Source organism: Salvelinus sp. IW2-2015, linkage group LG19 (genome assembly GCF_002910315.2).
Source record: "Salvelinus sp. IW2-2015 linkage group LG19, ASM291031v2, whole genome shotgun sequence".
NCBI classification, from domain to species: domain Eukaryota; kingdom Metazoa; phylum Chordata; class Actinopteri; order Salmoniformes; family Salmonidae; genus Salvelinus; species Salvelinus sp. IW2-2015.
Window position 1 is genome coordinate 23,403,176 of NC_036859.1, and position 51,027 is coordinate 23,454,202.

A 51,027-nucleotide genomic window follows, 5' to 3' on the forward strand; every position below is an offset into this window, starting at 1 on the left:
GAGGGTTTGTTGAATGACTAAGACGGTTAAGAATCGTTATCCGGCTTCCCTTATGTCGTCAGCTTCTCGAGATTTTTGCAGGGAGCCAGGTTCTTTACTAAGTTGGACCTTCGTTAACGCTTACCATCTCGTACGCATCAGAGAGGGGGAACGAGTGGAAAACGGCGTTAACACTCCTTAGGCATTTTGAATACCGGTGTTCTGCGGTTTGCGGATCGTGCTAAGCTCCTGCTGTCTTTCAGGCATTAGTTAATGATGCTATGAGAGACATTCGCATCATTTTGTTTTCGTTTCCTTGACGATATCCCCTGATTTTTTCACCGCATCGAGGATTTCGTTCAGCACTCGACGTGCTACTCCACGCCTTTTAGAGAATTGTTCTAACGTGAAGGCTGAGAAGTGCGCCTTTCATGTCTCCCTGATCCACATTTCTGTGCGTTCTGTTATTTCGCTCAAGGCATTCAGATGGATCCCGCTAAGGTCCAGGCGTTCAGCGATTGGGCCCGTTCCTAAGTCCGTGTCGGCGTTGCAGGCGCTTTCTTCGTTCCGCATAATTCTATCCGGCGTTTGCATTCGTAATTTCGAGTCAAGTGGCTGCCCCTCTCAACAGCTCTGACTTCTGTCAAGACTTGCTTTAAGTGGTCCGGTTCCCGCCCGGGAGGCTTTGATCTCCTCAAGAAGCGTTTTAACATCCGCCGCCTATCCTTGTTACTCTGACGTCACTAAACCAATTCAATTGTCGAGGTTGACGCTTCACGCAGTGGGGCTGGCGTAGTCGCCGGCCGGTAAGTCAGAAGCGCTATTCTGAGGTATCTCACCGCTTATAAGGCCATTCCGGCACGTCGGTGACAAACGGCTTACTAGCATCAGGAATCCCATAAGTGGGTCAACTGATGCGGACTGTACATCGATAGCATGAGCAAGTTGCACGAGGTCGACCACGTACTCGACCTCAGCTCCCCGACTGAAAGCTATCCATTAGATGCGTAACTGATGGGTAAGGATCTCCATCCGCATTGCTAGGTGGCAACGGGTTGAGCGGGACATCGTTCACCCTGTTCTCTTGCTTGTGTTTCGGAGACCAAAAGCTCTCTGGACGGATCCGTCTGGACCACTAAACGAGTCTTAAGAAGTCAGAGCTCGTTGAAGGGCGAGTTCAGCCACTGCGTGATCGAGTTCGTTACATGTATACCATCGCGAGGAGAAGTAGCAACACCAAGCCTTGAATGCGCTTTATCCCAAGTCCGCTCATTAAGTTTCCGTCGGGCTCTCTGACGCGACCCCGAGGATTCTCCCTGAAGGCGCTGTTGTCGGTTGACTGTCTGGGAATTGAGAGACAGGTAAAGCAAGCACTCACTCACACTCGTCGCCGCGCGCTTGTCTAGTAACTTCTGTCGTTCCTGTCTCAACTCGTCTGGCTGTTCTTCAGTGGGCTCACTCTGCCAAGTTAGCTGCCACCCCGGCGTTCGGGTACGCTTGCTTCTATTCGGCGCGTTTTGTGGCCTACTCAGAGCGGACACGCGCCGTTTCGTGGCTGCTTGTTCGGACTGCGCGCAGACTAAGTCAGGTAACTCTCCTGCTGCGGTCGTCTCAGACCGCTTCCCATTCCTTCTCGACCATGGTCTCACATCGCCTTAGACTTTATTACGGTCTGCGTCTTCGTCTGCGGGAAGACTGTGATTCTTACGGTTATCGATAGGTTCTCTAGGCGGCACATTTCATTCCTCTCGCTAAGCTTCCTTCCGCTAAGGAGACGGAAAATCATCATTGAGAATGTGTTCAGAATTCATGCCTCCCGTTAGACGCCGTTTCAGACAGAGGTCCGCAATCACGTCACAGTTTGGAGGAGTTCTGCTCGTTGATTGGTGCTTCCGTCAGTCTCTCTTTCCGGTTTCATCCCCAGTCTAACGGCTCAGCAGAAAGGCCAATCAGTCGATTGTCGCATATTACGCAGCCTTTCGTTTCGAAACCCTGCGTCTTGGCAGAACAGCTCCCTGCTGAGTACGCTCACAACTCGCTTCCTTCGTCTGCTACCGGGCTATCTCCGTTTCAGAGTAGTCTTGGGTACCAGCCTCCTCTGTTCTCGTCCCAGCTCGCCGAGTCCAGCGTTCCCTCCGCTCAGGCTTTTGTCCAACGTTGTGAGCGCACCTGGAGGAGGGTCAGGTCTGCACTTTGCCTTACAGGGCGCAGACTTGAGAGCCGCCAATAAACGTAGGATTAAGAGTCCTAGGTATTGTCGCGTCAGAGAGTGTGGCTTTCCACTCGTAACACTTCCCTCTACGACAGCTTCTCGCAAGTTGACTCGCGGTTCATTGGTCCGTTCCGTGTCTCTCAGGTCGTCAATCCTGTCGGCTGTGCGACTGCTTCTTCCGCGACATCTTCGTCGCGTCCACCCTGTCTTCCATGTCTCTTGTGTCAAGCCTTTTCTTCGCGCCCCCGTTCGTCTTCCCTCCCCCCCCCCGTCATTGTCGAGGCGCGCTCCTATTTACAAGGTACGGAAGATCATGGACATGCGTTTCTTGGGGACGTGGTCACCAGTACTTAGTGGATTGGGAGGTTACGGTCCTGGGAGGAAGGAGTTGGGTTCCATCTCGGGACGTGCTGGACCGTTCGTTGATTGATGATTTCCTTCGTTGCCGCCAGGCTTCTCTGCGAGTGCGCCAGGAGGCGCTCGGTGAGTTGGGGGGTACTGTCATGTTTTGTCTTGATCATCATGTCTTGTCCTGTGCTTCCCTCTGCTGGTCTTCATTAGGTTCTTTCCTCTTTCTATCCCCTCTCTCTCCTCTCTCCTCTCTCCCTCTTCCGCTCTCTCTCTCTATCTTTCCGTTCCTGCTCCAGCTGTTTCTCATTCTCCTAACGACCTCATTTACTCTTTCACACCTGTCCCCTATTTTGCCCTCTGATTAGAGTCCCTATTTCTCCCTCTGTTTTCCGCTTCTGTCCTTGTCGGATTCTTGTTTGATGTTTGCTGTCCTGTGTCCTTGTTCCGCCCTGTCGTGTTTTGCCTTCTTCAGATGCTGCGTGTGAGCAGGTGTCTATGTCAGCTACGGCCTGTGCCTTCCTGAAGCGACCTGCAGTCTGTGGTCGCGTCTCCAGTCGTTCTCTCTCTACTGACGAGAGGATTTCAGTTTCCTGTTTTGATTTACCTTTGATATATCCAGGAGAATCATTGTTTGTTTGATACTGGAATAAAGACTCTGTTTCTATTACGTGCTTTGTTGGGTCCTCATTCATCAGCATAACAGAAAAATATGTGGGCAGAACTGAGAAAGCGTGTGAGTGCAAGGAGGCCTACAAACCTGACTCCGTTACACCATCTCTGTCAGGAGGAATGGGCCTAAATTCACCCAACTTATTGTGGGAAGCTTGTGGAAGGCTACCCAAAATGTTTAACCCAAGTAAACAATTTATAGGCAATGCCACCAAATACTAATTGAGTGTATGTAAACTTCTGACCCACTGGGAATGTGACAAAAGAAATAAAAGCTGAAAAGAATCATTCTCTCTACTATTATTCTGACATTTCACATTCTTAAAATAAAGTGGTGATCCTAACTGACCTAAGACAATGAATTCTTACTAGGATTAAATGTCAGGAATTGTGAAAAACTGAGTTTATATGTATTTGGCTAAGGTGTATGTAAACTTCCGAATTCAACTGTACATATGGATGAGCGATGGCCGTGCCGGTGTAGGCAAGATGCAGTAGATGGTATAGAACAGTATATACATATGAGATGAGTAATGTAGGATATGTAAACATTATTGAAGTGGTGTTATTTAAGGTGACTGGTGATACCTTTATTAAGTTCATAGTATCTTTATTAAGTTCAAATGGCCAGAGATTTGAGTCTGTATGTTGACAGCAGCCTCTCCATGTTAGTGATGGCTGTTTAAAAACTTCTTAAGGCTAGGCATCCCGGTAGTGGGACAACTTCCGGTGAAACTGGAGGGCGCGCAACTCAAATTAATAATCATAAAAATTATGGATATTAAACATTTATGTACATACAAGTGTCTTATATCGGTTAAAAGCTTAAATTATTGTTAATCTAACTGCACTGTCCAATTTACAGTAGGCTTTACAGCGAAAGCATGCCATGCGATTGTCAAAATATTTTTCCACCGGCACAGTTTTCATAAATTCACAAATAGCGATTAAATATTCACTTACTTTTTGAAAATCTTCCTCTGATTTGTCATCCAAAGGGTCCCAGCTACAACATGTAGTGTCGTTCTGTTAGATAAAATCCTTCTTTATATCCCAAAAAAGTCTGTAGTTGGCGCCGTCGATTTGAGTAATCCACTTGTTCAATATGCAGAGAAAGGAATCCAAAAAGCTACCGGTAAACTCTGTTAAAACAAGTCAAAATATGTTTCTATTCAATCGTCAGATACCCTAAAATGTATTTAACTATAATATTTCATACGGAAAGAAGTATGTTCAATAGGAAAACGATATTAGCTGGTGCGTGTCCTCTTCGTCGCGCGCGCATACACGAATATCCAAGTCTGTGTCCCTGTACTAAAACTCATTATTCTTCCTCGTTTTGGAAGAAACAAGCCTGAAACCTTGAACAAAGACTATTTACACCGAGTGGAAGCKATTGGAATTGGATACTGGGAGCTAGATTACATTTTTTACCTATACGTTCCATTGGAAGAGCATGGGCTCTCTCAAAAAAAAAATCTGGTTGGTTTTTCTTTGGATTTTCTCCTACCATATCTATTGTTTTATAGTCTCCTACATTATTTTAATATTTCTACAAACTTCAGAGTGTTTTCTTTCAAATGGTATAAATTATATGCATATCAGGGCCTGAGCAACAGGCAGTTTACTTTGGGTATGTCAGTCAGGCGGATATTGAGAAAAATAGACCCTAGCCTGAAAAAGTTCTGATGGCCATGAGATAGAAGCTGTTTTTCAGTCTCTCGGTATCAGCTTTGACGCACCTGTACTGACCTCGCCTTCTGGATGATAGCGGGGTGAACAGGCAGTGGCTCGGGTGGTTATTGTCATGAATGATCTTTTCGGCCTTCCTATGACATCGGGTGCTGTAGGTGTCCTGGAGGGCAGGTAGTTTGCCCCCGGTGATGCATTGTGCAGACCGCACTACCCTCTGGAGAGCCTTGCGGTTGAGGGCAGTGCAGTTGCCGTACCAGGCGGTAATACAGCCCGACAGGATGCCCTCGATTGTGCATCTGTAAAAGTTTGAGTGTTTTAGGTGACAAGCCAAATTTCTTCAACTATTATTAGTTAGCTAATAATACATCATTTTTTTTACATTATCAAAATGTATTTACTTACTTGAAAAGGTTCTCCCAGCCATGTGAACAATTGGAAACAGGGCAGCAAAGTTTGTCACCAGAGCGTTTAGAGCATATTACTATTTACCTATTTAATAACCAGACCTTCATACAAACTTGCTATGCTGAATACTTGACTCACAATCGAACGTGCTGCTATATGCTGCCATATGCTGCCAGCACGCCCACAAGCAAGTCACAATAGGCGGCCTAAGCGGGACGCAGCAATTTACCGCTTGCTAGTGAACATGCCCTGTACGGACATTTGACCAAGGAGAGTGATGGAGTGCTGCATCAGATGACCTGGCCTCCACAATCACCCGACCTCAACCCAATTGAGATGGTTTGGGATGAGTTGGACCGCAGAGTGAAGGAAAAGCAGCCAACAAGTGCTTAGCATATGTGGGAACTCCTTCAAGACTGTTGGACAAMCATTCCTCATGAAGCTGGTTGAGAGAATGCCAATTGAGCAAAGCTGTCATCAAGGCAAAGGGTGGCTACTTTGAAGAATCTTAATTTGTTTAACACTTTTTTGGTTACTACATGATTCCATGTGTGTTATTTCATAGTTTTGATGTCTTCACTATTATTCCACAATGTAGAAAACAGTAAACATAAAGAAAAACCCAACACAATCATTAAGTTTGCTGACGACACAACAGTGGTAGGCCTGATTACCGACAACGATGAGAAAGCCAATAGGGAGGAGGTCAGAGACCTGGCAGTGTGGTGCCAAGACAACAACCTCTCCCTCAATGTGAGTAAGACAAAGGAGCTGATTGTGGACTACAGGAAAAGGCGGGCCGAACAGGCCCCCATTAACATCAACGGGGCTGTAGAGGAGCGGGTTGAGAGTTTCAAGTTCCTTGGTGTCCACACCAACAAACTATCATGGTCCAAACACACCAAGACAGTTGTGAAGAGGGCAAGACAACACCTTTTCCCCCTCTGGAGACTGAAAATATTTGGCATGGGTCCCCAGATCCTCAAAAAGTTCTACAGCTGCCCCATCGAGAGCATCCTGATCAGTTGCATCACCGCCTGGTATGGCAACTGCTCGGAATCTGACCTTAAGACACAACAGAGGGTAGTGTGTACGGCCCAGTACATCACTGGGGCCAAGCTTCCTGACTTGCCTTGTTAAATWAAAAAATACAAATGTAACCCTGCACATTGACTCGGTACCCCCTTTATAAAGCCTCGTTATTGTTATTTTGTTACTTTTTATATATTTTTTTACTTTAGTTTATTTGGTAAATATTTTCTTAACCAACAATGCAGTTCAAGAAAGAGTTAAGGGCTTGTAAATAAACATTTCATGTAAGGTCTACGTTATATTCAGCGCATGTGACAAAGTTTGATTTGATTTTAATGAGTAAGTCTGTACAATCTTTTGACTGGTACTGTATATCCGTTGATTCTCAAAGAATATAACTTAGAATTGACTCATGAGCTTAGTTTAAGTGTCACACTCCATGAGACCCCAAAATATTTTGTAAACATTGTAAATGTAAGCAAACACTGTATAGCTTCATAACATGGTTGAAATAATAATTTTGCTATCATGGATGGTCAGTCCTCGCATCCATAGCTCTCTATTAATCTTACATTTCTCCAGGCCCATCCCTCAGCTTTTTACCAAAACAGAGGCAGGGCGAACGTTTTGTTATTGTTTCATCTGTGGATTTGCCCTTTAAACAGCTGCATATTATCAAGATATCAACGTCTCACCAACAAAAAGGTAAACAATAGGACTATAACAAACGTAGCATATGGCATTCATTTTTCACATGTAATTAGCACTTTTCAGTAGTGCTCAAAGCATGCCATTCCATGAGCGCAGCATTTATTTTTCAACTCAATGAGCCCAATCAGTCCTCCATGACAACAAAATCATAATCAAGAGAGTAGGGCTGGCTAATAAGTCCTTAATTTTGGGGTTATGCTCAGATAAAACAATTGGCTAATCTATACTTCCATATTTCTAAATCCTATTCTTCAAGATCAAGGGGTATAACATTTATTGGAATGACTGGAATTCTGATAGACTTTGGTTTTTAATGTAAAGATAATTTAATTGTATTATTATATGTAGTAGAAAGCGATGGGTTAGAAGAAGCCTACATAACCAACCCATAAAGCAACATTTAACATCCATATATGGCCAGCTATGTTAACTTTAACATTGATTTATCCTGCAATAGATGTCATTCAATTGGTAACATACATTTTGTCTTATTCTAATGCCTCAAGGGGAAAGTAATCTAAAAGTACCTGAATAATCAGATTAATTTGGGTAATCCAAAAGCTAACGTTACTGATTACAATTTCACAGGTAACTAACAGATTACATTTAGAAAGTAACTTACCTAAACATGGCTGTAGCTAAGAACGTAATACTAAGTGTATGTTGTGTAGTAAGCTGTTAGTAGCCCATGTGCCTTACCCTAATCATTTGATCCCTTTTCCAACTCTTAATTTCGCCTACACTTCTGACTTGGTGGTGCACATGTAGCCTATAACCTGTTTTAGAGAAATGTAATCATCAAATATTGTAAAAGCTTTCATTGTCTGATTATATTCCCCCTTTATTTATCCTACGGTTCTGACTTGGTGTACAGGGAGAATACTGAAAGAACAGGCCATGTTCTGAATTCTGTCGCTGTACATTTTAAAAGTGCTGAACAAATAGTTATATTGACTACGTCCATCCTAGCTCGCTCATTAATATCAATCTAAATTACTGATTACCTCTTATACGCTCATCTCCCCCTTATTCCATAGTTTGTACATCTCAATTGTCAGTAGAAACCACATATGTTTCCGAAAGTCAGCCATAAAAGCGATGTTTTTTTAAAGGCAGTAAATGAGGCGGAATGAACTGTTTCGCTGCCAGACAAGGCTCCGCTGATAGCCAGGTGTAGCGGTGGTAAGGTGTTGGGACTGCTGTTAGGACTCTGCTGTTTGGACAGCTTTATGTAGGCCCTAACAGTTTGTGGGCACTGTTTATCACCGTTATAGTGCAATTAATGTATTGTTTAGTGTTGTGTAGTGGCTTTGCTGGCATGCATCAACAAAAAAAATTGGGGGGTTTCCCCACCAATATTTACATGATAAACTCGCCACTGACTGTGTTATACAGGAGTAGATTCATTGTCATTCATTGTGTAGGCCTACAGTATGTTTTTGTAAGGGGACTGTATATCCTGTTGTCTCAGTGCGCCTCAGAGCACAGTAGTACACAGCGGAGTCAGACACCTGCAGCTTCTGGATCGTCAAGGGGGCTAATTGTGTCTTGGCATCTAGATTGGCATAAAATCTCTATTTGACGTCAGTGGCATTGTCCCCAGTTCCAAATTTGAACCGCATAAGCACAAACTTGGGGTAGTCATTTGCTCCTTGTTTTTACCAGAACAGAAATGGACTTGCATCGTCGGTTTCGTAATGACAGTCAGGTGTTATTTGTCCTCCTTCAGTAGCAGTCTTATCTTCTTTTGGCTCTGGCACATTGTCTACTCTGCATTCTACAGAGATGTTTCAAGAAATTAAGTGTTTGATGTTTTATATCCATTATCATTGGGAGCATATCGTGTGCAACTTTCTCTCTTTTTCATAACGATAGAAAGGGATCAAATGGCAGTAAGCAAATTAATAAAATAGTTATCATACAACAACAAAATGCAGCAAGAATCAAAAGATTCTTCAGCCAAGATTCCAAGTTTACTGTAAGATGGGTAGGTAAGTAGAGAGCAAACAATTCTGTCATGGGCTTGTGAAACCACTTCTTTGTGTGCTTCAACTCTGCCTTAAGAAGCATTGAGGAGCTTACACTAGGCTCTCTAAGCCTTATATCACACTATCAAATAGTTTTTGTAAGGGGATTGTATATCCTGTTGTCACAGTTGGCCTCAGAGCACAGTAGTACACAGCAGAGTCAGACAGCTGCAGCCTCTAGATAGTCAAGGGGACTTTGATTCCCATTCATCGAGATGGGCATCAAATCTCTCCTCAAACTCAGTGGCACTTATACTTCAAAAAGGAAACACAGCCCAACATACACTTTGGGGAGTCATTTACTTCATGCTTGTACCAGACCAGGCTGAGATTTGTAATATCGTAAGTCTCAAATTGACAGCCCAGTGTGACCTGTCCTCCCTGAGAATTAGGAATGTCCGCATGGCAATCTTACACTGAGGATCAAACCTGGTGGCTTGAGCCTTCTCCTGTGCATTCTGAAAAATAATGTAATACACAATTGTATTAGGGGAGAGAATAATAAAGCAAGATGGAGGGTATAAAAAACGTATGAAATTAAAACTGGTACTATTATACTGAAATGTTTGTAGAAAAAGGATGGGAGCAAAGGCAGTAAACGAATAAGGAAAATAGTATTATCATACCATAACAAAATACAGCAAGAATCAGTCAATTCCTCAGCCTGGGTTCCATGCCTGCTACTATGAGTTGGGTGGGAGAAGAGTGAAACCATGGATGTACAGAAGGCTACGTGCCATGATGCAACTAAGAAATCCTTGTCTCTTTTTGGGCCTTGTCAAACATTGAGAAGCTTGTGACTGTCTGAACAACACTACCCTTTTGTATTTTGTACATTGACTGAATCTCCTGTTGTCACAGTGAGCCTTGGTGCATAGTAGATAGCAGTCAGACAGCTGCAGCCTCTGGATCGTCAAGGGGATGGAGCTGAATGTGCCTGGAATCAAACCTCTTGAACTCATTGCTATTGCTCTTCTGAATAACAATCCCTTCTATCGCTCCGAGACAGCTTCTTTCCCCTGGCCATAAGACTGTTGAATAGCTCACTGTGCTCCTAAAGACTCTCCACACTGCCTACCTGCACTGAATCATCCACAGCTTTCTACCCACTTAGACACACACACCAACAGACACTTATCACGCGCATACACACTTACAGTACTTACATGCCCTCGCACACACACTACTGATGCCACATACATACACACACCTACTCACAACATAAGCTGCTGCTATACTGATGATTACCATTACCATTACGCTGCTGCTCAATTTATTATCCTGTTCAACCCTGACACCCTATGGTGGCATTTTCTAAACTACGCATAATATTGTATGCTACCCTCAAAGTACATTTTGGTTTCAAAACTAAGACCTACAAACACATGCTTAGTACTGTTAAAAATGTAAAACTGCGGGATTCTGATAAAGGTGTCAGAAACAATGTGACTATTACAGAGCCCAAGATACAGCAGGCCCCCAAAAACTGAAGTGTACACATTTAATTTTTTATTTCACCTTTATTTAACCAGGTAGGCCAGTTGAGAACAAGTTCTCATTTACAACTGCAACCTGGCCAAGATAAAGCAAAGCAGTGCGACAAAAACAACAACAGAGTTACACAAACAAATGTACAGTCAATAACACAATAGAAAAGAAAAATAGAAAAATCTACATACAGTGTGTGCAAATGTAGAAGAGTAGGGAGGTAGGCAATGAATAGGCCATTGAGGAGAAAATAATTACAAATTATCATTAATACTGGAGTGATAGATGTGCAGTTGATGATGTGCAAGTAGAGATACTGGGGTGCAATAGAGCAAGAGGGTAAGTAATAATATGGGTATGAGGTAGTTGGGTGTGCTATTTACACATTGGCTGTGTACAGGTACAGTGATCGGTAAGCTGCTCTGACAGCTGATGCTTAAAATTAGAGAGGGAGATATAAGTCTCCGGCTTCAGAGATTTTTGCAATTCGTTCCAGTCATTGGCAGCAGAGAACTGGAAGGAACGGCGGCCAAAGGAAGTGTTGGCTTTGGGGATGACCAGTGAGAGATACCTGCTGGAGCTCGTGCTATGGGTGTGTGTTGCTATGGTGACCAGTGAGCTGAGATAAGGCAGGGCTTTACTGAGCAAAGACTTATAGATGACCTGGAGCTAGTGGGTTTGGCGACGGATATGTAGCCAGCCAACGAGAGCATACAGGTCGCAGTGGTAGGTAGTATATGGGGCTTTGGTGACAAAACGGATGGCACAGTGATAGACTACATCCAGTTTGCTGAGTAGAGTGTTGGGGGCTGTTTTGTAAATGACATCGCCGAAGACAAGGATCGGTAGGATAGTCAGTTTTAGGAGGGTATGTTTGGCAGCATGAGTGAAGGAGGCTTTGTTGCAAAATAGGAAGCTGATTCTAGATTTCATTTTGGATTAGAGATGTTTAATGTGAGTCTGGAAGGAGAGTTTACAGTCTAACCAGACACCTAGGTATTTGTAGTTGTCCACATATTCTAGGTCAGAACCATCCAGAGTAGTGATGCTAGTCGGGCGGGAGGGTGCGGGCAGCAATCGGTTGAAGAGCATGCACATAGTTTTACTAGCATTTAAGAGCAGTTGGAGGCCACGGAAGGAGTGTTGCATGGCGTTGAAGCTCGTTTGGAGGTTTGTTAGCACAGTGTCCAAAGAAGGGCCAGATGTATACAGAATGGTGTCGTCTGCGTAGAGGTGGATCAGAGAATCACCAGCAGCAAGAGCGATATCATTGATATATACAGAGAAAAGAGTCGGCCCGAGAATTGAACCCTGTGGCACCCCCATAGACTGCCAGAGGTCCAGAGGTCTGAGGTCTGGACAACAGGCCCTCCGATTTGACACACTGAACTCTGTCTGAGAAGTAGTTGGTGAACCATGCAAGGCAGTCATTTGAGAAGCCAAGGCTATTGAGTCTGCCGATAAGCATGCGGTGATTGACAGAGTTGAAAGCCTTGGCTAGGTCGATGAAGATGGCTGCACAGTACTGTATTTTATCGATGCCGGTTATGATATAATTTAGGACCTTGAGTATGGCTGATTAATTTATTAATTGTCAAATGTTTTGAGATTTGAAKGTTTTTAAATGAAAAAAATAAATAGTCTGATCTTACCTAATATTGTTGCTCTAAACATGCTCAAATTCCCATAGGAACACATCCATTTTAAAAGCGCAGGGCTTGTGAAACGTCATTTTTTGTGTTACAGGAATAATTTTGTTTTACAGGACTGATATACATATCAGGAGAAAGCTGAAGTCTCTACCTATCAACCGATATACAGTGCATTCAGAATGTATTCAGACCCCTTGACTTTTTCCACTTTGTTAGGTTACAGCCTTATTCTAAAATGGATTAAATCGGTTRCCCCCCCAATCTACACACAATTCTCCATAATGACAGAGAAAAAACAGGTTTAGAAATGTTTTGCTAATTTATAAAAAACAGAAATACTCGGTACTTTGTTGAAGCACCTTTGGCAGTGATTACAGCCTCAAGTTTTCTTGAATATGACGCTACAAGTTTGGCACACCTGTATTTGGGGAGTTTCTCCCATTCTTCTCTGCAGATCCTCTTAAACTCTGTCAGGTTGGATGGGAAGTGTTGCTATACAGCTATTTTCAGGTCTCTCCAGAGATGTTCGACCGGGTTCAAGTCCGGCCCACTCAAGGACATTCAGAGACTTGTCCCGAAGCAACTCCTGCGGTGTCTTGGCTGTGTGCTTAGGGCCATTGTCCTGTTGGAAGGTGAACCTTCGCCCCAGTCTGAGGTCCTGAGCGCTCTGGAAAGTTTTCATCAAGGTCCCTCGTACTTTGCTCCGTTCATCTTTCCCTCAAACCTGACTAGTCTCCCAGTCCCTGCTGCTGAAAAACATCCCCACAGCATGATGCTGCCACCACCATGCTTCACCGTAGGGATGGTGCCAGGTTTCCTCCAGACGTGGCACTTGGCACTCAGGCCAAAGAGTTTGATCTTGGTTTTCATCAGACCAGAGAATCTTGTTTCTCATGGTCAGAGTCCTTTAGGTGTCTTTTGGCAAACTTCAAGCGGGCTGTCATGTGCCTTTTACTAAGGAGTGGCTTCCGTCTGGCCACTCTACCATAAAGGCCTGATTGGTGGAGTGCTGCTGAGATGGTTGTCCTTCTGGAAGGTTCTCCCATCTCCACAGAGGAACTCTGGAGCACTATCAGAGTGACCATCGGGTTCTTGTTCACCTCCCTGACCAAGGCCTTTTCCTCCCCAATTGCTCAGTTTGGACGGGCAGCCAGCTGTAGGAGTCTTGGTGGTTCCAAACTTCTTCCGTTTAAGAATGATGGAGGCCACTGTGTTGTTGGGGTCCTTCAATGCTGCAGACATTTTTTCGTACCTTTCCAGATCTGTGCCTCGACACAATCCTGTCTCGGAGCTCAACCGACAATTCCTTCAACATCACGGCTTTGGTTTTTGCTCTGACATGCACTGTCAACTGTGGGACCTTATATAGACAGGTATGTGCCTTTCCAAATCATGTCCAATCAAGTTATAGAAACACTGAAGGATGATCAATGGAAACAGGATGCACCTGAGCTCAATATGATTCTTATAGCAAAGGGTCTGAATACTTATGTAAATAAGGTATGTTTTTTATTTTTAATAAATTTGCAAAAATGTTAACCGGTTTTCTCTTTGTCATTACTTGGGTGCCAGGCCCACCCACTGGGGCGCCAAGCTCAGCCATTAGTTTTTCCCACAAAATGGCTTTATTACAGACAGATATACAATTTTAGAGAAATAAGGCTTTTGTGCGTATAGAAAGTTATGGGATTTTATTTCAGCTCATGAAACATGGGACCAACACTTTACTTGGTGTGTTTATATTTTTGCTCAGGTGTACATTGCTATACAATGCCACCAGGGTGTACCCTTTCCATGCATACGAAATGTTTGCACTTGTTGGTGACTTGACCTACATTGCATACTCTATGGATATGACCATAGCGCATGATTTATGGCCTGTATTGGGGGGGGGGGGTTCTTATGACATTGCCAGCAGTAAGATTTGAGTTCAATTTCCAAAAAGAAGAGGGCTGTAGCATTCAAATGATGTCACTTTCCCCACAAACTCGCCGGACCCAGTACAATGTACAAAACAACCACCCAGAGTTTAACAGTTATTACTATTTATCCTGCTACTAGACCCTTTATACCCCTGTTTACATGTATATATATACAACACACACACACACACACACACACACACACACACACACACACACACACACACACACACACACACACACACACACACACACACACACACACACACACACACACACACACACACACACACACACACACACACACACACACACACACACACACACACACACACACACACACACACACACACACACACACACACACACACACACACACACACACACACACACACACACACACACACACACACACACACACACACACACACACACACACACACACACACACACAACAAGTTTGGGGTCACTTAGAAATGTCTATGTTTTTGAAATGAAAGAACATTTTTTGTCCATTTAAAATAAAATTGATAAATACAGTGTAGACATTGTTAATGTTGTAAATGACTATTGTAACTGGAAACGGCTGATTTTTACATAGGCGTACAGAGGCCCATTATCAGCAACCATCACTCCTGTGTTCCAATAGCACGTTGTGTAAGCTAATCAAGTGTACCATTTAAAAGGCTAATTGATCATTATAAAACCCTTTTGCAATTATGTTAGCACAGCTGAAAACTGTTGTTTTGATTAAAGAAGCAATAAACCTGGCCTTCTTAGACTAGTTGAGTATCTGGAACATCAGCATTTGTGGGTTCGATTACAGGCTCAAAATGACTAGAAACAAAGAACTTTCTTCTGAAACTCGTCAGTCTATTCTTGTTCTGAGAAATGAAGGCTATTCCATGTGAGAAATTGCCAAGAAAGGGAAGATCTTGTACAACGCTGTGTACTACTCCTTTCACAGAACAGCGCAAACTGGCTCTAACCAGAATAGAAAGAGGAGTCGGAGCCCCGGTGCACAACTAAGCAAGAGGACAAGAGTACATTAGAGCCGAAGAACACCATCCCAACCGTGAAGCATGGGGGTGGCAGCATCATGTTGTGGGGTGCTTTGCTGCAGGAGGACTGGTGCACTTCACAAAATAGATGGCATCATGAGGTAGGAAACGTATGTGGATATATTGAAGCAACATCTCAAGACATCTGTCACGGTCGTTGTTGGAAGGAGACCAAGGTGCAGTGTGGTGAGCGTACATTTTATTTTATTTGAGTAAATGTCGCCAACAAAACAAGAAAACAATGAAACGACCGTGAAGCTAAACAGGGCTATAGTGCCACTAACAAAGTTAACTACCCACAATCCCAAAAGGAAAAAAGGCTGCCTAAGAATGATTCCCAATCAGAGACAACGATAACAGCTGTCCCTGATTGAGAACCATACCCGGCCAAACATAGAAATATAAATCATAGAAATAAAGAACAAAGAATGCCCACCCAAATCACACCCTGACCAAACCAAAAAGAGACATAAAAAAGGCTCTCTAAGGTCAGGGCGTGACAACATCAGTCAGGAAGTTAAAGCTTGGTCGCAAATGGGTCTTCCAAATGGACAATGACCCCAAGCATACTTCCAAAGTTGTGGCAAAATGGCTTAAGGACAACAAAGTCAAGGTATTGGAGTGGCCATCACAAAAGCCCTGACCTCAATCTTATAGAAAATTTGTGGGCATAAGCATGTGCGAGCAAGGAGGCCTACAAACCTGACTCAGTTACACCAGCTCTGTCAGGAGGAATGGGCCAAAATTCACCCAACTTATTGTGGGAAACTTGTGGAAGGCTACCCAAAACGTTTGACCCACGATAAACAATTTAAAGGCAATGCCACCAAAWACTAATTGAGTGTATGTAAACTTCTGACCCACTGGGAATGTGATGAAAGAAATGCAAGCTGAAATAAATCATTCTCTCAACTATTATTCTGACATTTCACATTAAAATAAAGTGGTGATCCTAACTGATCTAAGACAATGATTTCTTTCTAGGATTAAATGTCAAGAATTGTGAAAAACTGAGTTTAAATGTATTTGGCTAGGGTGTATGTAAACTTCCGACTTCAACTGTACATACATAAACAAAAGTTGACACACCTACTCATACAAGGTTTGTTATTTATTTTGCTTAGTGGGACTATCATTTGCTTTCAACAGGACAATGACCCAACATACCTCCAGGCAGTGTAAGGGCTATTTTATCAAGAAGGAGAGTGATAACCCAATTGAGATGGTTTGGGATAAGTTGGACTGCAGAGTGAAGGAAAAGCAGCCAACAAGTGCTCAGCATATGTGGGAACTCCTTCAAGACTGTTGGAAAAGCATTCCAGGTGAAGCTGGTTGAGAGAATGCCAAGAGTGTGCAAAGCTGTCAACAAGGCAAAGGGTGGCTACTTTGAAGAATCTCAAATATAAATATGTTGATTTGTTTAACACTTTTTTGGTTACTACATGATTCCATATGAGTTATTTAACAGTTATGTCTTCACTATTATTATACAATGTAAAAATAAAGAAAAACCCTTGAATTAGCCAGCAGCACATCACCCTGCATCCCACTGCTGGCTTTCTTCTAAAAACTAGGCAGGGTTGGTCCTGGTTGGTCCCTGGATGGGAGACCAGATGCTGCTGGAAGTGGTGTGGGAGGGCCAGTAGGAGGCCCCCTTTCCTCTGGTCTAAAAAAATATCCCAATTTCCCAGGGCAGTGATTGGGGATGTTGCCCTGTGTACGGTGCCGTCTTTCGGATGGGACGTTAAACGGGTTTCCTGATTCTGTGGTCACTGAAGATCCCATGGCACTTATTGTAAGAGTAGGGGTGTTAAACCCGGTGTCCTGGCTAAATTCCCAATCTGTCCTTCATACCATCACGGTCACCTAATCATCCCCAGTTTACAATTGGCTCATTCATCCCCCTCCTCTCCCCTGTAACTATTCCCCAGGTCTTTGCTGTAAATGAGAATGTGTTCTCAGTCAACTTACCTGGTAAAATAAGGGTAAAATAAAATAAATGAATGAATAGGTGTCCAAACTTTTGACTGGTACTGTATATACACACAAAAGTGTGTGGACACCCCTTCAAATTAGTGGATTCGGCTATTTCAGCCACACCAGTTGCTGGCAGGTCTATAAAATCTAACACACAGCCATGCAATCTCCATAGACATAATATTGGCAGTAGAATGGCATTACTGAGGAGCTCAGTGACTTTCAACATGGCACTGTCATAAGATCCCACCTTTCCAACAAGTCAGTTTGTCAAATTTCTGCCCTGCTCCGGTGAACTCTTAAGTGCTGTTATTGTGAAATGGAAACATCTAGGAGCAACAATGGCTGAGCCACGAAGTGTTAGGCCACACAAGCTCACAGAACGGGACTGCCGAGTGATGAAGCATGTAGCGCATAAAAATTGTCTGTCCTCGGTTGCAACACTCACTACCGAGTTCCAAACTGGCTCTGTAAGCAACATCAGCACAATACCTGTTCATCGGGAGCTTCATGAAATGGGGTTTCCATGTCTGAGCAGCCACACACAAGCTTAAGGTCATCATAAACAATGCCAAGCGTCGGCTGGAGAGGTGTAAAACTTGTCGCTATTGAACTTTGGAAGCAGTGGAAACGCATTCTCTGGAGTGATTAATCATGCTTCACCATCTGGCAGTCCAATGGASGAATCTGGGTTTGGTGGATGCCAATAGAACGCTACCTTCCCGAATGCATAGCACCAACAGTAAAGTTTCGTGGTGGAGGAATAATGGTCTAGGGCTGTTTTTCATGGGTCGGGCTAGGCCTCTTAGTTTCAGGGAAATCATAACGCTACAGCATACAATGACATTCTAGATGTTTCTGTGCTTCCAACTTTGTGACAGAAGTTTGGGGAAGGTCGTTTCCAGGTTCAGAATGACAAAGCCCCCGTGCACAAAGCGAGGTCCATACAGAAATGGTTTGTCGAGATCGGTGTGGAAGAACTTAACTGACCTGCACAGAGCCCTGACCTCAACCCCATTGAACACCTTTGGGATGAATTTGAATGCTGACTGTGAGCTAGGCCTTATCGCCCTYCACCAGTGCCCGACCTCACTAATGCTCGTGGCTGAATGGAAGCGTCCCTGCAGCAATGTTCCAACATCTAGTGGAAAGCCTTCCCAGAAGAGTGGAGGCTGTTATAGCATCAAAAGGGGGACCAACTCCATATTAATGCCCATGATTTTGGAATGATGTTTGACAAGCAGGTGTCTACATACTGTTGGTCATGTCGTGTACCTACCTTGATCACTTCAGTAGCCCTGCACATTGTAATATAATGGTACTGGAACTGACCTGTACATAACTTGCACTCTTGTGGGGTTTTTTCTTCTCATTTCTTGTTTTTCTGTAATCTGTATTACATTTATTCTGCATTGTTGGGAAAGAGCTTGCAAGTAAGCATTTCACTGTACTGTTTTACACCTGCTGTATCCTGTGAATGTGACAAAACGTGGACATACTGAGGAGAGTCCCTTGTGAATTGGATGTACCAGAAGAGATCAGGAGATGCTGGTAGTGTAGTTACAGTTGAGAGTTACGTTATCCTTCAAGGGCAGTAACATGTCCACTGCTGGTCAGCAGTCTCTTCACCTCTCCAATCTGAAAAAGTAATAATAGTTTTTATTATTAATGAAATTGTATAACTAATAGGTAACATCCAGACAAAAAGAATAAGGAAACACTAGGTCCTATACCGTACCAAAATAGCATGCAGCAAGGAGCATCAAGTCAATGTGCCATTATGGTTAATGTATAGAAGAATAGACTTATAGACTTTATGTTCCATCCACTGTAGCTAAGAAGTCTCATAACTGGGGCTCTACACTAAGGGAGGAGCTTATGGTATAATCAATTGTTTAGTTGAACTGGTAGAGGGACTCCTTGTGAAATATGGCCCTTGTCTGGTTGATTTTGTTTGATATTTGGAACTATAAAATAATTGATATTTTACTAAATGTTGTCTTTTCCAAATAATTTCAAAATTATACTTTGGCAGAAATATATTGCATGTTCAAGCCAAATAAACTCAGATGTGTGGATATTATTTTACCTGAAAGAAAGGCACAGACCAGTAGCCTATGGACTAGTCCAACATACACCTGGGCTATGCTGCCCAAAGCCACATCTTTACTATGCATTTAAAACAGTAGTCAAGTCAACTGATTTGTTTTATGATTTAAACCAATGATTGACACAGGATGCAACCATGATCATCAACCCTGTCATGGCAGCGCACATTAACGTAAACGATGGGCAATGGCATCACAATGTAGCTAGCTTATTACGCATGGGTTGTAGTCTCTCGATTTGGTCCATAAAATAAATGTCTCACTACTGCCTGGAGTTAATCAAGTAGAAAACTGCCTGGCTCATGCTTTTCCTAATGTGGTGTTTCACTATCTCGTGAAGGTGAACCTCTAAGGGCGCACGGTACTGTGTCATATTAAACAGTCACAGGACAAGTGTAACATCAAGATTTACTAAAGCGGCAGGCAGAAACCAGGGCAAGAACGACTGACTCAACAGGACTGCGCACACAGAACGCTGTAGTGGCGAGACCTTCACAAAGATCCAGCGCTTGGACGCAAAAGGATGGATTCTTTCAGATCGGGCTCTAGCATAGGACTGTCTCCCTCTCCAAGAGACCGACAATCACCCATCCGTTTTGATCAAGAGCACTCACAATCGGGAACAATGGCCGGATGTCGGGCGGGAACACTTGGCTTCCCATCCGAATCGTTGTGCGTAAAGTACGGGGAATTTTTAAAGAACACCGCTGCAGCAGCGGAGAGCAGTGGTGGGGAGCAGAGTCAGGATGATGACAGTGATGGCATTGGTCGGAGTGACATGGTGCTTTTTCCAGAGGAAAGGCTCATGGCATCAATGGCCAAATGTGACGCAGCAGGTAAGAAACACAAAGAGCAGAAGGTGCTGAGGCTCAACATTAACGCCCGAGAGAGGAGGAGGATGCACGACCTGAACGACGCGCTCGATGAACTGCGGTCGGTGATCCCCTACGCGCACAGCCCATCCGTACGGAAGTTATCAAAAATAGCCACTTTGCTCCTCGCCAAAAACTACATACTCATGCAGGCACAAGCACTTGAAGAGATGAGAAGACTTGTCAGTTATCTTAACCATGGACCTGGCGTTACTGCTGCGAATACTGCTGGTGCACCCGGATTAGGGCTATATGACCAGCAGACAGGATACCCGTTCTCTGCTGGGATTCCGGACCCTTTCAATAGCAATGCAAATCTCTTCAATAAATAAAAATGTCAACCATAAACCTTGAACAGTTGTGTCCGACACTAACAGGGGACTTCCAAGTTTCGTGAGCACAACTGAATTGACYGGATCAGCGTGACTGACAGAAGTAGTCACATATTACGAGACATGGAGTCCTATACTATATGACTCTGTTCTGCATGGTGATTGCGTTTCGAACTAATCTAACTAAATGACAGCTAACATGGTCAAAAATGGTTAGCCTTTTAACAAATTATGTTTAGTCTTATTTAACCATTATGTCATACGGTACATTTTCTTCAGTTTGATTAGATGATGTTCGATGGATAAATTGTATTGGTGACATAAGGTATGTTATGGTATGTTTTCCAGTAGCCTATACCTCAATGCATGGGCTATGTACAACCAAACCCAAATTAGTTACAAAGAGAGCAATTGTGAATATTGGGTGAATTAATAGGTAGCCTATAGGCCTAAYTTTGATAATGATATCAATCAATGATATTGTTTTTACTGTCAAGGACCACATTGGAAGTGTTTTAATTAATATGTTTAAGTGCTATTGTACATTTTGTTTTCGGCCTATATATCTTTTACCCAAATAAATTCAATACAAATATTTTCATACATGTAATTTGGTCWTTAATTGTGTAATTTACATTTCCCTAAATACTATTTAATAATGCAGGCATTTGACAAACATAAATGGAGTCGTTTTATTACCAGGGACAGCATTAATGACAAACAACGATCAGAATGCTGTACTCGCACAAGAGAGTTGGTCAAACAAAACAATTCCTCTGAGCATATAGTTAATAACCTTGCAGATTCACTGGATCCATTAAGAGAATAGGTCACTATTGGTAAAAATGTAAGGAATAAAATTACTGCCACTTGCAGAAGTGATTTGTCCAGTTTTAATTTATTTCATGAATTGTAAATAGCAAACAACAAACACCCTGTAGGACTCTTGAAATAGGAAAGACATTTGAATGTATAACTTTAAATGGTTGGTTATTTGGTTAATGTTATAGAAAAATGAAACGAATAAATCAGTCATGTTTTAGGGACACCACCATTTACTACATAAAGCTTTCATCACATTGTCATTTTACCCTGTAATATAGTTCAACTATTTGATTCAACTACTGTTGTACAGTATAGATCAGGGATGGGCAACTTTGACAGTGAATTTCTTTCAAATAATTTGAGTTAATTTCCTGCAATTCTACACATTTTGTCATGGGGTGGGAAGACATGTTTGCAGTATTTAATATGATATCTGAGTGAGTGTGAATAACAACATCAATGGGGGCCCCGGTTGGTAATTCAACCACGATTACTACAGGTCAAGATAGCTGACTAAACTAACTTATCAATCAAAAAAAAGGATTGCTGACATGAGCTAATTGAGTGACTGACATAAGAGATGAACTGCTGATGCACAACCACATTTTGAAATTGCACCTTGTGTATTCTAATATTCTAACAACAGTAAGTTGAGACCCCGACAGTTCCTATTTCAAAAAATATATATAAATGAAATATTATTTCATTTTGGGACATTAATCCAGGGCCCCTCTATACCCTGTTATATATGGTTTTATAATGCAAGGCATAATAAACAAACATATTTTTAGTATTCAAATAAAATACTATCTGTTATAAACAGCAAAAACTGTTAACAATTAATGGATCATTCTGTCCTACGGAATAAAACACCAAAAGGTCCCTAGCTAGCAGATTCACCAATCCTGCCCACTGTTAGAGCCTGTCCTAATATAATACGTTGACAAATTAGCAATGCATTGCTGTTCAGTCAATAGCTACTTGTGTGAATACTCATCCATGGGTGTGTCCCAAATGGCACCCTATTGCCAATATAGTGCAGTACTTTTGACAAAAGCCCTATGGTCCCTGGTCTAAAGTTGTGCACTATGTAGGGAATAAATAGGGTATCATTTGGGGTGCATCCTATGAGAAAGTCAAATCCATTAGTCACACAGGGCTCAGCCCTCTAGTGTTTGTTCATATACAGATGTCCTCCTCCTCTCAGGATCGACGTAGCCTGTAGCGGATCTGGACGTCACTGGCAGGGAGCAGGATGCCCAGGCCAGCACGGCTGGGGTCCAGGGTACACGGCTCCTGCCCCTCCAACACCTCCACGTCAAAGTAGAGCAGCAGCAGAGAAAGGAACTGCTTTATCTCATTCACCGCAAAGTGCCTTCCTGGGCACTTAGTGGAGCCTGAGCCGAAAGACATCCGGTAGTACTTCAGCTTCTGGCCGTCCTTATAGAAATCTGTCTTTTCCTTTCCGTTTTCGATGTATCGGTCAAACTTGTAGATCTGTCAGAGGGGTAATATAAATAAGTGTGTAAGCCTTTATTTTTCGTCATCTTATATAATAAAGGTTAATATTCCATCTTATTGCATATTCCAGGAATGTTTCCATTTTGCTTAGTCACAGATCATGGCAAGGTTATCACCAGTCACACCCGGATTACATTAGCATGAATGGTGTGACCTTCTGAAGGCCAGTGGGTGGATTCAATCCTTCACAGTCCATGCATTCTGCTCATTAATCTAACCTGTGGACACGCACACCAGGTGGTGTGGGAAGGCAATTCAGCAGAACAACAAAACCCCCAGACCAGACACAGTGAAGGCGAGAGAGCCTACAGCCATTCTAGGACGCCCACATAATCTGAACGACTGGTCTTCTTTACCTCTGGATTCTTGTAGATCCCGGGGTCCATGTGCATGCTCTGGGGAGACAGGGAGATGATATCTCCTTTCCTCACTCCAATGGAGCGCTCTCCCTCCAGCCGCAAGCTGAAGTCCTCCTGGGCCACGCGGATGTTCATGGAGGCTGAAGACAGCCGCAGACTTTCATTTATGGAGCTCTCTGAGAACACAACAGAACAGTTCAGTTAGTCACCAGGCATTTTGTTTTATATTTACCAACATTGCCATGGGTTTTGTTTTGGCCTATCTGAGGTACTATTTTTTTTACCTTGAGTGGCCCAATACTGACTCATTACTGTACATACACATCAAATCAAATMTTATTTGTCACATACACATGGTTAGCAGATGTTAATGCGAGTGTAGCGAAATGCTTGTGCTTCTAGTTCCGACAATGCAGTAATAACCAACAAGTAATCTAACCTCACAATTCCATTCCTAACATACTCACACAGGAGGGAAAGCATTGAGACTTGAAAGGCTATTAGTTAGAAATATGAACTGCTCAAGCAAAATGGCTAAAACACAAGCTGAATAATCATAAGTCATACATAGCTTTATTTTCACATGCATACATAAAGGTATCTTGACTAGCAGTGTTTTTCATTAAAACCATGACAATCGTAAGAGATAACACCATAGAAGAGAGAATTATACAAACGTAGCTAAGTACCCCCTATAACTTATAAGAACAAGCAGAMGTGGAACAGATATTCCACTGTCTTCCCCTGAGGGAGATGACATCGGTAGTAGTGTGAGAGAGAGAGAGGGAGCCACAGAGAATCTACACCAGTGGCATTTGTCCCCGAGCATGCAGTTGTCAGAAGAGATGAGGCTACAGTCCGCATGGTGGGTGCAGCAGTGGGATTTAATGTGACAGGTACAGAGTCTGGAGGGATTCTTTTAGGGGGTGGGGACAGGAGGATTTGCCCTAAATTGTACACACAGAGCACCTGCCACTACAGAGTAGGAGTGTAATAATAAGCCCTCTATGCTGTTTGTATAGTCAGACATACAAAGGATTGGAAGGCCCTCTCGAAGCCACACTACCATTGACTCAACTGAACCCTGTGTGCTTGGGGCTGAGACCACTTAACACAATCAGGAGAGAAAATTATATGAAAAATGCAAAGGGAAATTTGGACACTGCAGACAAACCTAATCTCTTATGACAGTAGAGTATCTGATTTGGTTGTGGGTGCTGAGATTAAGACCAACCTAACAATAATACATCATAACAATAACCTACCCAAATACAGTAGGCTGTCCAGCTGTTCTCTGGTGAAGGCGATGTCTCTGTTGTGGTCTGTTTCTATTCCTGAGACCTGCAGGACACCATGGATCTCCTCACGCACAACTGCAAGGGCCTCTGGGTGCGTCACCAGGTAATACATGGCCCAGAAGGTGGCTGGGACTGTGTTTCCCACCGACGCCCATAGAATGGCAAAATGATGAGCTGGGGCAGGTAAAGGTAAGGAAGAGATATTTCAATTAAATTAAAGTTTACAGATGTTAACAAAGGTGCAGTGAAACGCTTGAGTTTCTAGCTCTCACAGTGCAGTAATACATACATAATCCCAAAAAATGCTTGAAGAAAGAAATTAAGAAATATTAGCACAAGCAATGTCACAATAAAGTCTGAAACAATAAAAAAATATATACACTACCGTTCAAAAGTTTGGGGTCACTTAGAAATGTCCTTGTTTTTGAAAGAAAAGCAAAAAACAGATCATGGCAAGCTGTGCTAACATAATTGCAAAAGGGTTTTCTAATGATCAATTAGCCTTTTAAAATGATAATCTTGGATTAGTTTACACAACGTGCCATTGGAACACAGGAGTGATGTTTGCTGATAATGGGCCTCTGTACGCATATGTAGATAATCCATAAAAAAATCAGCCGTTTCCAGCTACAATAGTCATTTACAACAGTAACAATGTCTACACTGTATATCTGATCAATTTGATGTTATTTTAATTGACAAACAAATGTGCTTTTCTTTCAAAAACAAGGACATTTCCAAGTGACCCCAAACTTTTGAATGATAGTATATAAACTCAGCAAAAAAAGAAACATCCCTTTTTCTGGACCCTGTCTTTCAAAGATAATTCCAAATAACTTCACAGATCTTCATTGTAAAGGGTTTAAACACGGTTTCCAATTAATGAACATGCACCTGTGGAACGGTTGTTAAGACACTAACAGCTTACAGACGATAGGCAATGAAGGTCACAGTTATGAAAACTTAGGACACTAAAGAGGCCTTTCTACTGACTCTGAAAAACACCAAAAGAAAGATGCCAACTGCTCATCTGCGTGAACGTGCCTTAGGCATGCTGCAAGGAGGCATGAGGATTGCAGATGTGGCCAGGGCAATAAATTGCAATGTCCGTACTYTGAGARGCCTAAGACAGCGCTACAGGGAGACAGGGCGGACAGCTGATCGTCCTCGCAGTGGCAGACCACGTGTAACAACACCTGCACAGAATCGGTACATCTGAACATCAGACCTGCAGGACAGGTACAGGACGGCAACAACAACTGCCCGTGTTACACCAGGAATGCACAATCCCTCCATCAGTGCTCAGACTGTCCGCAATAGGCTGAGAGAGGCTGGACTGAGGGCTTGTAGACCTGTTGTAAGGCAGGTCTCACCAGACATCACCGGCAACAACATCGCCTATGGGCACAAACCCACCGTCGCTGGACCAGACAGGACTGGCAAAAAGTGCTCTTCACTGACGAGTCAGTTTTGTCTTACCAGGGGTGATGGTCAGATTCGCGTTTATCGTCGAAGGAATGAGCGTTACACCGAGGCCTGTACTATGGAGCAGGATCGATTTGGAGGTGGAGGGTCCGTCATGGTCTGGGGCGGTGTCACAGCATCATCGGACTGAGCTTGCTGTCATTGCAGGCAATCTCAACGCTGTGCGTTACAGGGAAGACAACCTCCTCCCTAATGTGGTACCCTTTCTGCAGGCTCATCCTGACATAACCCTCCAGCATGACAATGCCACCAGCCAGACAATGCCACCAGCCATACTGCTCGTTCTGTGCGTGATTTCCTGCAAAACAGGAATGTCAGTGTTCTGCCATGGCCAGCGAAGAGCACGAATCTCAATCCCATTGAGCACGTCTGGGACCTGTTGGATCGGAGGGTGAGGGCTAGGTCAATTCTCCCCAGAAATGTCCGGGGACTTGCAGGTGCCTTGGTGGAAGAGTGGGGTAACATCTCACAGCAAGAACTGGCTAATCTGGTACAGTCCATGAGGAGGAGATGCACTGCAGTACTTAATGCAGCTGGTGGCCACACCAGATACTGACTGATACTTTTGATTTTGACCTCCCCTTTGTTCAGGGACACGTTAGTCACATGTCTGTGGAACTTGTACAGTTTATGTCTCAGTTGTTGAATCTTGTTATGTTCATAAAAATATTTACACGTTAAGTTTGCTGAAAATAAACGCAGCTGACAGTGAGAGGACGTTTCTTTTTTTGCTGAGTAATATATATATARACARYRYRYRYCYCYCACACACACACACACACACACCACACACACACACACAGTACCAGTCCAAAGTTGACACGTACTCATTCCAGGGGTTTTCTTTAATTTAACTATTTTCTACATTGTAGAATAATAGTGAAGACATCAAAACTATGAAATAACACAAATGGAATCATGTTGATGGGTTTGGATTTCTGATCTTTAACTAATAATATAACGATAATCATTAGTTATAATAAAGACATGAGGGGTGCCATAATGAAGCTTGGGAGGGGCTGAGTGCAGGGGAAACAGTCACATGTGGCAGTACTGATAAGGYGAGGAACCGTTTATGGCCCAAATCACTTACAGTTGAAGTCGGAAGTTTACATAAACTTAGGTTGGAGTCATTAAAACTCGTTTTTCAACCACTCCACAAATTTCTTGTTAACTATAGTTTTGGCAAGTCGGTTAGGACATCTACTTTGTGCGTGACAAGTAATTTCTCCAACAATTGTTTACAGACAGATTATTTCACTGTATCACAATTCCAGTGGGTCAGAAGTTTACATACACTATGTTGACTGTGCCTTTAAACAGCTTGGAAAATTCCAGAAAATTATGTTATGGCTTTAGAAGCTTCTGATAGGCTAATTGACATCATTTGAGTCAATCGGAGGTGTACCTGAGGATGTATTTCAAGGCCTACCTTCAAACTCAGTGCCTCTTTGCTTGAGATCATGGGAAAACCAAAAGAAATCTGCCAAGACCTCCGAAACAAAATTGTAGACCTCCACAAGTCTGGTTTATCCTTGGGAGCAATCTCCAAACGCCTGAAGGTACCACGTTCATCTGTACAAACAATAGTACGCACTGCTCAAAAACCGCCCCAAAAAAAGCAAGACCACGGTTTGCAACTACACATGGGGACAAAGATCGTACTTTTTGGAGAAATGTCCTCTGGTCTGGTGAAACAAAATTAGAACTGTTTGGCCATAATGACCATCATCATGTTTGGAGGAAAAAGAGGGAGGCTTGCAAGCCGAAGAACACCATCCCAACCGTGAAGCACTGGAGTGGCACCATCATGTTGTGGGGGTGCTTTGCTGCAGGAGGGGCTGGTGCACTTCACAAAATAGATGGCATCATGAGGTTGGAAAATTATGTGGATATGTTGAAGCTACATCTCAAGACATCAATCAGGAAGTTAAAGCTTGGTTGCAAATGGGTCTTCCAAATGGACAATGACCCCAAGCATACTTCCAAAGTTGTGGCAAAATGGCTTAAGGACAACAAAGTCAAGGTATTGGAGTGGCCATCACAAAGCCCTGACCTCAATTATAAGGAAATATGTGGGCAGAACTGAAAAAGCGTGTGCGAGCAAGGAGACCTACAAACCTGACTCAGTTACACCAGCTCTGTCATGAGGAATGGGCCAAAATTCACCCAACTTATTGTGGGAAGCTTGTGGAAGGCTACCCGAAACGTTTGACCCACATTGAATAATTTAAAGGCAATGATACCAAATACTAATTGAGTGTATGTAAACTTCTGACCCACTGGGAATGTGATGAAAGAAATAAAAGCTGAAAMAAATAAATCACTCTACTATTACTCTGACATTTCACATTCTTAAAATAAAGTGGTGATCCTAACTGACTTAAGACAGAGATTCTTTTACTAGGATTAATTGTCAGGAATTGTGAAAAACGGAGTTTAAATGTATTTGGCTAAGGTGTATGTAAACATCCGACTTCAACTGTAGATAGGGCAGCAGTCTCCAAGGTGCAGGGTAGAGTACCGAATGGTAGCCGGCTAGCAACAGTGACTCAGGGCAGGGTACTGGGCAAGACATACCCAGAGTTACTCGGTAAGAGTTACAACTGAGGTTTGGAATGTCCTTGTGAAGTCCAAGTAGAACATTTTATGTTGTAGGTGTATACAGAGAGAAAAGCATCTACATAGTAATACAATGTGTTTACGTCAGTTATTACTGTGTATGTATAAGGGCATATAGTAAAGGTAAGGTTAAGTGTTAATGAGATACAGTAGGTTTACATACTGGTCGTCAAATTTAGGAAGTAAGATAAAGTATTGCATAGAAATGTATAAAAAAGGACAGCCAGGTGCTACAGTATATCAACTGTGTTTACCTGCTTTATCGACATCTCCCATGGAGTCATACTGTTCAAACAGTGCTGCTCTTTCCTTTATGAACCCTGAGGTGTTGGACCATCGAGACATTCTCTGAGGGTGGAAGTAGTTGATCAGTTTATCCCGGATGGCCTTGGTTCCTCCCAGCAGAGAGATGGGGATCCTGGCAATGAGGAGGGGAAACATGGTGTCGAACTTGACAAAGTCCTCTCGAAGCGTCACCATTCCGCTGTGTCTGCTGGTATGGGCAGGCTTGCCAAACAGGGTCAGGAAAGTAGCCTCAAACATGATCGAATTGCAGAGTTGGTACACACTTTCAGTCCTCCACTCACTCTCCCCAGTAAGGTAGTCTTGTCGGAACACAAGCATGAGATTTCCCATCATGGTCTCTGTCAGGTTATTGAGGTTCTCGCCCTGTAGAAGACGGAAGGACCTCTGGACGTGCTCGCCCATACCGGGAAACTTGCCGCTTCTGACAGGGGGGAAGCCGAACGTCAAGGGGCCCACTTGGTCAAAAAACTCATGGAAGTCRAGCTGTTTTTGATGTTTGATGACATACGGATACAGCAACGGATTCATTATGAAGGTCATGTATTTGCCTGAGGGGGAAACGTGAGGACAGGATTGTATTTCAATAAACATGAAACATGTGTAATGTACTGTCTAATCATATTGTTAGTAACTTTACTGTTTTTAAAGACCATTTAAAGAGGATTATTTCGTAAGAAGCACAATACATATACATTTTATCAAACATTTCAGCAAAATTCCTTTGCTCCTTTTTTAACCATACTATGATAAAATGTATACATTAAACACTACTATTACCCACCAGCAATCAGCACAGTAAATACATCTCCATGTTTCTCCTTATGTGCTGCCAGAAATCCATGTGCATTCTTCCCAAACTCCAAAGCCTTCCCAAGGAATGGAATCCAACCATTTATAAGTGGAGGCTCCCCATCTCTCCTATAATAGAGAAAAACATAAGAAATTTGTATTTTACATTAGGTAAAAATCATATATACAGTATGTCATAACAAATATATCCATCTAAAATCTTTCAGATGAAATAAGAGAAAACATAGATCTGACTGATTCAAATACAATATAAATGCAAGCCTAAGTGATTAGAACTTAACTTCTTTGGGACTGGGATAATAAGGTGCCCAGAGTAAACTGCCTGCTACTCAGGCCCAAAAGCTAGAATATGCATATAATTAGTAGATTTGGATAGAAAACACTCTGAAGTTTCTAAAACTGTTTGAATGATGTCTGTGAGTATAACAGAACTCATACGGCAGGCAAAAACCTGAGAAAAAATCCAACCAGGAAGTGGGAAATCTGAGGTTTGTAGTTTTTCAAATCATTGCCTATCGAATATACAGTGTCTATGGGGTCATATTGCACTTCCTAAGGCTTCCACTAGATGTCAACAGTTTTTAGAACCTTGTTTCAGGCTTCTACTGTGAAGGGGGAGAGAATAAGAGCTGTTTGAGTCAGGTGTCTGGCAGAATGCCATGAGCTCAGTCACACGCGCACCCGTGAGAGTTAACTGCGTTCCTTTTCCTTTCTAAAGACAAAGGAATTGTCCGGTTGAAACATTATTGAAGATTTATGATAAAAACATCCTAAAGATTGATTCTATACATTGTTTGACATGTTTCTACGAACTATAATATAACTTTTATGACTTTTTGTCTGAACTAAGCAATCGCCCATTGAGCATTTGGATTACTGTGCTAAACGCGCGAACAAAAAGGAGGTATTTGGACATAAATGATGGACTTTATCGAACAAAACAAATATTTATTGTGGAACTGGGATTCCTGGGAGTGCATTCCGATGAAGATCAAAGGTAAGTACGCTATTTCTGACTTTTGTGACCTCTCCTTCTTTGGAAAATGGCTGTATGTTTTTCTGTGGCTAGGTGCTGACCTAACATAGTCGCAAGGTGTGCTTTCGCCGTAAAGCCTTTTTGAAATCTGACACAGCGGTTGCATTAAGGAGAAGTTTATCTATAATTCTATGCATAACACTTGTATCTTTTATCAATGTTTATMATGAGTATTTCTGTAATTTGATGTGGCTCTCTGCACTTTCACCYGATGTTTGTTTGAGACAATGCATTTCTGAWCATAACACACCAATTTCAAATGAGGTTTTTGGACATAAAGTTTAACTTTATCGAACAAAACACACATTTATTGTGTAACATGAAGTCCTGTGAGTGCCATCTGATGAAGAGCAAAGGTTAGTGATTAATTTAATCGCTATTTCTGACTTTTGTGAGCCCTCTCCTTGTCTGGAAAATGGCTGTATGGTTTTCTGTYACTAGGTGCTGACCTAACATAATCGTTTGGTGTGCTTTCGCCGTAAAGCCTATTTGAAATCGGACACTGTGGCTGGATTTACAATAAGTTTATCTTTAAAATGGTGTATAATACTTGTATGAGGAATTTTAATTATGGGATTTCTGTTGTTTTGAATTTGGCACCCTGCAATTTCACTGGCTGTTGTTGAGGTGGGATGTTAGCGTCCCACATATCCCAGAGGTTTTAAGGACAAAGAAACTACGAACATCTTTGCAATATTCATGAGACAAGGAGTACCATGTGATCAGGTGTCTCCCAAAACTTCAAGGTGGATTGGTATCAGCTACAACCAATCCCCATTCTCCTTTATCACATAGAGTGTAACAAACAAATACAGCAGCTACTGGTCAGCAAGGTATACTGAATAAATAATTTAGAGCCTGAAAACTGAACACACAGACATGCCACAGAGCATCATCTCAGGCCGAATTAGCTGAAAGAGCAGGAATCACTCCAGGTTCTTACAAACGGTATCCAGCTCAAACAGCTTTCAACAGCTGTATCTTAAGTGAATGCAGATGCGAAACAATTACAAAGGCAACATAGGAGTGAGTCCTGCATAGCAATGTCATAGCTCAGAGCGATTYCAAAGCCCAAGGAAATGTAACACTGTAAATCTTTCACTGCTGTTCTCTCTATCCTATGGTTCTAATTAAATATGCTCTTCTCTTCCTATCCATATGTTGCTCCCTTTGAGGCTCTTATCACATCTAATGTTACTATGGTTTCTTTTATTTTCAAATCACCAAGCTTTGACAAACATTTGCTGTTTAAGGCTATCAGAATCAGAGGCAACAAAAATATGTTTCTGTCCCTAGGCCAAGGAATGTCATGATGGGCTATTAATAACCGTGGTGTTGGCGGGTGCAGTAACAACCATGCATGCATTAGATTTGGCCTAAAGAAATGCTGGGGGCAATTTTTTGATCCTGTCAACAGACACACACTGGACAGBCCTAATATTTACTCCACTTAAAAGCTAGGCCTAAGCACAGAACATTATTTATCCTTTATTGTGGATGATAGTGGCCAGAAAATGAATACAAAACTAGCCGCTTCAAAAAGCTATTATCAAATATTTTGCTAACACTTTACGTAGAGGGGTGGTATGTAGCATTCAAAACGCTTTTATATGCATGACATAGAATCATAATGCCCTTCATATTATGATTTTTGAAGCTTAGGGATATGTTTACCAATCAGGATTAATTTGACCAGTTAGGAGGTAGAGCTGGCGAGACATTTGCTTATATAGTCTATAGCCACAGGGTGTGTACACTAGACTATTAGCATACAGTGGCTGACCTAGGGGCACAATGTTACCCTTCATCTTATCCCATCTTTGCCCTATAGACACACAATGTCAGTGGGTCATCATACTGATGAAATTGAGGCAACATTGTAAGGTGCATTATCCTACAAAGCATTGTGCCATTGAAAACAAATAGATAGGCTAACTGTTACATCATCCTTCCTGTGCTGTGTACTTGTTTTTGAAACAAGTCTCATGCAAGGAAGACACTCTGTATCTGGAGCTGACTTGGTGCAGCACAGATCAGTCTTCTTTGCCACAAAATAATGCATGAGATCAACAAAACAATACTAATCTGTGCAACGCCAGTGCTAAACTAACATGTGTGTGCTTATCCATCCCAGGGCTAGTGTGGAGAGAGCGGGTCATGAGACGATCTGCTATCTGTGAGGCCTCAAGCTGACAAGTCTCAGCCCAGGCTTACTTGTTGTTGCTGTGCTTGTGCCCCCCACCTAGTCCACACTACTGCCTGCCTGCCAGCCACTTGTCAGAAGCAATCAGGGAGTCTGATAGTGTCTGCCAGCGTCTGCCAGCAGTGAGCACATTTGGATAGGCCAGCATCAGAATAAAGAATGTGCCATTAAACCCCTACAACTCATCCAGAACGCCGCAGCCCGTCTGGTGTTCAACCTTCCCAAGTTCTCTCACGTCACCCCGCTCCTCCGCTCTCTCCACTGGCTTCCAGTTGAAGCTCGCATCCGCTACAAGACCATGGTGCTTGCCTACGGAGCTGTGAGGGGAACGGCACCTCCGTACCTTCAGGCTCTGATCAGGCCCTACACCCAAACAAGGGCACTGCGTTCATCCACCTCTGGCCTGCTCGCCTCCCTACCTCTGAGGAAGTACAGTTCCCGCTCAGCCCAGTCAAAACTGTTCGCTGCTCTGGCACCCCAATGGTGGAACAAACTCCCTCACGACGCCAGGTCAGCGGAGTCAATCACCACCTTCCGGAGACACCTGAAACCCCACCTCTTTAAGGAATACCTAGGATAAAGTAATCCTCCTAACCCCACCCCTCCCCCTTAAAAGAGTTAGATGCACTATTGTAAAGTGGTTGTTCCACTGGATTTCATAAGGTGAATGCACCAATTTGTAAGTCGCTCTGGATAAGAGCGTCTGCTAAATGACTTAAATGTAAATGTAATAAGGACCCCATGCATCAGTAACAATATTAGAACAGATGTCCACATTGCAGTGTATCAATTAGACCGCTTCTTCCTGATTCGGCTCATAACGCGGCTCGAACCCAGGACCTCTGCCTTGCTAGTACACCTGACTAGGGCTTTTACAGTGACCGTATTACCGCCACACCGGCAGTCAAATTACATCCTGACCATTTGGTCACGGTAATTAGGCTTCTCCAAGCTATGATGCTGCTGATCATTAGTAGCCTATCAAACTCGCTAACTGCCTAGTACTCAGCACTCTATTGTTCCTCTAATCACTCTGACGTCAAGCAAAATCTAATCGAAAATCTAATCAAACACTTCATGAGAGCCCATGTTGCACAACATTTCTATAGGCTATGCAAAAAAAAAAATCTAAAATCAAAAAAGAGCATCCCATCCGCTTTCTATAGGCTAGGTCTGCTATATATTTTTCTCAACTTTCCTAATATTAAGCACATTGCTTCTCTTTACAACTGGAGTATAGCCTACCTGGCTGGCATGAAAATAAACCACGTGGAAAAGCATCCTCCATTCGCTATTTAAGTACATAGATGACGTATTGTTTTCCCCCTACCCCCTGCTTTGAGACAGGTGCATGATAATGGCCCATTATAAATCCCCCGAAATTCACACATGATTTAGTATATGTAAAGACAAGATTAAATTAATAATAGTCTGATTGGTGACAATATTAACCTAGTTCTTGTGAATGATGCCCAGCTTGTGTGCAGTAAGGCAAGAAACGGCACGCCTTTTTTTAAATTTTATCATAGTCGCACACCTCATGTAGCCAAGCCCATAGGCCTATATGTTTTGGTAAGGTTTGTATCACAATTAAAGTGGCCAAATAACTTAAAATTAAGCACAATGGGTGTAGAGCCTAAGCAGCGTGTGAGTTTCAAGTTTGGGGAAGATCATTTTCACTATTGACATAGAGCAAAAGCACTAGCCTTTGTTAGGCCTACTCATCTTCTTGGCTGACGAAAAGTAAACATGGAAAGTTGTATAATTATTATTATAATTATTATATTCAGCCCAAAGGCACAATGGCCACAAAAGGCAAGGATTTGTTTTAGGTGCATTACATCCACACAATTGGGATGCCACCAGGAAATTTGAGGTATTATCAAGTACTTGTCAAATTGTGAATGAGAGACTGATGAAGTGTGTACAGCCAGCACAAAAAACAAAAGCAGAGTTCATGCCTTTCATGCAACAAAACATATAGCCGAACGTATGTATCACAACTAAAGTTGGATAAATAACTCTAAATTAAGCATATAGGAGGACCTGTTTCTTTCTCTTTCGATTTTCGCCTAAATGACATACCCAAATCTAACTGCCTGTAGTTCAGGCCCTGAAGCAAGGATATGCATATTATTGGTACCATTTGAAACCAAACACTTTGAAGTTTGTGGAAATGTGAATTGAATGTAGGAGAATATAACACAATAGATCTGGTAGAAGAAAATACAAAAAAATACAGTATTTTTCTACCACCATCTTTGAAATGGTGGTCCCGTGTGGCTCAGTTGGTAGAGCATGGCGCTTGCAACGCCAGGGTTGTGGGTTCATTTCCCACGGGGGGACCAGGATGAATATGTATGAACTTTCCAATTTGTAAGTCGCTCTGGATAAGAGCGTCTGCTAAATGACTTAAAATTTAAAAATGTAAATGTAAATGCAAGAGAAAAGTCATAGTTATTGCCATCACTCTAATTCCAATAGTGTCCACAAGATGGCAGCAGCGTATAAGAAAAGTTTCAGACGGATAACTTTAAGAATGACTGACCTACAAGACCTTTAGTGTGAAGTCCCCAGGTACATTTGGGAAAATCGTGAAGGAGAAATTTACATTCATATTCCATTTTTCTGCAAGAATATCGTCAAATCTGTATACTTGGACTTTGATTTAGCTTTCCAAGTACTAGTAGCCACATTATAAGTTCAACATTTGCAAAACAACCAGTTTTCATAACTTCATAACTCTGAATTATCCGAATAATTTTGGTCCAAAATGAAAAGGCATGCTGTCGTACAAGGTTAGTACCTACATTTTACGACATATAGTGTAGCCCATGGTTTCTGGATACTCCCGTAAAGCCCAGCTCATTGGCTATCTAGCTAGCTTTGTTTTGACCCCGATTGGTGCTTATTTGACAAAGATAAAGTCGTTCAAGTGATGGCCGCCCACGTCATCGGCATGCCATGAAGGCGTCGCTCTCTGACACAATATGGTGTCCTATAGGATATACTACACCCCTAATGAAATAGTGAAGTCTTGTTACCTTCTAGGATCTCATGAATAGATACGTACGTGATGACTCGTTCAAACAACGTTTAGGGTGAGATTTCCACAGATACCTTTCATTGCAAATTGAACGAGTGGAAATACAAAATCAATCGTGCATGCTTTATGGACCTTTTTAGGATATGAAAAATGATTTTATCTAACAAAAAAGACACTTCATGTTATCTCTGGGACCCTTTGGATGATAAATCAGAGCAAGATTTCAGAAGTACACATTTCACCTTCATTGGTGAATTTATCAAACCTAACGCGTTGAAAAAAGTGTTTTGTTGTTAGGAGCTCTCCTCAAACAATAGCATGGCATTTTTTCGCAGTAATAGCTACTGTAAATTGGACAGTGCAGTTATATTAACAAGATTTTAAGCTTTCAGCCTATATAAGATACTTATATGTACCGACATTTGTTGTTTCTCTAAAATCTGCGATCTTGACAATGATTTACAACTGTCCCGCTGACGGAACAGCGATCCTTAAAAAGTTTTAACCATTAAAAACAGAATAGCCGCACTCCCTGAAATCGGTTGGAGAAAATGTCCTTTCTATTTAATGAGGCTATGTTCAATTGTATTCATACTAGAAAATAATGCCACAGAATTCTAACCAAATTTTGTCTGCTAAATGCACTAGTGTAGCCCACAGCCATATGGCATAGCCAAATCAGGACCAAACATAAGGACAACTCAGAGTTTGCCATTCTGTTCTTCTGAAATAGACTATATTTTCTTCGTATCATGTTTCTGTAGACCCATCTAAAATTAATAATGGATTTATTGTGATGGTGTAGGCTATATTACATGGATTTACTAGACTTTTTAAAATGTAGATTTTCCAAAGGTCTGCATCAGTGGCTTGTAGGTGTGGAAGCCAGGAAATTCTAAATGTGTTTATGTTAATGGTCAATTACCATGAGACCGGCAGTTATTTGCTTGACAATCACCGGATGACAAAATTTCATGACTACCATAACCCTACACGTGACCTCCATCGCGTTTTACCATATTTCTATCAGCATGTTAAATGTGCAACCAGAGGGGGGGGGAACTCTGGACGACCTCTACTCCACACACAGAGACACATACAAAGCTCTCCCTCGCCCTAATTTTGGCAAATGTGAAAATAATTATATCCTCATGATTCCTGCTTACAAGCAAAAATTAAAGCAGAAAACACCAGTGACTAGATCAATTAAAAAAGTGGTCAGATGAAGCAGATGCTAAGCTACAGCACTGTTTTGCTAGCACAGACTGGAATATGTTCCGAGATTCCTCCAACGGTGTTGTGGAGTACACCACATCAGTCATTGGCTTCATCAATAAGTGCATCGATGACGTCGTCCCCACAGTGACTGTACGTACAGTTGAAGTCGGAAGTTTACATACACTTAGGTTAGAGTCATTAAAACTCATTATCAACCACTCCACAAATTTCTTGTTAACAAACTATAGTTTTGGCAAGTCGGTTAGGACATCTACTTTGTGCATGACACAAGTAATTTGTCCAACAATTGTTTACAGACAGATTATTTCACTGCATCACAATTCCAGTGGGTCAGAAGTTTACATACACGAAGTTGACTGTGCCTTTAAACAGTTATGTCATTATGTCATGGCTTTAGAAGCTATGATAGGCTAATTGACATCATTTGAGTCAATCGGAGGTGTACCTGTGGATGTATTTCAAGGACTACCTTCAAACTCAGTACCTCTTTGCTTGACATCTTGGGAAAATCAAAAGAAATCAGCCAAGACCTCAGAAAAAAGATTGTAGATCTCCAAAAGTCTGGTTTATCCTTGGGAGCAATTCCCAAACGCTTGAAGGTACCACGTTCATCTGTACAAACAATAGTACGCAAGTATAAACACCATGGGACCACGCAGCCATCATACCACTCAGGAAGGAGACATGTTCTGTCTCCTAGAGATGAACGTACTTTGGTGCGAAAAGTGCAAATCAATCCCAGAACAACAGCCAAAGCCCTTGTAAAGATCCTGAAAGCAACAGGTGCAAAAGTATCTATATCCACAGTAAAACGAGTCCTATAGACATAACCTGAAACGCTGCTCAGCAAGGAAGAAGCCACTGCTCCAAAACCGCCATAAAAAGGCCAGACTACGGTTTGCAACTGGACATGGGGACAAAGATCATACTTTTTGGAAAAATGTCCTCTGGTCTGATGAAACAAAAATAGAACTGTTTGGCCATAATGACCATCGTCATGTTTGGAGGAAAAAGGCGGAGGCTTGCAAACCGAAGAACACCATCCCAACCGTGAAGCACTGGAGTGGCACCATCATGTTGTGGGGGTGCTTTGCTGCAGGAGGGGCTGGTGCACTTCACAAAACAGATGGCATCATGAGGTTGGAAAATTATGTGGATATATTGAAGCTACATCTCAAGACATCAGTCAGGAAGTTAAAGCTTGGTCGCAAATGGCTCTTCCAAATGGACAATGAACCCAAGCATACTTCCAAAGTTGTGGCAAAATGGCTTAAGGACAACAAAGTCAAGGTATTGGAGTGGCCATCACAAAGCCCTGACCTCAAGCCTATAGAAAATGTGTGGGCAGAACTGAAAAAGCGTGTGCGAGCAAGGAGACCTACAAACCTGACTCAGTTACACCAGCTCTGTCAGGAGGAATGGGCCAAAATTCCCCCAACTTATTGTGGGAAGCTTGTGGAAGGCTACCAGAAACGTTTGACCCACGTTAAACAATTTAAAGGCAATGCTACCAAATACTAATTGAGTGTATGTAAACTTCTGACCCACTGGGAATGTGATGAAAGAAATACAAGCTGAAATAAATCACTCTCAACTATTATTCTGACATTTCACATTAAAATAAAGTGGTGATCCTAACTGACCTAAAACAGGGATTTTTTTCTAGGATTAAATGTCAGGAATTGTGAAAAACGGAGTTTAAATGTATTTGGCTAAGGTGTATGTAAACTTCCGACTTCAACTGTACATACCCCAACCAGAAGCCATGGATTACAGGCAACATCCACACTGAGCTAAAGGCTAGCGCTGCCGCTTTCAAGGAACGGGACTCTAACCCGGAACCTTATAAGAAACCCCGCTATAACCTCCGACGAACCATCAAACAGGCAAACATTTGCATACCGCCCCAACCGATCCACAGATCACATAATCTCTATTGCACTCCACACTGCCCTTTCCCACCTGGACAAAAGGAACTCCTATGTGAGAATGCTATTCATTGACTACAGCTCAGCGTTCAACACCATAGTGCCCTCAAATCAATAAGCTAAGGACCCTAGGACTAAACAGCTCCCTCTGCAACTGGATCCTGGACTTCCTGATGGGCCGCCACCAGGTGGTAAGGGTAGTTAACAACACATCTGCCATGCTGATCCTCAACACAGGGGCTCCTCAGGGGTGCGGGCTCAGTCCCCTCCTGTACTCCCTGTTCACTCATGACTGCACGGCCAGGCACGACTCCAACACCATCATTAAGTTTGCCGATGACACATCAGTGGTAGGCCTGAACACCGACAACGACGAGAGCCTATAGGGAGGAGGTCAGASACCTGGTCATGTGGTGCCAGGACAACAACCTCTCCCTCAACATGATCAAGACAAAGGAGATGATTGTGGACTACAGGAAAAAGAGGACCGAGCACGCCCCCATTCTCATCGACAGGGCTGCAGTGGAGCAGGTTGAGAGCTACAAATTCCTTGGTGTCCACATCACCAACAAACTAACATGGTACAAGCACACCAAGACAGTCGTGAAGAGGACACAACAAAACCTATTCCCCCTCAGGAGACTGAAAAGACTTGGCATGGGTCCTCAGATCCTGAAAAGGTTCGAGAGCATCCGGACAGGTTGCATCACTGCCTGGTATGGCAACTGCTCAGCCTCCGACCGCAAGGCACTACAGAGGGTAGTGCGAACGGCCCTGTGCATCACTGGGGTCAAGTTTCCTGCCATCCGGGACCTCTATACAAGCAGTGTCAGAGGAAGGTCCTAAAAATTGTCAAAGACACCAGCCACCCTAGTCATAGACTGCTCTCTCTGCTCTCTCCAATAATCGGTATCGGCGTTGAAAAATCATTGGTCGACCTCTACTACATTTGCACACACTGAATATAGACTTTTCTATTGTGTTATTGACTGTACGTTTGTTTATCCCATGTGTAACTCTGTGTTGTTTGTGTCGCACTGCTTTGCTCTATCTTGGCCAGTTCGCAGTTGTAAATGAGAACTTGTTCTCAACTGGCCTACCTGGTTAAATAAAGGTGAAATAAAATATATATATATATATTTTTTTTTAATGGTCCCAAAACTGTAAATCTCGCCTATCCGGCACTCCATGCAGTCTACTCTAGACTATAAAGCAAACGCTCAAAGTATTAGAAATAGTTAAAATTGTATTTTAACACACCAGGTCTGATCCTCAAATCAAATCCTCAGTGAGTGCTCATCTGGGAGCTGACCAGCCCAGTACAGACAATGCTGAAAGAAATGCCTTTAGAGACTGTTTGTGGCTGACCTACTTCTTACAGAGAACACAGTGAATTTGTAGTCCCAAATGGTACCATTTTCCCTATGTAGTGCACTACTTTTGACCAAAGAGCGAGCCTGGTCAAAAGTACGGTACTATGAAGGTAATAGGATGCCATTTGGTATAGGATGCCATTTGGTACACACAGGTGTGTTTACAGTCCCATGAACGGTCGATGTGTCCTTGCGCAAATAGCTCTGGATAAGTCTCTGCTAAATGACTCAAATTTACAAAATGTAAGACATTCATTAACTACAACCCACTGTATTATCAAGTGGAAATAATACAGGTCTTTAAGATTTTGCAAACTATGGTCAAAGAGCAAACTCAGTGGCATACATAGGCTGATGTCATAGAATATTTACATTGTTACAATACTATCTATATCCCTCAAACTCAGGTCTATACCTCAAAGCCCATTGTTCCCCTCTAATCAGGGACTGTGAACTTGTCTAAAATGTGTGTGCCGAATTTTTAAAAAGCTGCTCATGTTCTTCCACAAGTCTGATGCTTTGTCACAATAATCGACTGCTTGATATTAGTCACATAAAGAACTTGTGTTAAAAAAAAACTTGGCCAGGATTCTCCAACAYTTATGTTGATCAACTTCCAAAGGTTTAGACAAAAGTTGAATTCCTAGCATACAGCAACCAACGCYAACACCAACAAAATTGAAATAAACTATGAATTCATCCACCACTTGCCTTGTTCTCCTGAATCGCACGCTGAGTAAGTAGAGCGCCAAAAAGCCAAGAAACAATGGTAAAACAAACTCTAACATTTCGTTTGGAAATCATCAGACATTCCACAATAAATAAAACCTCGGGAAGTTGTAATCGATAGCTGAAGTCAACCGTTCTCAGTCCTACTGCCAACCAGTGTCGCCAAATTATTTTCAGGGGAAGTTAGTGCCAACCAGTTCGGTTTTGGTCACGTGGGTTCGGACGTAGTGATACAAATCATTAAATATATTTATGCACATTACAGACAGTAGACTACAGCAAAATAAAACTCAATTGATTGAACATGAAATGTATTTCAATATGACTGAAAATAGGCCTATAGCCAAGTACTGTTTATATTTGAATGCAGTCATCTCTGTTTTCTTTTTATACGTCACTTGTTTGTATCAATTGCAAAGACATTGGCAATTTTGTTCTGAAGTTATCTGCGGCCACAGACGGATTAACTATGTTTAGCGGAGATATTCTGTGTATGAAGTGACTCGGGAGGGCAAAAATCATTATGACGCTTGTATCTGTTTTACGAGTGGAGGCAGGCGTTAGATTACGAGCGTTTTCAAATGCAACGTTAAAAACAATGGTTTTGGGAAACCGCTCGGAAGATTTAACGACGCTCCTACTACGGTTCTAACGATGAATTTGAAGCCTTAAAATGAGCCCTGACCACTAGGCTATCTAACAAAGACCTGTGTTAGGCGGGACAATGTATCATTTATTAGGCTGCAGGAAGTCAGTAGAAGGCCTAAATTCACAGTTGATGAACGAAGCCTTGTCTATGTGTAGCAATGCTATAGTGTTGAGCTCAATACATGTTTTTCTGTTGGATTTTGTCTGCGGTCTAGTCTATTGCCGCGTTCAAGACACCTAGGAACTCGGGGGGGAACGAGCTCTGACTAGGAAGACCCCAACTCGTAATTCCAAAATGGAAACATCGGTCTCTTTCTAAAGTTCTGTCTTTCCGACCTGAAGATCACTGTCGTCATTATTTGACCTCGTTTTTTGACCCGATTTCCCAGTTTTTTTGAAAGCACCATATATCCTCTCTAGAACATGGTCTATTTTTTTATTGAACATTTATTTAACTAGGCAAGTCAGTTAAGAAAAAATTCTTATTTACAATGATGGCCTACCAAAAGGCAAATGGCCTCCTACGGGGATGGGGGCTGGGATTAAAAATTCTAAATATAGGACAAAACACACATCATGACAAGAGAGACACTACATAAAGAGAGACCTAAAACAACAACATAGCATGGCAGCAACACATGAAAACATGAAAATTTGAACAACACATGAAAAAATCCTACAATGCATGAACTCCTGTCTTGTTGCTGCATGTGCACAAACAGCTAAATAACTGAGGTATAGGGCGTAGCCTACCTGCCTACCTGCCTTGCCTACTACTGTAAACAAAGAACAATGGCATATAATTACTTTAATTTATAAACTGGGTGGTTCGAGCCCTGAATGCTGATTGGCTGACAGCCATGGTATATCAGATTGTGTACCACTGGTATGACAAAATGTTTATTTTTACTGCTCAAATTACATTGGTAACCAGTATATAGTAGCAATAAGGCACCTCGGGGGTTTGTGATATATGGCCAATATACCACGGCTAAGAACTGTGTCCAGGCACTCCGCTTTGCGTAGTGCATAAGAACAGCCCTTAGCCGTGGTATATTGGCCATATAACGACACCCCCCCGGGCCTTATTGCTTAAGTATACAACGGGTGGGTCTAATCCTGAATGCTGATAGGTGCTGATATTCCATCCGGTGTCTATTCCACAAGTTACAAATGGCTATACAAATGGCCTATTTACTCTGTTCCATCTGACTGCGCAATCCACTGTCTCATCAGTCCAGGCACGGAAGTTATAAACTTGATCTCCACTATAAAAAGCATCTAGACATGATCTCACATTTCTTTTAGACTAACATTTAGTTTTCAACAGTGGAGATATGTATAAACCTTGCTCTTTGTCTCTGACATTTTCAACATTGTTTACATTTTCAAATTCGATGTCCAACTGTCCCATAGCAATGAACGTGTAGGAGTCGGGACGAGAGAGGCAGGCAGCTTTTCTCAGCCAGTCGAAATCATGAATCAGCTGGCATAATTTTAATATATACAAAGAAATGTCAATTGAAAAAAGGTCAAATGAAACGAAGTGCAGCTCGTTTGCAGTCTTTCCAGCTTCAGTTTGAAGTTATTTTGTGTTATCTGTGTTGTTGACTAGCTCCTCTGAACAACAGTGTCCTAACGAGTGAGCACATTTTCTATGCCAGGTGAAATCGTGCCTCATTAGCTCATTGTTATGGACGTATCCAAATAAATGTCACTAGAAAACAGGTTAAACAAATGCAGCTACTGTTGTTATTCTGTCTGCACTGTTTGATGTGACTATGAGTTAGCCGTAGTTGGCTAGCTAGCAAGCAAGGGATAAGAAAGTTGCCAGCCAGTATGGCAATGGAACATTTGGAACGAACGACTGGGTCGCGTCCATAGATACAGAACAAAAAGACATGAACTACTGGGTCAGGTCTCTGGCAACCTAGCCAATGGAACGAACAACCAGCTGGCTTGGGTAGAAACCCTACATTTGTTTCGGGACTATATCTTGTGGAAGGATGAAATAGTATGAATAATTTCAGCAAAAGAACGTTTTCAATTAAAATATGTCAATTATGTGGGAGCAAAACTCATGACTATGATTACATTTCCAATATTAGCAGCATCTAGGCTGTCCACTTAGAAGAGCTGAGACAGAATGGCTATATAAGGAATGGAACATATAGGACCAGGGCCCCGCTACCAATATAACCTATACAGCTGTCAGATGTGGGCGTTAACAAGCAAGCTCTGAGATGAAAATAAAATAATGGAGAAAGGTCAAGGGAAGCTATTTTCATATAGAGGGAGGGGACTCTATACGTTATGCAAAGACAGAATCCTATACAGGCAGGACTCTGTAATATGAGAATTTAGTCTCTTTCCATGGAGGGGCTCGGTTCTGTTACGTTTGTGATAGGGTCCTTCCATGGAAGGGCTCAGCTTTGCTACTTTGTATTAAAGTCTATATTGAATTCACAAGTTCTTGTAAGAGTGTTATATTTCTGAGACAATTTTCCACGACAATCATTATTTGAATATGTTGGTAACCTTCGACTTCGTCTTGGGCCTAACAACACCTATGCCAATATGTCCTCCAAAAACCGTCTTCTCTGGCATTATCACTTAAATAAAGGACATGTCATCATCAATGCATGCAGTTGCTGGAGGGTTTCTTTCTGATAAAAGAAAATCCCTTCCATTTGGATGTTGCTGTATCTCAACTTTATACAGGCTAATCTCGGTTAGGCCAGACCTAAAATATTGCGTAATTTGGTCAGATCTGTCCACGAGAGATTATACAGGGTTAGAACCTTCAACAGTATTATTTATTCACATATTGTGCAGTATCACATCATCAAATCAAATCAAAATGTATTTGTCACATGTACCGAATACAACAGTGAAATGCTTACTTACGAGCCCTTATTAACCAACAATGCAGAGTTGAAAAAAGTAAGAAAAATGTGCTAAATAAACGAAAGGAAAAATAGTAACACAATGAAATAAAAATAACAACACTATATACAAGGGGTACTGGTACCGAGTCAATGTGTAGGTGTATGCAAGGGTTAGTCGAGGTGATTTAGGTAATATGTACATTTAGATAGGGGTAAAGTAACTATGCATAGATAATAAACAGAGTAGCAGCAGCATATGTGAAGAGTGTGAAGGAATGTAATGCATATGTGTGTGTGGAGCGTCAATATGCATGTTTTGGAGTTTCGGTGTAGAATGTGTGAGTGTGTGGTTAGAGTCCAGTAAGTGTACTGTGCATGAGAGTCAGTGCAAAAAATAACAATAATAAGAATAAATACAAATAAAATAAGAGTGTCAATGCAAATAGTCAGGAGTCAGGATAGCCATTTCATTAAATGTTCAGCAGTCTCATGGCTTGGGGGTAGAAGCTGTTAAGTAGGCCTTTTGGTCCCAGACCTGGCACTCCGGWACCGCTTGCTTTTTGAGGATCTGAGGACCCATGCCAAATGTTTTCAAGAATAGGTGTTGTCGTGCCCTCTTCACAACTGTCTTGGTGTGTTTGGACAATGATAGGTCCTTAGTGATGTGGACACCAAGGAACTTGAAGCTCTCAACCGGCTCCAATATAGCCCTGTTGATGTGAATGGTGGCATGCCCGGCCCTCCTTTTCCTGGAGTCTCCTTTGTCTTGCTCATGTTGAGGAGAAGATTGTTGTACTGGCACCACACTGCCAGGTCTCTGATCTCCTCCCTATAGGCTGTCTCATCGTTGTCAGTGATCAGGCCTACCACATTCGCATCGTCGGCAAACTTAATGATGATGTTGGAGTCATGCGTGGCCACACAGTCATGGGTGAACAGGGAGTACAGGAGGGGACTAAGCATGCACTCCTGAAGGGCCCCCGTGTTGACGGTAAGCGTGGTGTATGTGTTGTTGCCTACTCTCACCACCTGGGGGAGGCCTGTCAGGAAGTCCAGGATCCAGTTGCAGAGGGAGGTGAAACCAATACGCTCCTTCTGCTCCAGTCATTACCACGAGCCCATTCTCTCCAATTAAGGTGCCACCAACCTCCTGTGACGTACGGTCACTGTGGGGATGACGTTGAAAAATGCACTTATTAACGAGCTGTGTGGGAGAGTTTTCCAGTCATCTGGTGATTCTCAGTAACTATACTAATATACGTTTAAATATTAGACATGTGTTAACAGAATGAAGGCTGAACCCATGTGAGTGTACAAAGCTGGATCAACATCAAGTCAACTATTAGACATGTAAAAAACAGAACGTAAGCAGAATCTGTGTGGATGAGGCAAGGTAGACCAACAAGACGTGACTGGTCTGGGCCATATCGGATCTTGTGAAGGCTACTGGACACGCACATGGGTTAATCATACATAGACAACATCGGCCTGAACTTGTGAAGACCTTTGGACAGGAACATTAGCTAATCAGTGATAGACACCAGTAGGAGTATGCATGTCACGCCACCAATAGAATCTATGCCCCAATGTCTGAGCCAATAAGAGAATGGAAACTAAGTAAGACAACAAGATTCGTAAAGTGGAGTGACAACGTTATATAAGGGTAAGACTGTATAAAAGCCAAGTATTAAGAATGAAGATTCAGTTCTTCCATGGAATTGCTCGGCTTTGTTACTGTTTGTAATAAAGTGTGATTGAATTTACAAGCTCCGGTATCTGAGAAGTATTTGATTGAATATTTTCCACAACAGCTGGTGACTGATGTGGAATACTCCTCAATGCCATCGGATTAATCCCGGAACATATTTCAGTCTGTGCTTGTGAAACAGTCCTCAAGCTTAGCATCCGCTTCCTCGGACCACTTCCATATTGAGCACGTCTCTGGTTCTTCATGTTTGAGTTTTTGCTTGTAAGCAGGTTTCAGGAGGATAGAGTTATGGTCAGATTTTCCAAGTAGAGGGCGAGGGAGAGCTTTGTATACATCTCTGTGTGTGGAATAAAAGTGATCTGGAGTTTTTTCCATCTAATTGCACATGTGACATATTGCTAAAAATTAGGTAAAACAGATTTCAGTTTTCCTACATTAATGTCCCTGGCCACTAGGATATATCATGGATATCTAAACAGGTTGTGTTGTGCTGAATGTAGAATTGAATATCCATTTTTAGATGAAGAAAGAATTACAGAGAATACAGAAGTAATGTCAACATCATTACATCAATGTCCGGTTAATACATTTTGTGTTTAATACAAATAGAGAAGTGTTTGTTGGAAAGGATGAGTGTATTGATGAATAACGGAAGTCATAGGGAAGAGTCAGGGGCCATCAGATTTCCCAAGACAACTAGCAGAATTAACCTCCTAGTGACAAAAGCCACGGTAAACTGGCAATATTGACTCCAAAAATGGCCAGCGTATACTTAGCTCAAGACTAAGGTCAAGTCACAAACCGTAAGAGCATATATGGTTTATTTTATACATTCCTGAAATGTCACTCTGTAAAACCATGTCTAGACAAACATCCCTCACTCATCTTGAAACTTGAAAACATAAGAAAGAATGCTTTGAGTGCCAGAGGTCAACACATATCAAAAGAGCGTTTTCTCTATAGTCTCAAATAAACTCTCCTAGATACATATTAGGCCTACTGACTTATTAGGGCAGGAAGTACTGCATGTCACCATTAGTTTGACTCAGACACCAAGTGTGTATACACCACTTAATTAGAATTAGAATTGTTCATGTAGTCCTATTACACTTAACATTGTCCGCAAATGGCACCCTATTCCCTATAGCAGGCAAGGAACTGTGGCAGACATCTTGTGACCACTGTGGAACTGATAACAGGAAAGGAAGTCTCCCCACCCAGGGAGGGGAGAAACCTTGGGCTTGTAGTAGATTGTATAACAGGTGGCAGGCAATGTAGGAGAAGGACTTGTGAACTATATTGTCATTGTATTAGAGGAGGAGGGACATTTATGACGAAATGAGAGGTATATAAACCAATGTACATGTAATGATTGGCAGAGCGCTCTCGTAAATACATTTTCTGACTATTGTGGCTGGGCCTCCGTCTGATTCATTTCAACCAGTTTCTTACAAATTCTGGGTTTCAGGCTGAGTAATTAATTCTGAACACTGAGAACAAAATTCTCGTGACAATTGGTCCTTCGAAGCCGGAACCCAATATCTGTCCCTGCCGTCCGAAGGTACCACGCCGTAATACCGTGCACGGGCGGGTCATTGACCCGTAAATTAAAGACCTGTCCCCTGACATTGGGGTTCCATAACAGGCCGGTATATACCTAAGGTCGGCAGAGACGGTGACGGGATCCAACCTACATTGCTTTTCCCAGTCTACAAGACAGGTCAGTAAATCTTTATTTACGAATTTGGGGGGAATGATTTAAGATATCTTTGATTTGATGTTCTAAAAGGCTTAGAATTAATCAGTAATGGGTGCTTAATTATTGTAACGGCAGTCTATTTCGTCCTCCTCATCGGACGAGGAGAGGCGAGAAGGATCGGAGGACCAATGTGCAGAGTGGTAAGTTTCCATGATATTTAATGTACACGAAAACAATACACGATACAAAATAACAAACGAACATACCGTAACAGTCCCGTGTGGCACAAACACTGACACAGGAAACAAAAACCCACAAACCAAACGTGAAACCCCAGCTGCCTAAGTATGATTCTCAATCAGGGACAACGATTGACAGCTGCCTCTGATTGAGAATCATACCAGGCCGAACACAAAATCCCAACATAGAAAACACACCTAGACAACCCACCCCAACTCACGCCCTGACCATACTAAATAAATACAAAACAAGGGAAATAAGGTCAGGAACGTGACAATTATTCTAAACAGATTCACTAGGTTTCTACTTTGTAGTTTAACCAAAATCAATAGGAAGGAAGGCAGGTCCGATAAGACCTGAGGTAACGTGCACTACKACAAATAAAAATAACGGAAGGAAGGGATATTAAATAAGTGTTGTTAGATAGGACGGTCGTTTTGTACAAATAGGATAACTTATGGTTAACTGTCATAAATTAGCCATAGACCCAATTCAAAAGACATACCTAAATAAAGTCCTAATACCTAAATAGTCTCTGTATATGGGAAGTAGTCTGAGACTATGAAAGTAGCGATAGATATATTTAAACAGGTGTGGATATAAACTAGGCTTGGTGAGAAAGGAAGGTAATTCTATGCGAACAAGATAACTTAATCTATTCAATACTGAAAAAAAGTCAAACAATTGAGAAAGGAAGGGAAACCTAATAGAGCGGAGTGAGATACGAGATATTGACGTAAAAAGAACAAGCAACAACCGAAAAATAGGCTGCTGGCTAGGGATTTATGACCCCTGGAAAATAGCTTATAGGTTGTAAACGGTGAGACCTAATGAGAGAGAATAAAGTAGACGGCACACGTCAAACGTTTGATTTATGTCCATATTTGGGCATCCGGTCAGGACATCCTGGCGGGAAGTGATCATGTGGTGATGCCCATATATGGGCATCCTGTTCCTGTTCTCACGCCTTAGAGTGAGTGCGACAATATGTATATAATGCCTTTGAAGTTGTCATGATGATTGATGTCTAGGGTCCTCTTTGAACTGGGAGGGATGAACATTTCAAAGAGTATGGCCCCCCACCCCCTGTTTTATTGACCTTAGGGTTGTTGTCTATGAAACACGAATGTCCTGGGGTATTTGGGTTGGCAGACGCCTTATAAATGAAGCCCAGAACAAGACATGCGGCCCCAGAACACTAAACAAGATTTAAAAAAATAAACCCTGAACATTAAACAGAAAATTATGTCTCCTAGGCCAATTCTCGGGATGCTATGCATCTCTTGTCAGGAACCCAGTGACAAAAGCCTCGAGGAAGTTCTTTGTGAAGCCCCAGAATGTTTTAAAGGAGTTTTGGGTACGAGTGAGGGACATATGTCTTACATATTCCAACCGGAGGATTCTACGGTTAAGATATTCACAGACAGTGGCCCCAAACCCATTTATCAGGCAAAACCTGGGAGTTTTTCTCCTGCTCTGCAGATGAGAGAATGGCTTAAGATTAGGCTAGCGCTCTGTAAAATTGAACAGGCCCTGAATGGTACAACTGTGCCCGGATATGCACTGGAAGAACAGGTCTGCGGACGCAGTGATCTGAAGGCCCTAAGAATCGCTTCAATGGCCTATAGCCCTGACTCCAAAGTGACAATTTTAGCATGTGAACAATTTGATAGTGCAAATYCGACAAAGTCTGTCAGTTCTCATGTATCTTCCAAAGCATGCATGGATGTCAACTTTTTTATGCCAGTGTTTAGTTTAAAATGGATTGATTATCCCATATTCATAACCCTTAATAACGTTTTGTTATACTCGCAGACAATATTTTATATTTAGTATTATATACATATTGTCGCACTCACTCTAAGGCGTGAGAACAGGAACAGGATGCCCATATATGGGCATCACCACGTGATCACTTCCCGCCAGGATGTCCTGACCGGATGCCCAAATATGGGCATGCACACGTCAACCGGACTTGGGTCATAAATCAAACGTTTGACGTGTGCCGTCTACTTTATTCTCTCTCTAATGTCCGATCGACAGTCAACTCTATAGATAAAGTTTCCAGAAAGGAGAAACACACATCAAACATCACATACACATAGAGTGTGTAAATATACCCTAGAACAGAACTATAGATACACATAGGTTAAAGAGATACACATAGATTGTGAGCATAAAGAGACACACACATAGTCAGGAGAGCAACTATAGGAATAGGATAACGGGAAAAAGAGCACATACATAGATCATAGAAATACATACACATAGATTGTGATAGATACCATAGTGACGGCAAGGATTTATCAAACATGGGTAGTAAATCCTCAAAGGCGGTTCTGGAGTTTACGACTACAGAGAATTATAATAATAGGGTTATTTGCGCCTCCATTTTTTAAATAGTGCTGTTGGTCCAGGGGTAAAATGATTGCCTACAACGCGGGAGACTCAGGTTTGTAGCTCAGCCTATGCACCGATAGACAAAAATTCATTATGATTGTAATTCAACTATTTATAGGTTTTGCCCGGAAAGATACGGTTGTTAGTGTTTGTATAAGATATAAACTGAAC

General features: G+C 42.2%; 2 protein-coding genes across 2 annotated transcripts; one reads left to right on the forward strand and one right to left on the reverse strand.

Moving 5' to 3' along the window:
* Positions 1-19,709: 19,709 nt before the first annotated feature.
* Positions 19,710-20,948, forward strand: LOC111979271 (class E basic helix-loop-helix protein 22-like). Its single transcript, XM_024009694.2, has one exon. The coding sequence runs from the start codon at positions 19,813-19,815 to the stop codon at positions 20,491-20,493; it is 681 nt and encodes a 226-aa protein (XP_023865462.1). The 5' UTR covers positions 19,710-19,812; the 3' UTR covers positions 20,494-20,948.
* A 1,382-nt stretch (positions 20,949-22,330) lies between these two features.
* LOC111979270 (cytochrome P450 7B1) lies at positions 22,331-41,498 on the reverse strand. The gene is made up of 6 exons (XM_024009693.2): positions 41,256-41,498; positions 29,691-29,827; positions 28,858-29,457; positions 24,464-24,670; positions 23,196-23,374; positions 22,331-22,815 (listed from the first exon to the last, which is right to left on the reverse strand). Exons 1-6 carry the CDS (start codon positions 41,330-41,332, stop codon positions 22,522-22,524), a joined length of 1,494 nt encoding a protein of 497 aa, XP_023865461.1. The 5' UTR covers positions 41,333-41,498; the 3' UTR covers positions 22,331-22,521.
* Between the last annotated feature and the right edge of the window lie 9,529 nt (positions 41,499-51,027).

Bases quoted from the DNA above. Each gene is read 5' to 3' on its own strand.
- LOC111979271 (XM_024009694.2), top strand. From the start codon at position 19,813: ATGGATTCTTTCAGATCGGGCTCTAGCATAGGACTGTCTCCCTCTCCA.